At 44.4% G+C, this 72,089-nt stretch overlaps 1 long non-coding RNA gene across 1 annotated transcript; it reads left to right on the top strand.

The window, feature by feature from the left end:
* Positions 1-67,919: 67,919 nt before the first annotated feature.
* On the top strand, positions 67,920-71,569 carry LOC134983863 (uncharacterized). Its single transcript, XR_010191693.1, has 3 exons — positions 67,920-68,458; positions 69,751-70,341; positions 71,468-71,569. It is a non-coding gene; the product is annotated as an uncharacterized LOC134983863 (long non-coding RNA).
* Positions 71,570-72,089: the final 520 nt, after the last annotated feature.

Raw genomic sequence — 72,089 nt, 5'->3', positions numbered from 1 at the left:
GTGTTCCCAATGCACCATGTCAAAGGCTTTTTCCGCGTCCAATGACAAAATCACTGCAGGAATCTTTGGCACTCACGCTGGGATATAGCTGTTAACACTTTCCTGATGTTGACCACAGAGAATCTGCCCGCTATAAAGCCTGTCTGATCACAGTGGATCAAAGTGGGTAATACTGCATTAAGCCTTTCCGCTAATATTTTGGTTAGAAGTTTATAATCTACGTTGAGCAAGGAGATTGGTCTATAAGACCCCGGATCAGATAAATTTCTTCGCACTTTGGGAAGGACATTAAGCACTGCCGAATTAAAGTATAGTGGCATATTCCCGGTGGTCAAGATACTGTTACACTTTAGTAAGTAGAGGGATCAGCCTAGGGGCCAGTAATTTATATTATTCGGATGTAAGGCTGCCCGGGCCCGGTGCTTTGCTGGTTTTAAGGTTCGCGATGGCCTTGGATACCTTTGCCTCAGAGATAGCCAGGATCAGCTGATCCCTATGTCCATCCGATAACTGGGGGACTGGTAAGTTCTCCCAAAATAATTTAGCATCTGGGTTTGGCGGTGGGGGTTCTGAATATAAGTCCGCGTAAAATGTTTGCATTATCTGGGAAATCTGAACACTATCTGTTGTAACCGAACCCGTGCTAGTCTTAAGAGGATGTACAAGCATAGGTGACCTTTGTCCTCTCAGTAAACTGGAGAGGAGTTTCCCTGATTTATTGACAAAACGGTGGAATTTGGCGTCTTTTTTAAAAGTATGACGGGATTCCATTTTGGCAAACAAACTCTAAAACTCCACCCTCGCCTTTGAGTAATTGTCCCTGTTCACTGCCGTCGGGGAAGTTTTATAAGCCTGAAAGTTGTCTGTCAATGATTGCTGGGCTTGGAGAAAGTCATTCTGCAATGTTTTATAAACTTTAGAGGTATAGGAAATAATTTCACCTCGTAAGACTGTTTTAGAAGCCTAAAATACAAAGGGGTGTGTCTGTGCGCTTCAGTGACTCCAATTACAGTGATATTAAGTGAGTAATTGCCTTTACCATAAAACAAACCAAGAGACTTGTTATATTCTATTCTTTTACTAGAAACAAATCACATTACACTTAGATAGACACAATTGTTAAAACCTATAATAAAATGTATCAGCTCGATTGCTAGTATAATTCAACCGGAATGCATTCCACAATTAATTAAAAATATATATAGGGCCGCTTTATTGATTAGACCTATAGATCTTACAAAAATATATCCACTTTATATGAAACATTAATCATCTGATTTACTTTGCCGTTAGTGCCACATTATTTCTCATCAATATATGACAGCTTGTATATAATAAATAATAGTAGTAAAAAAGTCTCCACTTATCCTGTTACTGGCGTCCCAGTACAGGATTAGTCCTTCCTGATGTGTTTTGCCCTGTTGAATGGGGTTATAATTACCCTTTCTTGGGAATATCCTCTGTTTGGGCACTATGGCACAAGTGCACGGATTCATTTAGGTAAATACCTTTGGGATTTCCCGGCTGTAGGGCAGCGTTTACAAGCACACAGTCAGTGGTAGTGGAGATATTGACAAGTTGTCAATGTTGCACTCGGTAGCGTTCGGGGAGCCACACTGGTAGTGAGCCGTAGGTGTGGGTGTCCTCGGTGTATCGGCACACCGTGAGCGGCAGGTATCCTCAGTGTACCCGTACACTGTGAGCAGCAGGTGTCCTTAGTGCATCCGCACACTATATTCGGCCGCCTGTTGGCACACAGGATGCGGCAAGGTGAGCGGCAGGAATCAGCACAGCACGAACGGCAGGAGCGGTAGATGCGGCCAGAGACAAAATCACGTATGCTACGGTTGAAAACGGGTGATGACGTCAACGCGTTTCGTCCCGTCAATTCTCGGGACTTCCTCAAGACTGGCTTCTCAGTGGGGTATCAGCTTTTTATCTACCTCTTAATGAGAAGCTCAAATCACCTATGTTTAATTAATTAATTGAAGTCCTAATTGAATGATACTCGAAAGCAGTTTCACTTTAGATCTATATGAGATGCTGTATCGTCTTGTTTTCTTTGGATATCATCTTCATAAGTTCAAAATTTAACAATATTACCGTAAAATTAATAGATAGACAAAACAATTCTCTTGGTTTTGGCGGAGTAATATTAATAAACGTAATGACCCGTATTAAATGGGATATAGTTAGAAAAATAATAATAGATACTCTATGTTAAAGATCAAAATACAAATACACATACATATACATAAATAAGTTTAAATACACATATATATATATATATATATATAAAAAATATATAAAGTTAACTTCCTATCCATCTTGTCCACATATATCTCTATGTATTTTTGTTGCTGTTTAACTTAAAAATGCAAAGTCATATTATATTGATTTTTCTTTATATTTAATTTTACTTAATTGTTTAATAAACCAATATTGTGATTAGTGTTTTATTTATCTCAGTATATATCTACGAGTTCAATGTGGACTAGTTATATCTTAATCTCTAGTGCCCTATAAGATTACTACATTTTTATGACCCTATATTTTCCCCCCCTGGATCCTGCTCTAATCATCAGACTAGTCTAATGGTGTGTAGTCCAATGCTTCATTTAAACCATTTGGGCTTAAAGTGTCCAGTTTAAAGATCCAGGATGACTCCCCTAGACACACCTGACGAAATCTATTTCCCCCTCGTTTTGTATTGAGGAATTGTTCTACAACTGTTAACGACAACCCCTTCGGATCACTATTATGCATTTTTACAAAATGTCTAGACACACTGTGTTTCAAAGATTTATTAATAATGTTCCTTCGATGCTCTCTAAATCTCGATTTTACTGATCTTGTAGTTCTACCTACATATTGCAGTGAACAGGGACACTGCAATACATAAACACTATATGTTGATTCACAGCTTAAATATTGTTTTATGGGAAAACTATTCCCATTTACACTGGATGTCACCGAAAGTGCTTTATTGTTAATATGGTTACATGTCAGGCAAATAGGCTTGTTACATTTGTAGTTGCCAATAGGTTTCTTTGGCAACCATGTATTCACTATAGTGTTAACTTTTTCTACTCTTAATTCACTGGGTGCTAATATATTTTTGATGTTAATGTTCTTTTTGAATACTACTCTTGGTCTCTCTCCTATGGATTCACCCAAAATGGGATCTTGTTTTAAAATTCCAAAATTGGTCATAACTATCTTTTTGATGTCGTTAGACCTGGAGTTAAATTTTGATAAAAATGTCACTGTATCTGGTGATTTTTGCCTAGCTACATCTTGTTGTCCTGATGATATATCTAAATTAACTATCACCTCATGTTTATTTCCCTTGCTTCTTCCCCTATCTTTCCTTTCTTTTAGAAGATCTAATCTATTTAGGGATCTTGCATAAATTCTAGATTCGTCCGAAAGCTTTTTTGGGTATCCCCTCAATTTAAAATTATTCATCATAATCTCCACTTGGTTGTAAAAATCTTCATCTCTAGTACAATTACGTCTCAATCTTGTTATCTGATTTTTTGGTATGTTAGTAACCCATGGTTTATAGTGAGCGCTGTTGAAATGCAAATAATTATTTGCTCCCACAGGTTTAACATAATTTGAGGATATAATTACATCATTTTGTATAGAGAATGATATATCTAAGAAATTAACAGTGTCATAATCAAACGTGTAGGTGAATGTGAGATTAAATGTGTTTTGATTGAGATAATTAACAAATTCTTGTGCACGTGAAAGACCTCCTTCCCAAATAATAAACAAATCATCTATAAAATGGCAATAGAGGACCAGATTATCTCTAAATGGGCCGCCCCATATATGCTCTTCCTCGAAGCGGCCCATATAGAGATTTGCGAAGCTTGGCGCAAATCTGGTCCCCATGGCCGTCCCAAGTGCTTGTAAATAATAAACATCATGAAATAAAAAATAATTGTGAGTTAAGATATACCAAATAGCCTGCAAAATAAAATCACGTCGATTATCCAGTAAATTCTCATCTTTCATAAGATAATGATTGACAACATCCAATCCTTTTTGATGTGGTATGTTCGTGTAGAGGGCTTGGACATCAAGAGTGAGAAATCCCCACCCTCTAGTCCAGTGCATCCCCATAGTTTTTTGTAAAATATGTGTAGTATCTTTAACATGTGATTCCAGATTACTGACGTGTTTTTGTAAGTGAGTATCTACAAAATAAGATAAATTGGATGTGAGGGACCCTATACCCGAAATTATAGGACGACCAGGAGGTGATGAAAGTGATTTATGAATTTTAGGTAAGTGATAAAAAACAGGAGTGACCGGGTGGGGACATAACAAAAAGTAAAATTCATCCTCAGATATAGCATTCTCCATTTTAGCTGTATCTAACATCATTTTATATTCAAGTAGGAAAGGGGAGGTAGGATCACCCTTTAGAGGCATATAATATTTGATGTCTTGTAATTGCCTGTTCGCCTCTGAAATATAGTCATCACGGTTTTGAATGATGATCCCACCTCCCTTATCCGCTGGTTTAACGACCAGGGAGAGAGTATCTTTGAGTTCTTTGAGAGCCCATCTCTCTGCTTTAGATAGATTTTGACGACCCAAATGGTTCTTATGTGTCTTTTGACAGATACTTTTGAAATCACCTAGAGTCTTAGTATAGAAGATATTAATCGCAGGGCTCTTATGTTCCAACGGGTAAAATTGGGACTTCTTCTTAAACCTAGGGGTATCTATGGAAGTCCTGTGAGCCTCGATATCAAATATATTTACAGTATCCAAATTATCTCTGAGAAGTTGTTCTAAACATAATAATCCTTCTTTATCGGATTCATCTAATATAATTGGCATCTCTAAGATTATTTGGATACTGTAAATATATTTGATATCGAGGCTCACAGGACTTCCATAGATACCCCTAGGTTTAAGAAGAAGTCCCAATTTTACCCGTTGGAACATAAGAGCCCTGCGATTAATATCTTCTATACTAAGACTCTAGGTGATTTCAAAAGTATCTGTCAAAAGACACATAAGAACCATTTGGGTCGTCAAAATCTATCTAAAGCAGAGAGATTGGCTCTCAAAGAACTCAAAGATACTCTCTCCCTGGTCGTTAAACCAGCGGATAAGGGAGGTGGGATCATCATTCAAAACCGTGATGACTATATTTCAGAGGCGAACAGGCAATTACAAGACATCAAATATTATATGCCTCTAAAGGGTGATCCCACCTCCCCTTTCCTACTTGAATATAAAATGATGTTAGATACAGCTAAAATGGAGAATGCTATATCTGAGGATGAATTTTACTTTTTGTTATGTCCCCACCCGGTCACTCCTGTTTTTTATCACTTACCTAAAATTCATAAATCACTTTCATCACCTCCTGGTCGTCCTATAATTTCGGGTATAGGGTCCCTCACATCCAATTTATCTTATTTTGTAGATACTCACTTACAAAAACACGTCAGTAATCTGGAATCACATGTTAAAGATACTACACATATTTTACAAAAAACTATGGGGATGCACTGGACTAGAGGGTGGGGATTTCTCACTCTTGATGTCCAAGCCCTCTACACGAACATACCACATCAAAAAGGATTGGATGTTGTCAATCATTATCTTATGAAAGATGAGAATTTACTGGATAATCGACGTGATTTTATTTTGCAGGCTATTTGGTATATCTTAACTCACAATTATTTTTTATTTCATGATGTTTATTATTTACAAGCACTTGGGACGGCCATGGGGACCAGATTTGCGCCAAGCTTCGCAAATCTCTATATGGGCCGCTTCGAGGAAGAGCATATATGGGGCGGCCCATTTAGAGATAATCTGGTCCTCTATTGCCGTTTTATAGATGATTTGTTTATTATTTGGGAAGGAGGTCTTTCACGTGCACAAGAATTTGTTAATTATCTCAATCAAAACACATTTAATCTCACATTCACCTACACGTTTGATTATGACACTGTTAATTTCTTAGATATATCATTCTCTATACAAAATGATGTAATTATATCCTCAAATTATGTTAAACCTGTGGGAGCAAATAATTATTTGCATTTCAACAGCGCTCACTATAAACCATGGGTTACTAACATACCAAAAAAATCAGATAACAAGATGAGACGTAATTGTACTAGAGATGAAGATTTTTACAACCAAGTGGAGATTATGATGAATAATTTTAAATTGAGGGGATACCCAAAAAAGCTTTTGGACGAATCTAGAATTTATGCAAGATCCCTAAATAGATCAGATCTTCTAAAAGAAAGGAAAGATAGGGGAAGAAGCAAGGGAAATAAACATGAGGTGATAGTTAATTTAGATATATCATCAGGACAACAAGATGTAGCTAGGCAAAAATCACCAGATACAGTGACATTTTTATCAAAATTTAACTCCAGGTCTAACGACATCAAAAAGATAGTTATGACCAATTTTGGAATTTTAAAACAAGATCCCATTTTGGGTGAATCCATAGGAGAGAGACCAAGAGTAGTATTCAAAAAGAACATTAACATCAAAAATATATTAGCACCCAGTGAATTAAGAGTAGAAAAAGTTAACACTATAGTGAATACATGGTTGCCAAAGAAACCTATTGGCAACTACAAATGTAACAAGCCTATTTGCCTGACATGTAACCATATTAACAATAAAGCACTTTCAGTGACATCCAGTGTAAATGGGAATAGTTTTCCCATAAAACAATATTTAAGCTGTGAATCAACATATAGTGTTTATGTATTGCAGTGTCCCTGTTCACTGCAATATGTAGGTAGAACTACAAGATCAGTAAAATCGAGATTTAGAGAGCATCGAAGGAACATTATTAATAAATCTTTGAAACACAGTGTGTCTAGACATTTTGTAAAAATGCATAATAGTGATCCGAAGGGGTTGTCGTTAACAGTTGTAGAACAATTCCTCAATACAAAACGAGGGGGAAATAGATTTCGTCAGGTGTGTCTAGGGGAGTCATCCTGGATCTTTAAACTGGACACTTTAAGCCCAAATGGTTTAAATGAAGCATTGGACTACACACCATTAGACTAGTCTGATGATTAGAGCAGGATCCAGGGGGGGAAGATATAGGGTCATAAAAATGTAGTAATCTTATAGGGCACTAGATATTAAGATATAACTAGTCGGAGGCTGACTGTGAAAGCTGCACTTCAGATGAGCTCCCAGGGATCTGGGAACTTTTGACTAATAAAAAGCACCAAATTCACACAAACACCTGTACCCTGTGTGATGGGCATTGTAATATAATTGAAGCAGGTGGTGAGTCGGTGCTGCGGAGTCGGGGAGCCGGTTTACTGGCTCTCGCGGACTGCGGCCTACTCACTGCCCTGAAGCCGGGGTCTCAATTTTTGTTCATCCCCGAGGCCGCATTGTTAACACCCCCCGGGACGTCTGGAGAGCCCATCACAACACCTCACCTGCTGTAGACATCTGCGGCCCCCCTGGAGTTTGAGGCTGGCTGGCGGGAGCGCACCGGGACCAGAGCGGGGTCGGACTCTGTGCTCTGAAGATCGGGCGGTGGCCATCTTGGATACGGTGAGACACGGAGGAGACGCAGAGAGGACGTCCGGCGGCCGAGTGAGCGCAGCGGGTGGCAGAGGCTCTGACGGGCTGAGTGCTCCGTCCCTTCCCCGAAGACTCTAGCCGCGGCGCCCGTCTCTCGATACTGAGGACGGACCGCTGGCCTGACCACAGCTCCCCCCATCCCCCGTCTCCCCCCCCCCCCCCCGCCTGGCAGAAACACAGTGGCTCCCGCTGCAGGTGCCCCCTACATAATATCAGGGACCTGATAACGGGTCTCCAGGGCACCCTGAGGGTATAAATTAAGGGAAAAAAGAAAAAAAAAAAAACACAAAAAAGAAGAAGAATTAAAATAAATAAATAGGGGGCGTGGCCTGGATGTCCTAGAAAGTGGATGTGAATTCCACAACTCCTACTTCCCTGACCCCCTTATTGGGCCCTATCCTCTTCTTATTGCCGCCAGACTGCTTCCACTCCCTCACAGGGACCCTCTGCACCCGCTGGCACCTGCTGTGGGGGACCCGCGGAATCGGGGAGTGCTTTTAAGCACTCCTGCGGGTTGCGGCCTTCCCCCCAGCCTAGAGCCTGAGGCTCAGGTTTGGAGCGGGGCCGGACCAGCGGACCGGGACAGACGTCACACGGGAGCCCATCACCTCTCTCCCTCCTTACTCGTGTCCCCCTGCACCACTGAAGCATAGCCGGACGACAATCTGCTCGGCGGAAGCCTCCTGTGTCTACACATTGAAGACGGCGCGGACCCCGGCGGGGGCGCCCGGAGCCCGGACTGCGGTCCCACTAGCCGGAGGGAAGCGGATTCGTGAACGGGCAACGGGGTAAGTTGAGAGGTTAACTCTCCCCGTGCCCCTTGCCCTACGACCCGTCCTCCGGTACTGCAGCGGCCCAAGGCCTTCCCTCCGATCCGGGGCCTCAAAATAGACACCTGCCTGCCCGTGACTCGTAGACCCGAAATATCTTCTTCGGAGTCCCCCACAGACACCGGAAAAACCCCTCACCCCTGCTCTTCCTACGGTCACCCACCCCCAGGCAGGCCTTGCCCCTGTTGAATGCTGGAGACCCACTAAAAAAAAAAAAAAAAATCGAGGCTGACCGCACAGCCTCTTCCCATCAATACTCTCCACGTCTGCAGAGACCCTCTAACCTCTATATATTTTTTTCCCTTGCTGTCTGGCGCCCAAACATCGCCATGCACTGCCTTGGACTTTTGTTCTCTACTACTCTACCCGGGGCCACCTGATGGCTAACTGATACCAGGCCACGGGGGGATGACCGCTCCCTAAAAGCCATGTCGCTGAATGTATCCTGCTAATCCTGACACATCTTGAGCTACTTGCAAACAACCTCCACACCGTCACTCTCTAGAATATGAGACGTGCCTCGAAATCCTCTAGACGGAGCAAAAACAACCAACCACGGAAAGTCACGAGGTCTCAAGCAGACCTGAGGCCCTTCCTTCATCCCACGATATCCCCACAGATGGAAAGCCGTTCCTCTCCCCGCTCCCAGACCTCCCCCTCTGCTTCTCCGACTTCGATTCCAGCTGACGAGATGGCTGATCCTTCGGTAGCTAGTAGTCGCGAGCTCCGGGATATCCTAACCTTCATGAGGTCCCTTCCCACAAAACAAGACCTTCAAGACACTATCAGGAACGAGCTCGCTTCCATCAAAAGCGACATTTCTCACCTATCCGACCGAGTGGTTACTCTGGAGGAAGACCAAGAAGCCAGTGCTTCCTGTATGTCCCAGCTGAGGGATTCTGTCCTTGCTCAGTCCAAAGAAATCCGAGCTTTACAGTCCAGAATGACGGATATCGACAACAGGGGCAGACGGAACAACATCCGAGTCCGTGGTCTCCCGGAGGAGGTTTCCCAGTCTGGCCTAGTGGACGCCCTGTCCAAGATATTCAACAAACTCTTGGGAACAAACTCTGATAATGTCATCACTTTCGACAGAGCCCACAGAGCCCTTAGACCGAGGGGCCTAGCCACTGACCGACCTCGTGACGTCATTTGTCGGCTCCATTACTTCGCCCAGAAGGAGGAGATCATGTTCAAAGCCAGGCAACTTGATAGCATTGATTTCAATGGTTGCACTATAAGCCTCTATCAAGACCTTTCCTGGTACACACTGCAGCAGCGGAAATCCCTGAAGCCCCTGACGGATGAGCTGCGGAAACGTCAGCTTCGTTACCGTTGGGGATTTCCATTTCACATTCAAGTCTGCTCCTCGGGGAAATGGTACACCCTATCTTCCCACACAGGCCTTTTTCCGTTTTGTACCTCCTTAGGCCTTCCTCCATTGTCCATTCCAGACTGGGAGTTTCCTCTTCCGGATATGCCGCCTCCTAAACGGGCTTCTAACGAACAACCATGGCAAGAGGTTCGAGGTACTGGGAAGAGATCCCAGTCTATTACATCTCCTTCCAAAACCGATTAGCTGTAATGGATCCATTTGACTGATATTGCTATTTCCCTCCTACAGGATCGCCTGCTGTTAATGCAATGTTAGAGGGTCATTTTTTCCTCTCTCAAAGGATCCACAACCATGTTACATATCAATCCCTAGTTATTTACGGAGGTTTTTGATAGTTGGTTAACATTCGTGTTTGGGCTGACCGGCGGGGGGAGGGGGCGGCGGAATTGGCTGCTGCCCTTGCCCCCCCCCTCTGGCCGTCTCCCTTCTTATCTCTTTCTCCCTCTCCTTTTTACTGTGTCAGTTTAAATATGTTATTGTTGTTATCATGGTTCAGGTTGCGGTCCATCCCCCATTCCCCCATACAATACCCGCCTCTGGCTACATGCCGGTAGGGAGACTGACGAGTTCACGGTTCAGTCTCTCTCCTGCGGGTCTTTTGCTGATGTTATTACATTGTTTTTGTATTTCTTTCTATTCTATCTCTTTTTACATGCTTGCTCTTCCTTCTCTCCTTCCCCCCTCCTTCCACTTCAAGGTTTCTAGGACAAAGTTCTACTTCAACCCACCATGAGTTCCCCAGGGAAGATTAAAGTGCTGTCCCTTAATGCACGAGGTCTCAACTCGCCGGAGAAGAGATCTACGTTTGTTAAGATCTGAAAGAGCAGATGTTGCATTAGTGCAGGAGACCCATTTCAAGATTGGAATCCGCAACCCCTCTATCACCAATCGCTACTTCCCAGTAGCGTTTTACAGTAACACCCCAGGTAGCAAATCCAAGGGGGTGGCTATTGTTTTCTCCAGGGACTTACGTGTCTCAGATGCTGTCATACACAGGGTAGTACCGGGAAGGTTCCTTATTTTGACCTGTAAGATCTCTGAGCAAATATTTACCTTTGCGGTGATTTACGCCCCAAACCAGGCCCAGCTATCCTTCTTTAATTCCTTCCTCCCGAAATTGGATTCTCTGTTACAAGGTATCACGGTCTTAGGTGGTGACTTTAACTGGACATTAAACCCCAATACTGACACCTCATCCCAAACCTCCAGATTTGTTGCATCTAAATACCGCCGTGTTAAACACCTACTTCACACACGGCAACTGGCCGACTCCTGGAGAACTCTTAACCCCTCAGGACGTGACTACTCCTTTTATTCACACCCTCATAAGGTTTATTCCCGCATCGACTACTTATTCCTTAGCCATAGACACCTCCCACTTCTTATAGATGCCACCATTGGCTCTATCACATGGTCTGACCATGCCCCAGTGACTTTGACCTTGACCCTCCCTCACGGCTCTCATAAACAATGGACCTGGAGACTCAATGAGTCTCTTCTATATGACACACTCTGTAAAGAAACCTTAGACAAGACTCTAGACGACTACATCGCCACAAACGTCACGGATGATGTCTCCCACCTCACTGTGTGGGAGGCGCATAAATGTGTCCTTCGCGGCAAGCTGATACAACTGGGCACCCACAAAAAGAAACAGAGGCAATCTCTGATCGTAGGACTTTTACATAAAATCCACACCCTTGAGACAGCCCACAAAGTATTACTGTCAGATGTGACCCTAGTAGAGCTATCAGAAGCCCGCTCTCAGCTGAATAAACTTCTCTCTAACAATATAATTCATTCCATCCGTAAATGTAAACAGAAGTACTACCAGTGGGGCAATAAACCTGGTCGAGTCCTGGCTCATGCTATACGAGCTCAACACTCGGCTTCATTTATTGGCTCGGTGAAAGACGCCAGAGGGACCCCCAAATTTAAATCACCTGAGATTGGGGCTTGCTTCGCACAATTCTACACTTTGCTCTACAATCTAGAGAACACTTCCCCTACTGTAGATCCCCTCCTTTTACACCAAAAAATAAGGGACTATCTAAAGTCCATCGATTACCCTGTTCTCCCACCCTCGGAGCTAAATATACTGGAAGCCCCCTTCACTACCCAAGAGTTAGACCGGGCCATCTCCTCTATGAAGTCGGGGAAAAGTCCTGGCCCTGACGGCTTCACTATAGCATACTATAAGGTGTTTAAAGATAAATTGTTTCCTCTCCTTCTCCGGGCATTCAACTCAATTACATCTGGCTCCCACTTTTCCCGTGACTCATTGGAGGCTCACGTGTCGGTTATACCGAAACAGGGCAAAGATCCTTTGGCCTGCTCCAACTACAGACCCATCTCCCTTCTCAACGTAGATCTTAAAATCTATGCAAAGATTCTGGCGAACAGACTTAATGTGCTGGTCCCTCTTCTAGTCCATAGCGACCAGGTGGGCTTTGTCCTGGGCCGAGAGGCCAAAGACAACACTACCAAAATTCTCAACCTCATTCACCTAGCTGCCCGCAGTACTACCCCTACCATCCTACTCTCCACTGACGCCGAAAAGGCATTTGATAGGGTCAGTTGGAAATTTATGGAAACTATCTTAGAGCACATAGGCTTAGGTCATAACGCACTCGCCTGGATAATGGCCCTATATGACTCCCCGACGGCAAGGGTTCGCGTAAACGGCACCCTGTCAAACCCATTCCCCATAAACAATGGCACCAGACAGGGCTGCCCACTATCTCCTTTGATCTTCGTGCTCTGCATCGAGGCATTGGCCAGGTCCATTCGGGCTAATCAGGCTATCAAAGGTTTCACCATAGGTGATGGTGAATATAAACTTGCCTTGTTTGCCGATGACCTCCTGGCCATAATTACACATCCCACTGACTCCCTCCCACACCTAATGAAAGAACTTGATCTATTCGGACACCTTTCCAACTTTAAAATTAATTATAATAAATCTTCGTGCTCTTAACATTTCTGCTCCCATAGACTCCGTCGCAGTCCTTAAACGCACTTTTCCTTTCGCGTGGCAATCTTCCCACATAACATACCTCGGTGTTAAATTGAGCGCTAACGACTCCCAGCTGTTCCCTTTGAATTACTTACCCCTATTGCACGCAATTCGGAATGACTACTCCAGATGGAACATGAAACTTTTATCCTGGTTCGGAAGGATAAATGTAGTTAAGATGAACACCCTCCCTAAATTATTATACTTGATGCAGACCCTCCCGATCCGCATCCCGGAGACCTGGTTTCGATCAATCTCACTCTTGATTCGACAATTTGTCTGGCAACGGAGGAGACCTAGGATTAGTAGCTCCCAATTGACAAAGCCGATTGTAAGTGGCGGCCTTAAGCTTCCTGATATAAAAAATTATTATCATGCCATCCTTTTGAATAGAATTATAGATTGGACAAGATACCGTGAACTTAAACAATGGGTGAAGTTGGAAGGCCTATACATACAACAATTCCCAGAAATATTTCCTTGGCTCCCCTCCCTCCCCAAACTGCTCCTTCCCCACCCCACCATTACTCCTACACTTACTACATGGAAATCATTGCGCACACTACCTTACATCTCTTCTAAATTCAGCCCCCTGACGTCCTTCCTGGCCAACCCTGAATTTGCACCGGGAATCAACCCAGCCCACTTCTCACATTGGGCTTCAACAGGTTTGTTCAGAGTTGGCCAGATGGTGTCATCAACTGGAGTCAAACAATTCTCAGAACTCAAGGAGAGGTGGGACATCCCCCAACAGGACTTTTGGAAATTCCTGCAAATAAGACACTTCCTGACATCTAGCTCCAGACTCAAAAACGCCGCCAGAGAGATGACCCTTTTTGAGAAGCTTTGCGTTGCCGTATATGACCCGACCCACACTACTTCCACGCTTTACAAAATTGCCTGCCACTCCCAACCTACCGACACTCCATCCTTTGCTGTGGCATAGGAGAGAGACCTGGGCATCTCTCTGTCGTGTAGAGACTGGGAAAAATTATGCTTAAAAACCCATACAAGCTCTGTCTGTGTCCAGGTAAGAGAGACTCAATATAAAGTTATGACGAGATGGTACAGACACCCCTCCCTCCTCCATGCTATGTACCCATCCTCGTCGGCTCTCTGTTGGCGATGCTCCTCCTCATCTGGCACCCTTTTACATATCTGGTGGACATGCTCCCTAATCCAACCCTTTTGGCGGGAAGTTATACGCATCTCTCAGATCATTCTTAAGACCCAAATCCCACATGACCCAGCATTCTGGCTTATTAACCACTCTACAATCCCAATGTCTCAACACAAACAATCCCTGCTACGACACTTAAGCAATGCAGCACGTGCGGTTATCCCGGCTAGGTGGAGATCCCACAACCCTCCTACGAGTCGTACATGGTTCACTAAACTGAATTATTTTATGAGAATGGAGGACTTGTTCCTCACATCGATAGGCAAATCTCGTGAATTCGAATCCACATGGTCCCCCTGGTTGGAATATAAGACCTCCCAGGCCTACTTAGCCACTCCCTTGGATGATAACTGAAATCTTTATTCTTTTCACTCCATTGACTTGTTAAGTGGTAACCCCCCTCCCCCCAACTTCCCTAACCCCCTCTTTCCTTCTCTTACCCTCTCCCTTTCCTACTTCTCACTTCTCTTTATTTCTATCTTATCGCCCTCGGGCGCTCCTATTCTTTTACTCTCTTATTCAATTAATCTATATAAGCATTACATGTGAAAACACTTTTACCTAATGCAGAACAACTCCATTTTCTACATCACTTGGTATATTCTACCCCTATTGCACCCATTCGTCTCTATGGAGTGGTACATTCTCCCTTAGACATCTGTATAACTAGACTTGTATTTATTACTGCACACTGTTGATATTGATGTTTTTCTACCTGTATATATATGGGTGTTTTCCATTTTTCTGTTTATACATTGAAAATCCTTAATAAAAATCTGATTAAAATAAGATATAACTAGTCCACATTGAACTCGTAGATATATACTGAGATAAATAAAACCCTAATCACAATATTGGTTTATTAAACAATTAAGTAAAATTAAATATAAAGAAAAATCAATATAATATGACTTTGCATTTTTAGGTTAAACAGCAACAAAAATACATAGAGATATATGTGGACAAGATGGATAGGAAGTTAACTTTATATATTTTTTATATATATATATATGTGTATTTAAACTTATTTATGTATATGTATGTGTATTTGTATTTTGATCTTTAACATAGAGTATCTATTATTATTTTTCTAACTATATCCCATTTAATACGGGTCATTACGTTTATTAATATTACTCCGCCAAAACCAAGAGAATTGTTTTGTCTATCTATTAATTTTATGGTAATATTGTTAAATTTTGAACTTATGAAGATGATTTCCAAAGAAAACAAGACGATACAGCATCTCATATAGATCTAAAGTGAAACTGCTTTCGAGTATCATTCAATTAGGACTTCAATTAATTAATTAAACATAGGTGATTTGAGCTTCTCATTAAGAGGTAGATAAAAAGCTGATACCCCACTGAGAAGCCAGTCTTGAGGAAGTCCCGAGAATTGACGGGACGAAACGCGTTGACGTCATCACCCGTTTTCAACCGTAGCATACGTGATTTTGTCTCTGGCCGCATCTACCGCTCCTGCCGTTCATGCTGTGCTGATTCCTGCCGCTCACCTTGCCGCATCCTGTGTGCCAACAGGCGGCCGAATATAGTGTGCGGATGCACTAAGGACACCTGCTGCTCACAGTGTACGGGTACACTGAGGATACCTGCCGCTCACGGTGTGCCGATACACCGAGGACACCCACACCTACGGCTCACTACCAGTGTGGCTCCCCGAACGCTACCGAGTGCAACATTGACAACTTGTCAATATCTCCACTACCACTGACTGTGTGCTTGTAAACGCTGCCCTACAGCCGGGAACTCCCAAAGGTATTTACCTAAATTAATCCGTGCACTTGTGCCATAGTGCCCAAACAGAGGATATTCCCAAGAAAGGGTAATTATAACCCCATTCAACAGGGCAAAACACATCAGGAAGGACTAATCCTGTACTGGGACGCCAGTAACAGGATAAGTGGAGACTTTTTTACTACTATTATTTATTATATACAAGCTGTCATATATTGATGAGAAATAATGTGGCACTAACGGCAAAGTAAATCAGATGATTAATGTTTCATATAAAGTGGATATATTTTTGTAAGATCTATAGGTCTAATCAATTAAGCTAAAGCGGCCCTATATATATTTTTAATTAATTGTGGAATGCATTCCGGTTGAATTATACTAGCAATCGAGCTGATACATTTTATTATAGGTTTTAACAATTGTGTCTAAGTGTAATGTGATTTGTTTCTAGTAAAAGAATAGAATATAACAAGTCTCTTGGTTTGTTTTATGGTAAAGGCAATTACTCACTTAATATCACTGTAATTGGAGTCACTGAAGCGCACAGACACACCCCTTTGTATTCTAGTGTGAATTTCAGGCTCTTGCAAAGCCCTAGTTTGTGCAGCTAGTGTGTATCCAATACAAGTGAACAAATTACTATATTATTTTGCGCCTGGGATTTGGGTGTCTAGTACATCCACTTGTTTTTGTTTTAGAAGCCTGCCAGAATAACTGTGGGGAATCTATTAAAGTACTCTCATTATTAGCCAAGTAAGAGTCCCAGGCCTCAATAAGCATTCCTCTAAAATCCAGAGATAATGCCATTGACGATGGGAATCTCCAAGATCGGAAAGGACCCCTATCTGTCTGTAATGTCATGTCCAACCACACTACTGCATGATCGGATATTGTGATGGGCTCAATACCTACTGTCGTTATATTGGGCATTAATGTTATGGAGGGCAGCAAGTAGTCAATCCTAGATAGCGTGTTATGCACCGCCGAGAGGCACGTATATGCCTTATCCGTCGGATTAAGAGTTCTCCATATATCTATCAAGTTCATTGATCTTGTGAACCAGGGAACACCTTTTGTGGGTAGTTTGACTTTCCTACATTGGGGCAATTGTCTATCTAGCAACAAAGAGGACACCGCATTGAGGTCACCCCCTACGATAATAGGAATGTCTGAATAAGGCGTGAGAATCTGCAACATATTTTGCAAGAAGGGCTGCACATTCGTATTTGGGGCATACAAACTGCATAGGCAATAGGCATTATTATCCAGAAGAACTCTACATACCTCGTATCTACCTTCAGGATCCACTATTGTTTCCTTAAATTCCATCCTAACATGTTGTATAACTAATATAGTTACACCTCCAGCCTTGGATGTATATGGTGAGGATGCAATCAGTTTCCACGACAGAGAATTCAGTTTCAGCATCTCAGATTCTTTTAAATGGGTTTCCTGCAAATATACCACATCTATCTTCAATTTGTTTAGGTATAACAAAACCTTTTATGTGGAGAGTTGATCCCTCCAATATTCCAAGACCCTAGTTTAATCGTAGTCATCTAATTATCAGTTTGTAGTAAGGTGGATACAGGTGAGCATGATAATATATAAGCAGCAGATATCAGATACACGACTAAACATTGGTACACAATACTCCATTGTGACAAATCAGTATTTGGGGAAGGGAGAGAGGAGAAAGAGAAAAAGAGAATTGAAAAGCAGAGAAAAGGAGACGTGGAATTAATAATCCACGTATCGCAGCGAAACCATAGAAGAAGTAATCGTTGCCGCCCGTCTAGCAGCGAGACAACGAAATTACAAGTCAGAAAAATAGCAGTCAAGAAGAACATTCTTAACATAATGAAATAACTTCCGGGGTTAAACGAAGGAAGTAATAACATAACCATAAGGAAGGAGGAGAAGCTCCTCGCCTACCCCGCCGGGTAGTAAGAAATAGACCAGTACGGCCGGCCCTCTCAAAAATAAACGGTTTCAGCAATAAAGACCCACATGCAGCAATGTACAACAGTCCATTACCGCACATAATACAAGTAGAAAGTCTGTAGATTTCCCAGATCTCTTAAATACAAGGTCTAAAGGTAGCAGTATAAAGCAAAACTGGCAATAGAGAATTAGATCTAAGCAAGCAGTCACAATAAACCCATGTAATAATATAAGGAAAGCACTCCAATTAGCAGAGGAGCTTAATTATGAGAGGTCATATGTCCACAGATGCATCTCCATGTGGTCGTACAGAATCTTCCTCCTCATTTAAGAAAGCATCCGCGTCATCTGCCGAGAAGAAATCCGTAAAGGAGGTGCCTGAGTAACTACGGAGCCTTGCAGGGTATAATAGTGAGAATTCCTGTCGAGTTGTACCACCTTAGAGCATATTGGGGAAAACGCCTTCCGTGCTTTCCAGAGTTCCACCGAATAATCCTGAAAAATGAAAACTTTATGTGATTCCCACATGAGATTCCGGATTTTTCGGGATGCTTTCCAAATTTCTACCTTGTGCAGGAAATTAAGGCATTTAAACAACACCACTCTGGGTCTGGCTCCCTCATAACTTTTCTGGGCACCCACTCTGTGTGCTCTCTCTGTAACCATGTCCCGACAAGAATCAGTGATATTCAACAGTTCTGGGAGGGTGATACGGAGAAAGGTATACAGTGCCGCGCTCCAAAGGGTTTCAGGGAGCCCCACCACCCGTAAATTCGACCTGCACGACCTCTTTTCCAAATCATCTAGCTTGTTCCAGATCTGGTGGTGAGAGCGGGTAACATGGGCCATATCTTGTTTAAGCTCGGATATGTCATGAAACATTTCTCCTGCCCTTTGTTCAGTTTGCAGGACACAGTGCGTAAGCGGAGTCAGTTGTTTATTTATATATTCTGTCTGGGCTTTAATTAGGGGCCCCATAGCCTTACATATCGCCCCCACCATGTCATCATATGTAACAGGTACTGCAGGTGTAAAAAGTACATGATCTGCGGTCCGCGCAGTTGGAGCAGATTCAATAGCTGCTGCAGGCATCACAGCCTCCGCTGTCAGTGTTTCTGAAGAGGAGGAGGAGGGGGAAGCCGCCGCCGGTACCTCCGCGTCCAGCGCCATTTTAAGTTTCAGGCATCGCTTTTCCTTTTCCCGCTTTTGCTCTTTTTTCAAGAGCATAGCAGGGCTAAATAGCGGTCCATGGTGGGCAGGGGGCTTCCACCAGTGGCGTGGGGGAGAAGACCGGGCCGTAATGGAGGTTTTACAACCTTTTAAAAGTGTTTTCCCAGCGGGCGGCAGCGGAGCTCTCTCCACACGCTGCTAGTGCATCGCAGCCGGAAGCGGAAGTCCGCATTCGGAAAGCAGCTATCTTAAGAGCAAGGTGTACCTTCTTCCAAATAACTCTGAGACGGGAGGTTAAGGTCAAACAAGAAGCTGGATAATGAGGAGTAAAGGAATTGGCTCTAGGGTTAAAGCCCAGGACCGAAAAGAATGGAGACTCTTTGGTCGATGAATGGCAAGAGTTATTGTAGGCAAACTCGGCCAGAGGAAGAAAATCTGACCAATCGTTCTGAAGTTTGGCAGTATAAAGACGTAACAATGGAAAGAGAAAGCTTTCACATATGACAATAGCGCTCACCAAGTGACATGCAAAAGTGAGTGAACAACTGGTATAAAATGCATTCACCCTTAATAAAAAGTATTCCTCGTTGATGTAATGAATGGAGGATGAAGATTCACTGTAGGGGATCCTCGTATCAAGCATTGACATTCAAAATGGAGCAGATGGATTCCCAAACATCTGAAAAATAAGTGCCTCTTTCCCCAATGTATATGGGTTTAAACAGGAGGCACCATTAAACACAGACCATAGTGCAGTAATTTTGTTAAAAGCACGCACAGGTTTTAATGCACAGATTAAACTTACAAGAAGTTAAAAGAACAAAAGCATGTCATAAAAGACTTCATGGGATAACACAGATGTTATATCACCCAGCGATTCCTTGCAGCCACGGCGGATGGTAATGGAAAGTGTGCACAGTCTCTCCAAGTGTCCAACAGCATGCAGAATAGCAGAGGATGAATGTGTCCAAATGTCCCAGGGTCAGTCACAGGTTAAAAACAAGAAGCCACGCTTAACGCGTATCGGACCAAACGTCCTTCATCAGAAGCGTGGATTAGTGGCTCCAAATTGGTGTTTTTATACCATCCTGGTTGAAGGTCCCAGCTGTCTCCAATTGTCATCCGCTCGTTGCGCTCCGTCCAGCCCACATGCGCGATGACAGCCGGAAACCGGAAATCGTCGGTGCGTGTCACCTGCGTTCCACATACCCGGAAGTCCTCAAAACGGCTTTCTTTCACTTTGGGACGTGGATATCCTTGCTGATAGTATGCGTTTCACTGACCAGGAAACGCACATAGAACCATCATCCATTTATTCCCTTATGTAGGGATCTCACAGTAGATATAACATAAAGTCCCGGATTGATATACGGTCATATAAAAAATAAAAAAGAGATAGCAGCAATTACCAGATGATAATGACACATATCTAGATTGGGAAACAGTTCAGAAATTAAACACTGGGATGGGAAAAAAAAATTAAGTCAAAAAGCATTTCAACTCAAATTCACCGTTCAGACCACCTGGATTAAGGGTGCCTAAACGGTGTATTAACTTCATCTCTGTTTGAGAGAGTCTTTTATCCAAATCCCTTGTTCTCCATTTCTGTTGTATCACCTGTACACCCCAAAAGTTCCTAAGTGCACCTGTATTGGAATTGTGTACCCTTTTAAAGTGTGATGAGACATTATGCGATTCAAGACCTTTTCGAATATTATATACATGCTCGGCCCACCTCACCTTACCACTTCTTCCTGTTTTGCCAACATAGGCAAGGCCGCAAGTACATTCGAGCACGTATATAATATTTTTTGTATGACACGTGATGAAATCCCGAATGGGATATCTGTGGCCATTAACAATGTATTCCGTGAATTTCCTCACTGGAGCCTTAACGGTCTTGCACATAAGGCAGTCACCACAACGGTGGAAGCCTTTAGTCCTCACACTCTGTCTCAACTCCATGTCGAGGCTACTCCTCACAAGTTGGTTCTTAAGTGATTGACCCTTCCTATAGATGAATATGGGTCTATCTGGCAACAAATCACCAATCACCATATCTTGTTTTAGAATATTCCAGTTGTTAATGAAAACTTTTTCTATACTTTTAAAGGAACTACTATACTGGCTGACAAAGGCCCATTTGAATCTATCATCAGAGTTGGTGGATTTTTCTTTTATGACCAAAAGTTGGGATCTATCCACCCTATCTACCCTTGCTCTGGCAGATTCAAGGACATTCGGTGCGTATCCTTTTTGTGCTAGTCGATCTGTGAGTTCATCCAATTGCTGATTGCATATTCCTGTATCAGAACAGTTCCTCTTGACCCGTGTGAACTGACTGAAAGGTATCCCATCCAGCCAGTGCGCAGGGTGTTGACTTGTTCTGTCAATTAAACTGTTGGAGTCTGTTTTTTTCCTATACGTTTTTGAATGAACTTCACCATTTTGAATATAGATGCTCAAGTCGAAGAAGGACACCTCCTTCTGACTCTGCGTGAAGGTGAATTTAATATTCACATCGTTCAGATTAAGTCTCTGACAAAATGTTTGAAGTGACTCTTTGTCCCCGCGCCACACAAAAAGCACGTCATCGATATAACGCCGCCAGGACACCAGGCCCGCCACCAGTACACCGTCTCTCCAGATCTGGGTGTCCTCCCAGTATGCCATAAATAAATTGGCATAGCTGGGGGCGAACCTGGTGCCCATGGCGGTGCCAATCTGCTGTAAATAAAAAGTACCGTCAAAGAAAAAATAAATTATTTAGTAGGATGAATCTGATACTCTCCATAATGAACATCCTGATGGATTCATTATAACTGCTCTTACTTAAAAAATACGAGACCGCCATAAGGCCTTTCTCCAAATCTATAATTGTGTATAAAGTACATACATCAGCTGTACATAGGAAATCACCTATTTCCCATTTATAGTTTGTCAGGCTCCTCAGAATATCCCCAGTATCCTTTACAAAGGATCTTGTAGTTACCACTATGGGTTGTAAATAGTGGTCGACCATGGCTGAAAGATTACTAGTCAGGCTGTTACACCCAGATACTATAGGTCTACCAGGGGGGTGGAGGGGGTCCTTATGAACCTTTGGGAGAACATACATGGTAGGTATGGTAGGGTTCTTAACGTTCAGAAACTCATGTTCACCCTTTGTGATTACCTTATTGTCCAAAGCTTGTGTGGTAAGATCCAGCAATGCTTTTGCAATACGTGTCGTTGGATCCGCTTTGAGTTTCTGATAGGTGCCTCCTTCATTAAGCTGTTTATGCACCTCCTCCATGTATGATTCCCTTTTCATAAGGACCACCCCTCCACCCTTATCTGCCGGCTTAATAATTAAATCCTTGTCATCTTTCAAGGATTGAATGGCCTCAAATTCCTTTTTGGTCTGATTAGGTTTGTTCTTTTTGCCACCTTTTGTATCTCTTTCTCGATCTCTCTGCAAACAACTTTATTAAAAACCTCTAGACAATTTCCTCTCGATTGGATGGGATAAAAGGTAGAGGGTGCTTTGAATCGAGATACTTCCCCACTATACTCCACATCCACATCCGTATTCTCTTTATTCTGAAAAAACTTTTTAATTGTTAATTTTTGAATACATTTTTGAACGTCTAGAAAAACGTCAAAGGAGTTGGGCTTACTTGTCGGTGCAAAGTTTAGGCCTTTTTGCAGTACTTTCACTTCATGCGTAGTCAATGACCTATCAGATAAATTAAATATTTTTCCTTCCAACGCAGTCACAGTGGAGGAATCCATGGTATTAGTAACTACTGTGTCAATAACCTGTTAGGGTCTCCTGCCCTGTGCTGCCACGTCGTCATGGCAACCGGGAGACAAGTGCTAGCGGAGTAACCTGAGCGCAGCTGATACTCCGGTTCGGGTCTTTTGCTGTGCAGTGGTTATAGGCTCTGTGCACTGCAGGGGATCCGGTGCTGGTTTTTGTGCTCACAGTCTGTGAGGTCTGAGTGGGGCGTGGACAGCACCTGCTTTATAAGGCCTCTTCTCAGTTTAAGCAGATGCTGCTGAATCTTTGTTGGTTAGTCAGTTCCTGAAAGTTAGCCAGTACTGTGTAGCTTTGTATTTGTTTGTTGCTTACTGCAAATAGGCCTGGGGATTTGGTATTACACTCTGCCAATCCAGACCTAGCAGTAAGACTGGAGTCAGTCGTTTAGCTTGCTGGGGTTCTGTTACTACTCTGTGAACTTAGCAAGTTTGCGGCTGTATTCTAAGACTTGCCTGTCTAATCCTGTCTCACTGTGCTAGGTGTCAGGGGTCAGTTTAGTGGCAGTAAGCTGAACCTGTGCACTGCAAGTGAGAATTAGGATTGTGGAGACTCTCCTTGTGTCTATCATTCCATCTCTGACCAAGGAGTTTACTGCCACACCCGTTGGTAACCCTTTAGGGTTTTGCTGTTGCCCTTAGCAACAGCATTTCGGGTTCTCTACGTATTAAAACACAACATCTTGCTTTTCCCATCTGAGCATTTCTAATACAAGGGAGATACCCAGTTCCTTAGCCTCTGGGCTTCTCTGTTCACTTTGTGTGTATTTTGTTACCCTATCACCTTCTGTGTACGTTATGTCATATTCCCCAGTCTGTCTGTGAGTCCATTTGTTTTGCATACCTATCCGTTCAGACACCAGTACATTCCTGCAGACACTGGTGTGCATAACAGTTCAAACACCAGTACATTCCTGCAGGCACTGGAGTGCATAACAGTTCTGACACCAGTACATTCCTGCAGGCACTGGTGTGCATAACATAACCATGTCCATTCCCTCTGTGCAACTACTTATGGGGATAGTATTTCTGGGTTTGCGGGTTCTTTTAGGACGCTTACCTGCCCTTGTACCCCTCCTAGTTTTTTTACTAGCAGTATCCTTACATACTACTTTCTGTTTCGTGGGGTCCTTTGGCCAAACCCTAAAAAAGAAGAGGAGGAAAGATCTTCCTCTCTCTCTCTTAGTGCCAAAAATCTATTTGAGGTTTTCACCTCCTCGGGTTTAGTTGCGGTATTTATTTTTCTAAACCTTTGGTGGTATGTTTCCCGCCGATCGTCACCATAATCAGATTCAAAACGGGGTTCCCAATCTCTCCGTTGATTTCTATAAAACGAATCAACATTCTCTCTAGGTGGATATTTAGGGAGATTCCTATCTTGATTGGCATGGAGATTATTTTTCCTTCTCCACTGGGGAGGTTTTTCCAATTGTGATTTGGAATTATAGGGCCCTGTCCCTTTCGGATTCCCCTTAAACCCATTAGTCCTATTCCTCTTATTCCTAATCATTCCTTTCCTTACAGGTATTTCTGGTTCTAATTGCCCTTCCTGAGTGGGCTCAGAATTTGTTTCAAGGGATATAACTACAACAGAATCTCTTTTGAACTTTTTTTGTTTTCTATCTCTCAGTTCATTGGTACTTTTATTAATTTTCTGCAATAAGGATTTCTCCAGAGTACAGAATTCTTCCAGATCCTTATATGGATGAATAAGGGTTTGGAGAACTGTAATTTCATCATTCAGTTTGACCAGGGTAATCTTTCTCTCTTTTATGATGAGATCAATCAGGGAGGATGAACACGAATGGAGTATTTTATCCCACTCTTCCCTAAAATCAGAGTTAGGTGAGTCAAAGGAGGGAGGTTTTTGTATCTTTAAACCTTTTGGTATGATGCGGGCCTCCTGGTAGTGTTCCAACGTCACTACTTCCCACCATATTCTGTTCTCCTTTAACATGACCCCCTCTAATTTTTTAAAAGCAGAACTAAGATTCTCATCATTAATTTCCACATTTTTCCCAGTCTCCGTGAACATAGTTTTTAATAAATCCTTTCTCGTTTCCCTAAACTTAAACATGTTTGCAGCAGACAATGAAAACTGGGATAAACAATCAAATCGTGGTACAACAGGTGTTTCCAATGATATGCGCAATTAACTTGGAGTGCAGCTAAATCAAGTGTAAAAAGAGGTGTATCCCACCCTTCAAAAGATATAACAATGGAAAGAGAAAGCTTTCACATATGACAATAGCGCTCACCAAGTGACATGCAAAAATGAGTGAACAACTGGTATAAAATGCATTCACCCTTAATAAAAAGTATTCCTCGTTGATGTAATGAATGGAGGATGAAGATTCACTGTAGGGGATCCTCGTATCAAGCATTGACATTCAAAATGGAGCAGATGGATTCCCAAACATCTGAAAAATAAGTGCCTCTTTCCCCAATGTATATGGGTTTAAACAGGAGGCACCATTAAACACAGACCATAGTGCAGTAATTTTGTTAAAAGCACGCACAGGTTTTAATTAGGGATGTGCACTTGAAATTTTTCGGGTTTTGTGTTTTGGTTTTGGGTTCGGTTCCGCGGCCGTGTTTTGGGTTCGACCGCGTTTTGGCAAAACCTCACCGAATTTTTTTTGTCGGATTCGGGTGTGTTTTGGATTCGGGTGTTTTTTTAAAAAAACCCTAAAAAACAGCTTAAATCATAGAATTTGGGGGTCATTTTGATCCCAAAGTATTATTAACCTCAAAAACCATAATTTCCACTCATTTTCAGTCTATTCTGAATACCTCACAATATTATTTTTAGTCCTAAAATTTGCACTGAGGTCGCTGGATGACTAAGCTAAGCGACCCTAGTGGCCGACACAAACACCTGGCCCATCTAGGAGTGGCACTGCAGTGTCACGCAGGATGGCCCTTCCAAAAAACACTCCCCAAACAGCACATGACGCAAAGAAAAAAAGAGGCGCAATGAGGTAGCTGTGTGAGTAAGCTAAGCGACCCTAGTGGCCGACACAAACACCTGGCCCATCTAGGAGTGGCACTGCAGTGTCACGCAGGATGGCCCTTCCAAAAAACACTCCCCAAACAGCACATGACGCAAAGAAGAAAAAAAGAGGCGCAATGAGGTAGCTGTGTGAGTAAGATAAGCGACCCTAGTGGCCGACACAAACACCTGGCCCATCTAGGAGTGGCACTGCAGTGTCACGCAGGATGGCCCTTCCAAAAAACACTCCCCAAACAGCACATGACGCAAAGAAGAAAAGAGGCGCAATGAGGTAGCTGTGTGAGTAAGATAAGCGACCCTAGTGGCTGACACAAACACCTGGCCCATCTAGGAGTGGCACTGCAGTGTCACGCAGGATGGCCCTTCCAAAAAACACTCCCCAAACAGCACATGACGCAAAGAAGAAAAAAAGAGGCGCAATGAGGTAGCTGTGTGAGTAAGCTAAGCGACCCTAGTGGCCGACACAAACACCTGGCCCATCTAGGAGTGGCACTGCAGTGTCACGCAGGATGGCCCTTCCAAAAAACACTCCCCAAACAGCACATGACGCAAAGAAGAAAAAAAGAGGCGCAATGAGGTAGCTGTGTGAGTAAGATAAGCGACCCTAGTAGCCGACACAAACACCTGGCCCATCTAGGAGTGGCACTGCAGTGTCACGCAGGATGGCCCTTCCAAAAAACACTCCCCAAACAGCACATGACGCAAATAAAAATGAAAGAAAAAAAGAGGTGCAAGATGGAATTGTCCTTGGGCCCTCCCACCCACCCTTATGTTGTATAAACAGGACATGCACACTTTAACCAACCCATCATTTCAGTGACAGGGTCTGCCACACGACTGTGACTGAAATGACGGGTTGGTTTGGACCCCCACCGAAAAAGAAGCAATTAATCTCTCCTTGCACAAACTGGCTCTACAGAGGCAAGATGTCCACCTCATCATCATCCTCCGATATATCACCGTGTACATCCCGCTCCTCACAGATTATCAATTCGTCCCCACTGGAATCCACCATCTCAGCTCCCTGTGTACTTTGTGGAGGCAATTGCTGCTGGTCAATGTCTCCACGGAGGAATTGATTATAATTCATTTTAATGAACATCATCTTCTCCACATTTTCTGGAAGTAACCTCGTACGCCGATTGCTGACAAGGTGAGCGGCGGGCACTAAACACTCTGTCGGAGTACACACTGGAGGGAGGGCAACTTAGGTAGAATAAAGCCAGTTTGTGCAAGGGCCTCCAAATTGCCACTTTTTCCTGCCAGTACCACCAAATTCAAGGTATGTGCAAAACATGGGACGTGCTGCTGTTCTTGCGGCGGGAGTCCATACATCTACCCAGTGGGCTGTCACAGTCATATAGTCCTGACCCTGCCCTGCTCCACTTGTCCACATGTCCGTTGTTAAGTGGACATTGGGTACAACTGCATTTTTTAGGACACTGGTGAGTCTTTTTCTGATGTTCGTGTACATTCTCGGTATCGCCTGCCTAGAGAAGTGGAACCTAGATGGTATTTGGTAACGGGGGCACACTACCTCAAGAAATTGTCTAGTTCCCTGTGAACTAACGGCGGATACCGGACGCACGTCTAACACCAACATAGTTGTCAAGGCCTCAGTTATCCGCTTTGCAACAGGATGACTGCTGTGATATTTCATCTTCCTCGCAAAGGACTATTGGACAGTCAATTGCTTGGTGGAAGTAGTAAAAGTGGGCTTACGACTTCCCCTCTGGGATGACCATCGACTCCCAGCAGCAACAACAGCAGCGCCAGCAGCAGTAGGCGTTACACGCAAGGATGCATCGGAGGAATCCCAGGCAGGAGAGGACTCGTCAGAATTGCCAGTGACATGGCCTGCAGGACTATTGGCATTCCTGGGGAAGGAGGAAATTGACACTGAGGGAGTTGGTGGGGTGGTTTGCGTGAGCTTGGTTACAAGAGGAAGGGATTTACTGGTCAGTGGACTGCTTCCGCTGTCGCCCAAAGTTTTTGAACTTGTCACTGACTTATTATGAATGCGCTGCAGGTGACGTATAAGGGAGGATGTTCCGAGGTGGTTAACGTCCTTACCCCTACTTATTACAGCTTGACAAAGGCAACACACGGCTTGACAAATGTTGTCCGCATTTCTGGTGAAATACTTCCACACCGAAGAGCTGATTTTTTTGGTATTTTCACCAGGCATGTCAACGGCCCTATTCCTCCCACGGACAACAGGTGTCTCCCCGGGTGCCTGACGTAAACAAACCACCTCACCATCAGAATCCTCCTTGTCAATTTCCTCCCCAGCGCCAGCAACACCCATATCCTCCTCATCCTGGTGTACTTCAACACTGGCATCTTCAATCTGACTATCAGGAACTGGACTGCGGGTGCTCCTTCCAGCACTTGCAGGGGGCGTGCAAATGGTGGAAGGCGCATGCTCTTCACGTCCAGTGTTGGGAAGGTCAGGCATCGCAACCGACACAATTGGACTCTCCTTGTGGATTTGGGATTTCGAAGAACGCACAGTTCTTTGCGGTGCTTTTGCCAGCTTGAGTCTTTTCAGTTTTCTAGCGAGAGGCTGAGTGCTTCCATCCTCATGTGAAGCTGAACCACTAGCCATGAACATAGGCCAGGGCCTCAGCCGTTCCTTGCCACTCCGTGTGGTAAATGGCATATTGGCAAGTTTACGCTTTTCCTCCGACAATTTTATTTTAGATTTTGGAGTCCTTTTTTTACTGATATTTGGTGTTTTGGATTTTACATGCTCTGTACTATGACATTGGGCATCGGCCTTGGCAGATGACGTTGCTGGCATTTCATCGTCTCGGCCATGACTAGTGGCAGCAGCTTCAGCACGAGGTGGAAGTGGATCTTGATCTTTCCCTAATTTTGGAACCTCAACATTTTTGTTCTCCATATTTTAATAGGCACAACTAAAAGGCACCTCAGGTAAACAATGGAGATGGATGGATACTAGTATACTTATGGATGGACGAGCGACTGCCGACACAGAGGTAGCTACAGCCGTGGACTACCGTACTGTGTCTGCTGCTAATATAGACAGGATGATAAGGAGATGAAATTAATATATATATATATATATATATATATATTATCACTAGTACTGCAGCCGGACAGGTATATATATTTATTATGTAATGACTGATGACGGACCTGCTGGACACTGTCAGCTCAGCAGCACCGCAGACTGCTACAGTAAGCTACTATAGTAGTATGTATAAAGAAGAAAGAAAAAAAAAACCACGGGTAGGTGGTATACAATTATGGATGGACGAGCGACTGCCGACACAGAGGTAGCTACAGCCGTGGACTACCGTACTGTGTCTGCTGCTAATATAGACTGGATGATAATGAGATGAAATCAATATATATATATATATATATATATAATATCACTAGTACTGCAGCCGGACAGGTATATATATTTATTATGTAATGACTGATGACGGACCTGCTGGACACTGTCAGCTCAGCAGCACCGCAGACTGCTACAGTAAGCTACTATAGTAGTATGTATAAAGAAGAAAGAAAAAAAAAAAACCAAGGGTAGGTGGTATACAATTATGGATGGACGAGCGACTGCCGACACAGAGGTAGCTACAGCCGTGGACTACCGTACTGTGTCTGCTGCTAATATAGACTGGATGATAATGAGATGAAATCAATATATATATATATAATATCACTAGTACTGCAGCCGGACAGGTATATATATTTATTATGTAATGACTGATGACGGACCTGCTGGACACTGTCAGCTCAGCAGCACCGCAGACTGCTACAGTAAGTTACTATAGTAGTATGTATAAAGAAAAAAGAAAAAAAAACCACGGGTAGGTGGTATACAATATTATATATATATTATATACAATTATATATATATATATATATATATATATATAGGAAACGCAGGTCCGGCACTCCATGCTTGGATCAGCAGCTGCGGCGGTGCCCTCACAGGAAAACGGTATAATTTGCAGAGGTGCGGCACTCATACCAAATAACAAGACATCAGAGGCGTAAAAGCTTATGCATCAACGTTTCAATATTTACATATTGTCTTCAGGAAGACAATATGTAAATATTGAAACGTTGATGCATAAGCTTTTACGCCTCTGATGTCTTGTTATTTGGTATGAGTGCCGCACCTCTGCAAATTATATATATATATATATATATATATATATATATATTAAACTGGTGGTGATTATTAAACTGGTGGTCAGGTCACTGGTCACACTATCAACAACTTGCAAGTAGTACTCCTAAGCAGACAATCACAATATATATTATACTGGTGGTCAGTGTGGTCACAATGGCAGTGTGGCACTCTGGCAGCAAAAGTGTGCACTGTACGTTATATGTACTCCTGAGTCCTGCTCTCAGACTCTAACTGCTCCCCACTGTCAGTGTCTCCCCCACAAGTCAGATAATACAGTCACACTATCTATCACTTCAGCAAGTAACTACTAGTACTCCTCCTAATGTTACCCAAAATTACTACTGTGTCTCTCTCTACTGTCTCACTCTCTTCTCTATAAACGGAGAGGACGCCAGCCACGTCCTTTCCCTATGAATCTCAATGCACGTGTGAAAATGGCTGCGACGCGCGGCTCTTTATATAGAATCCGAGTCTCGCGATAGAATCCGAGCCTCGCGAGAATCCGACAGCGGGATGATGATGTTCGGGCGCGCTCGGGTTAACCGAGCAAGGCGGGAAGATCCGAGTTTCTCGGCCCCGTGTAAAAAAAACTGAAGTTCGGGCGGGTTCGGATTCCGAGGAACCGAACCCGCTCATCCCTAGTTTTAATGCACAGATTAAACTTACAAGAAGTTAAAAGAACAAAAGCATGTCATAAAAGACTTCATGGGATAACACAGATGTTATATCACCCAGCGATTCCTTGCAGCCACGCCGGATGGTAATGGAAAGTGTGCACAGTCTCTCCAAGTGTCCAACAGCATGCAGAATAGCAGAGGGTGAATGTGTCCAAATGTCCCAGGGTCAGTCACAGGTTAAAAACAAGAAGCCATGCTTAACGCGTATCGGACCAAACGTCCTTCATCAGAAGCGTGGATTAGTGGCTCCAAATTGGTGTTTTTATACCATCCTGGTTGAAGGTCCCAGCTGTCTCCAATTGTCATCCGCTCGTTGCGCTCCGTCCAGCGCACATGCGCGATGACAACCGGAAACCGGAAATCGTCGGTGCGTGTCACCTGCGTTCCACATACCCGGAAGTCCTCAAAACGGCTTTCTTTCACTTTGGGACGTGGATATCCTTGCTGATAGTATGCGTTTCACTGACCAGGAAACGCACATGGAACCATCATCCATTTATTCCCTTATGTAGGGATCTCACAGTAGATATAACATAAAGTCCCGGATTGATATACGGTCATATAAAAAATAAAAAAGAGATAGCAGCAATTACCAGATGATAAGGACATATATCTAGATTGGGAAACAGTTCAGAAATTAAACACTGGGATGGGAAAAAAGGGATTAAGTCAAAAAGCATTTCAACTCAAATTCACCGTTCAGACCACCTGGATTAAGGGTGCCTAAACGGTGTATTAACTTCATCTCTGTTTGAGAGAGTCTTTTATCCAAATCCCTTGTTCTCCATTTCTGTTGTATCACCTGTACACCCCAAAAGTTCCTAAGTGCACCTGTATTGGAATTGTGTACCCTTTTAAAGTGTGATGAGACATTATGCGATTCAAGACCTTTTCGAATATTATATACATGCTCGGCCCACCTCACCTTACCACTTCTTCCTGTTTTGCCAACATAGGCAAGGCCGCAAGTACATTCGAGCACGTATATAATATTTTTTGTATGACACGTGATGAAATCCCGAATGGGATATCTGTGGCCATTAACAATGTATTCCGTGAATTTCCTCACTGGAGCCTTAACGGTCTTGCACATAAGGCAGTCACCACAACGGTGGAAGCCTTTAGTCCTTACACTCTGTCTCAACTCCATGTCGAGGCTACTCCTCACAAGTTGGTTCTTAAGTGATTGAGCCTTCCTATAGATGAATATGGGTCTATCTGGCAACAAATCACCAATCACCATATCTTGTTTTAGAATATTCCAGTTGTTAATGAAAACTTTTTCTATACTTTTAAAGGAACTACTATACTGGCTGACAAAGGCCCATTTGAATCTATCATCAGAGTTGGTGGATTTTTCTTTTATGGCCAAAAGTTGGGATCTATCCACCCTATCTACCCTTGCTCTGGCAGATTCAAGGACATTCGGTGTGTATCCTTTTTGTGCTAGTCGATCTGTGAGTTCATCCAATTGCTGATTGCATATTCCTGTATCAGAACAGTTCCTCTTGACCCGTGTTAACTGACTGAAAGGTATCCCATCCAGCCAGTGCGCATGGTGTTGACTTGTTCTGTCAATGAAACTGTTGGAGTCTGTTTTTTTCCTATACGTTTTTGAATGAACTTCACCATTTTAAATATAGATGCTCAAGTCGAGGAAGGACACCTCCTTCTGACTCTGCGTGAAGGTGAATTTAATATTCACATCGTTCAGATTAAGTCTCTGACAAAATGTTTGAAGTGACTCTTTGTCCCCGCGCCACACAAAAAGCACGTCATCGATATAACACCGCCAGGACACCAGGCCCGCCACCAGTACACCGTCTCTCCAGATCTGGGTGTCCTCCCAGTATGCCATAAATAAATTGGCATAGCTGGGGGCGAACCTGGTGCCCATGGCGGTGCCAATCCGCTGTAAATAAAAAGTACCGTCAAAGAAAAAATAATTATTTAGAGGGGGTCATGTTAAAGGAGAACAGAATATGGTGGGAAGTAGTGACATTGGAACACTACCAGGAGGCCCGCATCATACCAAAAGGTTTAAAGATACAAAAACCTCTCCTTTGACTCACCTAACTCTGATTTTAGGGAAGAGTGGGATAAAATACTCCATTCATGTTCATCCTCCCTGATTGATCTCATCATAAAAGAGAGAAAGATTACCCTGGTCAAACTGAATGATGAAATTACAGTTCTCCAAACCCTTATTCATCCATATAAGGATCTGGAAGAACTCTGTACTCTGGAGAAATCCTTATTGCAGAAAATTAATAAAAGTACCAATGAACTGAGAGATAGAAAACAAAAAAAGTTCAAAAGAGATTCTGTTGTAGTTATATCCCTTGAAACAAATTCTGAGCCCACTCAGGAAGGGCAATTAGAACCAGAAATACCTGTAAGGAAAGGAATGATTAGGAATAAGAGGAATAGGACTAATGGGTTTAAGGGGAATCCGAAAGGGACAGGGCCCTATAATTCCAAATCACAATTGGAAAAACCTCCCCAGTGGAGAAGGAAAAATAATCTCCATGCCAATCAAGATAGGAATCTCCCTAAATATCCACCTAGAGAGAATGTTGATTCGTTTTATAGAAATCAACGGAAAGATTGGGAACCCCGTTTTGAATCTGATTATGGTGACGATCGGCGGGAAACATACCACCAAAGGTTTAGAAAAATAAATACCGCAACTAAACCCGAGGAGGTGAAAACCTCAAATAAATTTTTGGCACTAAGAGAGAGAGAGGAAGATCTTTCCTCCTCTTCTTTTTTAGGGTTTGGCCAAAGGACCCCACGAAACAGAAGGTAGTATGTAAGGATACTGCTAGTAAAAAAACTAGGAGGGGTACAAGGGCAGGTAAGCGTCCTAAAAGAACCCGCAAACCCAGAAATACTATCCCCATAAGTAGTTGCACAGAGGGACTGGACATGGTTATTGACACAGTAGTTACTAATACCATGGATTCCTCCACTGTGACTGCGTTGGAAGGAAAAATATTTAATTTATCTGATAGGTCATTGACTACGCATGAAGTGAAAGTACTGCAAAAAGGCCTAAACTTTGCACCGACAAGTAAGCCCAACTCCTTTGACGTTTTTCTAGACGTTCAAAAATTTATTCGAAAATTAACAATTAAAAAGTTTTTTCAGAATAAGGAGAATACGGATGTGGAGTATAGTGGGGAAGTATCTTGATTCAAAGCACCCTCTACCTTTTATCCCATCCAATCGAGAGGAAATTGTCTAGAGGTTTTTAATAAAGTTGTTTGCAGAGAGATCAAGAAAGAGATACAAAAAGGTGGCAAAAAGAACAAACCTAATCTGACCAAAAAGGAATTTGAGGCCATTCAATCCTTGAAAGATGACAAGGATTTAATTATTAAGCCGGCAGATAAGGGTGGAGGGGTGGTCCTTATGAAAAGGGAATCATACATGGAGGAGGTGCATAAACAGATTAATGAAGGAGGCACCTATCAGAAACTCAAAGCGGATCCAACGACACTTATTGCAAAAGCATTGCTGGATCTTACCACACAAGCTTTGGACAATAAGGTAATCACAAAGGGTGAACATGAGTTTCTGAACGTTAAGAACCCTACCATACCTACCATGTATGTTCTCCCAAAGGTTCATAAGGACCCCCTCCACCCCCCTGGTAGACCTATAGTATCTGGGTGTAACAGCCTGACTAGTAATCTTTCAGCCATGGTCGACCACTATTTACAACCCATAGTGTTAACTACAAGATCCTTTGTAAAGGATACTGGGGATATTCTGAGGAGCCTGAGAAACTATAAATGGGAAATAGGTGATTTCCTATGTACAGCTGATGTATGTACTTTATACACAATTATAGATTTGGAGAAAGGCCTTATGGCGGTCTCGTATTTTTTAAGTAAGAGCAGTTATAATGAATCCATCAGGATGTTCATTATGGAGAGTATCAGATTCATCCTACTAAATAATTATTTTTTCTTTGACGGTACTTTTTATTTACAGCGGATTGGCACCGCCATGGGCACCAGGTTCGCCCCCAGCTATGCCAATTTATTTATGGCATACTGGGAGGACACCCAGATCTGGAGAGACGGTGTACTGGTGGCGGGCCTGGTGTCCTGGCGGCGTTATATCGATGACGTGCTTTTTGTGTGGCGCGGGGACAAAGAGTCACTTCAAACATTTTGTCAGAGACTTAATCTGAACGATGTGAATATTAAATTCACCTTCACGCAGAGTCAGAAGGAGGTGTCCTTCCTCGACTTGAGCATCTATATTCAAAATGGTGAAGTTCATTCAAAAACGTATAGGAAAAAAACAGACTCCAACAGTTTCATTGACAGAACAAGTCAACACCCTGCGCACTGGCTGGATGGGATACCTTTCAGTCAGTTCACACGGGTCAAGAGGAACTGTTCTGATACAGGAATATGCAATCAGCAATTGGATGAACTCACAGATCGACTAGCACAAAAAGGATACGCACCGAATATCCTTGAATCTGCCAGAGCAAGGGTAGATAGGGTGGATAGATCCCAACGTTTGGCATAAAAGAAAAATCCACCAACTCTGATGATAGATTCAAATGGGCCTTTGTCAGCCAGTATAGTAGTTCCTTTAAAAGTATAGAAAAAGTTTTCATTAACAACTGGAATATTCTAAAACAAGATATGGTGATTGGTGATTTGTTGCCAGATAGACCCATATTCATCTATAGGAAGGCTCAATCACTTAAGAACCAACTTGTGAGGAGTAGCCTCGACATGGAGTTGAGACAGAGTGTGAGGACTAAAGGCTTCCACCGTTGTGGTGACTGCCTTATGTGCAAGACCGTTAAGGCTCCAGTGAGGAAATTCACGGAATACATTGTTAATGGCCACAGATATCCCATTCGGGATTTCATCACGTGTCATACAAAAAATATTATATACGTGCTCGAATGTACTTGCGGCCTTGCCTATGTTGGCAAAACAGGAAGAAGTGGTAAGGTGAGGTGGGCCGAGCATGTATATAATATTCGAAAAGGTCTTGAATCGCATAATGTCTCATCACACTTTAAAAGGGTACACAATTCCAATACAGGTGCACTTAGGAACTTTTGGGGTGTACAGGTGATACAACAGAAATGGAGAACAAGGGATTTGGATAAAAGACTCTCTCAAACAGAGATGAAGTTAATACACCGTTTAGGCACCCTTAATCCAGGTGGTCTGAACGGTGAATTTGAGTTGAAATGCTTTTTGACTTAATTTTTTTTTCCCATCCCAGTGTTTAATTTCTGAACTGTTTCCCAATCTAGATATGTGTCATTATCATCTGGTAATTGCTGCTATCTCTTTTTTATTTTTTATATGACCGTATATCAATCCGGGACTTTATGTTATATCTACTGTGAGATCCCTACATAAGGGAATAAATGGATGATGGTTCTATGTGCGTTTCCTGGTCAGTGAAACGCATACTATCAGCAAGGATATCCACGTCCCAAAGTGAAAGAAAGCCGTTTTGAGGACTTCCGGGTATGTGGAACGCAGGTGACACGCACCGACGATTTCCGGTTTCCGGCTGTCATCGCGCATGTGGGCTGGACGGAGCGCAACGAGCGGATGACAATTGGAGACAGCTGGGACCTTCAACCAGGATGGTATAAAAACACCAATTTGGAGCCACTAATCCACGCTTCTGATGAAGGACGTTTGGTCCGATACGCGTTAAGCGTGGCTTCTTGTTTTTAACCTGTGACTGACCCTGGGACATTTGGACACATTCACCCTTTGCTATACTGCATGCTGTTGGACACTTGGAGAGACTGTGCACACTTTCCATTACCATCCGGCGTGGCTGCAAGGAATCGCTGGGTGATATAACATCTGTGTTATCCCATGAAGTCTTTTATGACATGCTTTTGTTCTTTTAACTTCTTGTAAATTTAATCTGTGCATTAAAACCTGTGCGTGCTTTTAACAAAATTACTGCACTATGGTCTGTGTTTAATGGTGCCTCCTGTTTAAACCCATATACATTGGGGAAAGAGGCACTTATTTTTCAGATGTTTGGGAATCCATCTGCTCCATTTTGAATGTCAATGCTTGATACGAGGATCCCCTACAGTGAATCTTCATCCTCCATTCATTACATCAACGAGGAATACTTTTTATTAAGGGTGAATGCATTTTATACCAGTTGTTCACTCACTTTTGCATGTCACTTGGTGAGCGCTATTGTCATATGTGAAAGCTTTCTCTTTCCATTGTTACGTCTTTATACTGCCAAACTTCAGAACGATTGGTCAGATTTTCTTCCTCTGGCCGAGTTTGCCTACAATAACTCTTGCCATTCATCGACCAAAGAGTCTCCATTCTTTTCGGTCCTGGGCTTTCACCCTAGAGCCAATTCCTTTACTCCTCATTATCCAGCTTCTTGTTTGACCTTAACCTCCCGTCTCAGAGTTATTTGGAAGAAGGTACACCTTGCTCTTAAGATAGCTGCTTTCCGAATTCGGACTTCCGCTTCCGGCTGCGATGCACTAGCAGCGTGTGGAGAGAGCTCCGCTGCCGCCCGCTGGGAAAACACTTTTAAAAGGTTGTAAAACCTCCATTACGGCCCGGTCTTCTCCCCCACGCCACTGGTGGAAGCCCCCTGCCCACCATGGACCGCTATTTAGCCCTGCTATGCTCTTGAAAAAAGAGCAAAAGCGGGAAAAGGAAAAGCGATGCCTGAAACTTAAAATGGCGCTGGACGCGGAGGTACCGGCGGCGGCTTCCCCCTCCTCCTCCTCTTCAGAAACACTGACAGCGGAGGCTGTGATGCCTGCAGCAGCTATTGAATCTGCTCCAACTGCGCGGACCGCAGATCATGTACTTTTTACACCTGCAGTACCTGTTACATATGATGACATGGTGGGGGCGATATGTAAGGCTATGGGGCCCCTAATTAAAGCCCAGACAGAATATATAAATAAACAACTGACTCCGCTTACGCACTGTGTCCTGCAAACTGAACAAAGGGCAGGAGAAATGTTTCATGACATATCCGAGCTTAAACAAGATATGGCCCATGTTACCCGCTCTCACCACCAGATCTGGAACAAGCTAGATGATTTGGAAAAGAGGTCGTGCAGGTCGAATTTACGGGTGGTGGGGCTCCCTGAAACCCTTTGGAGCGCGGCACTGTATACCTTTCTCCGTATCACCCTCACAGAACTGTTGAGTATCACTGATTCTTGTCGGGACATGGTTATAGAGAGAGCACACAGAGTGAGTGCCCAGAAAAGTTATGAGGGAGCCAGACCCAGAGTGGTGTTGTTTAAATGCCTTCATTTCCTGCACAAGGTAGAAATTTGGAAAGCATCCCGAAAAATCCGGAATCTCATGTGGGAATCACATAAAGTTTTCATTTTTCAGGATTATTCGGTGGAACTCTGGAAAGCACGGAAGGCGTTTTCCCCAATATGCTCTAAGGTGGTACAACTCGACAGGAATTCTCACTATTATACCCTGCAAGGCTCCGTATTTACTCAGGCACCTCCTTTACGGATTTCTTCTCGGCAGATGACGCGGATGCTTTCTTAAATGAGGAGGAAGATTCTGTACGACCACATGGAGATGCATCTGTGGACATATGACCTCTCATAATTAAGCTCCTCTGCTAATTGGAGTGCTTTCCTTATATTATTACATGGGTTTATTGTGACTGCTTGCTTAGATCTAATTCTCTATTGCCAGTTTTGCTTTATACTGCTACCTTTAGACCTTGTATTTAAGAGATCCGGGAAATCTACAGACTTTCTATTTGTATTATGTGCGATAATGGACTGTTGTACCTTGCTGCATGTGGGTCGTTATAGCTGAAACCGTTTATTTTTGGGAGGGCAGGCCGTACTGGTCTATTTCTTACTACCCGGCGGGGTAGGCGAGGAGCTTCTCCTCCTTCCTTATGGTTATGTTATTACTTCCTTCGTTTAACCCCGGAAGTTATTTCATTATGTTAAGAATGTTCTTCTTGACTGCTATTTTTCTGACTTGTAATTTCGTTGTCTCGCTGCTAGATGGGCGGCAACGATTACTTCTTCTATGGTTTCGCTGCGATACGTGGATTATTAATTCCACGTCTCCTTTTCTCTGCTTTTCAATTCTTTTTCTTTTTCTCCTCTCTCTCTTCCCCAAATACTGATTTGTCACAATGGAGTATTGTGTACCAATGTTTAGTCGTGTATCTGATATCTGCTGCTTATATATTATCATGCTCACCTGTATCCACCTTACTAAAAACTGATAATTAGATGACTACGATTAAACTAGGGTCTTGGAATATTGGAGGGATCAACTCTCCACATAAAAGGTTTTGTTATACCTAAACAAATTGAAGATAGATGTGGTATATTTGCAGGAAACCCATTTAAAAGAATCTGAGATGCTCAAACTGAATTCTCTGTCGTGGAAACTGATTGCATCCTCACCATATACATCCAAGGCTGGAGGTGTAACTATATTAGTTATACAACATGTTAGGATGGAATTTAAGGAAACAATAGTGGATCCTGAAGGTAGATACGAGGTATGTAGAGTTCTTCTGGATAATAATGCCTATTGCCTATGCAGTTTGTATGCCCCAAATACGAATGTGCAGCCCTTCTTGCAAAATATGTTGCAGATTCTCACGCCTTATTCAGACATTCCTATTATCATAGGGGGTGAACTCAATGCGGTGTCCTCTTTGTTGCTAGATAGACAATTGCCCCAATGTAGGAAGGTCAAACTACCCACAAAAGGTGTTCCCTGGTTCACAAGATCAATGAACTTGATAGATATATGGAGAACTCTTAATCCGACGGATAAGGCATAAACGTGCCTCTCGGCGGCGCATAACACGCTATCTAGGATTGACTACTTGCTGCCCTCCATAACATTAATGCCCGATATAATGACAGTAGGTATTGAGCCCATCACAATATCCGATCATGCAGTAGTGTGGTTGGACATGACATTACAGACAGATAGCGGTCCTTTCCGATCTTGGAGATTCCCATCGTCAATGGCATTATCTCTTGATTTTAGAGGAATGCTTATTGAGGCCTGGGACTCTGACTTGGTTAATAATGAGAGTACTTTAATAGATTCCCCACAGTTATTCTGGCAGGCTTCTAAAACAGTTTTACGAGGTGAAATTATTTCCTATAGTTTATAAAAAATTGCAGAATGACTTTCTCCAAGCCCAGCAATCATTGACAGACAACTTTCAGGCTTATAAAACTTCCCCGACAGCAGTGAACAGGGGCAATTACTCAAAGGCGAGGGTGGAGTTTGAGAGTTTGCCAAAATGGAATCCCATCATACTTTTAAAAAAGACGCCAAATTCCACCATTTTGGCAATAAATCAGGGAAACTCCTCTCCAGTTTACTGAGAGGACAAAGGTCACCTATGCTTATACATCCTCTTAAGACTAGCACGGGTTTGGTTACAACAGATAGTGATCAGATTTCCCAGATAATGCAAACATTTTACGCAGACTTATATTCAGAACCCCCACCGCCAAACCCAGATGCAAAATTATTTTGGGAGAACTTACCAGTCCCCCAGTTATCGGATGGACATAGGGATCAGCTGATCCTGGCCATCTCTGAGGCAGAGGTATCCAAGGCCATCGCGAACCTTAAAACCAGCAAAGCACCGGGCCCGGACGGCCTTACATCTGAATACTATAAATGACTGGCCCCTAGGCTGATCTCTCTACTTATTAAAGTGTAACAGTATCTTGACCACCGGGAATATGCCACTATACTTTAATTCGGCAGTGCTTAATGTCCTTCCCAAAGTGCGAAGAAACTTATCTGATCCGGGGTCGTATAGACCAATCTCCTTGCTCAACTTAGATTACAGTGTTACAACTTGGTGGAGAATGCGAGCATGCCGCCCTGCGCATAAGTGAAAGCAGCAGCTTTATGAGGCCTGCAGAAAACGGTGGTTTATGCAGATACAGCCCAGTGTGAAGATGCTGAGACTCACCCCGAGGGTTTGATATATGTCCTGGGCAAAAGCAGCTACAAAGCCGCCTGAAAAATCTGTCGATATAGAGGAACTGCTAAAAACCCTGCTGCAAGCTACAGCGGCTCAGCAAGAGGCCAACAGACAGCAGCAGGTGGCTATGGAGGAAAATTGGAGACTACAGGAGGAGGCCAACAGACAGCAGCAGGTGGCAATGGAGGAAAATTGGAGGCATCAGGAGAGGCCTTAGCAGAAGTGGTGCAGAGACTTGCAGCTCGGGTTGGAGATGTGGCCGTCAGTGCTCCGACCAGCTCTAGTTCTATACGGGCCAGTCACTTCCTGCAGAAAATGACAGAGGCTGATGATGTGTAGGCCTACCTGACCATGTTTGAAAGGACTGCTGAGCGTGAGAACTGGCCAAAAGCACAGTGGGCCAGTCTGCTGGCACCTTTTTTGTCAGGTGAGCCCCAAAAAGCGTACTTTGATTTAAGCCCTGCTGAGGCTCGGGACTATGATAAACTAAAGACTGAGATCCTGACCCGCCTGGGAGTCACGCTGTCAGTACGAGCACAACGGGTGCACCGTTGGGTGTACGCCATGGAGAAGCCTCCACGCTCCCAGATGCACGACCTTATTCAGCTAACAAAAAAATGGCTACAGCCAGAGACATTAACTGGTCCCCAGATGGTTGAAAGAGTCGTCATGGACTGCTACTTGAGATTAGTGGACATGGTAGAGAGGTATACGGCAGCAGAGGAATTACTGATGACCACCCAGCAACCCATAGATCCTCGACAGCACCCTTCAGTTAAAACTGGTAAGACTGTTCCGTGGGAACACGTTGCTGGGCGGTTAAGAGAACGCAAGGCTGGAGAGACTGTAAACACTGGCCCTGGAGACAGGCCAATGGGGCTAGAACGGTCTCTGCTGCCCAAACGGGTTGATAATCATGTGGTTAAATGTTTTAGGTGTGGTATGCCAGGTAATTTTATTGCCAATTGCCCAGTCACGCAAGAACCCATGCAATGTGATGCTGCCTTTGAATGTTGCAGAATGTCTTTCTTTGCTAGGTTAGCCTGTATTGTGGTACCTTCACCTAAGTTGGAAAAGCAAATGTGTGACGTGTTATTAGAGGTAACCGGGTGGAGGCCTTGCTAGAGTCAGGAAGTTTAGTTACCCTCGTGAAAGCTGGGTTAGTGAACCCCTTAAAGGTCCAGCAAATACCTATTGGGGTAACGTGCATACATGGGGATACCCAACATTATGTCACTGCTGAAGTGAATATAGAAACTTGTTGTGGGTCAGCAATGGTTAAAGTAGGACTGGTCCCCACCTTGGTGCACAAGGCCATTATAGGGAGGGATTTTCCTCATTTTGGGAAACTGTGGGAATCACGTTTATCAACAGTTGTGAGAAGTAAAGATCCAGTTGATAATACCGGTGATTGTATGGATGTACGTGTGTCTTTGGAACTTTCTCACCCCTTGCCTTTTGCTAGTTTGGCTGGGGAAGTGACAGATGGGGAGTCCAGTGAGGACCCTCTTGCTGGGAACAGAGACATAGTAGTTTGAAATGAAAGCGTGCCTGACCTGGAGGTAAAAAAGGATCTGTTTGCATCTGAACAGTTAAAGGATCCTACCTTGATAAAGGCTAGAGAGAATGTTAAGATTGTTAATGGGGAACCTGTGGTACCAGGTGACAGGATTACGTATCCCCACATGGCCATCTGTAATGAGCTCTTGTACCACATTGTCAAAAAAGGTGAGGATGTGGTGGAACAGCTGGTAGTTCCCCAGCCTTATCGGAGAACGGTACTAGATTTAGCTCATAGTCACGTTACCGCAAAACATTTAGGGGCAGAAAAAAACACTGAAAGAGTTTTACAAAGGTTCTTTTGGCCAGGGGTTTATAAAGAAGTGTCTGAATATTGTTCTTCCTGTTCTGAATGCCAGTATAATGCCCCTAGACCCCATTTCAGGAGCCCACTAGTTCCCATGCCTATTATAGTGGTCCCGTTTGACAGAATAGCCATGGATCTCGTGGGGCCCTTGTTAAAGTCTGCTCGGGGCCATCAGTATATCCTGGTAATTATGGACTATGCCACTCGATATCCTGAGGCTGTCCCTTTACACACTATCACAACCAAGGCGATAGCTAGGGAGCTGGTGCAGGTTTTCAGTAGAGTGGGAATACCAAAAGAAATTTTGACTGACCAAGGATCATGAAGGAATTGTGCAAATTGTTTAAGGTCAATCACCTCAGGACGTCCATCTACCATCCCCAAACTGACGGGTTGGTGGAAAGGTTTAATAAAACATTAATAAGTATGTTAAAAAAGGTTGTTGAGAAAGATGGGAAAAACTGGGATTGTTTGTTTCCCTACTTGTTAATGGCCATCAGAGAAGTTCCTCAGTCCTCTACGGAGTTATCTCCATTTGATTTGTTCTACCGTGTTTCCCCGAAAATAAGCCCTCCCCTTACTGTGTAAGATTCCTCTAAAATAAGCCCTCCCCCGAAAATAAGCCCTATTGAGATTGCTACTGTAGTGAAGGTGATCCCCTGCGCTACACGCGACATTACGGTACCCTCTGTATGCACCGCCCCCCCCGGGTGAAACGCACGCCGCGCTCTGAGCTGCATCCAATCAGAGCTGCAGCAGTGAGCGCGTCATCCTGTTCTTCCCCAGTGATTTGCTTGCTGGCGCCATTGAGAGCAGTGCCGCGGAGGAGAGCTGAGGCAGGACAACATAAAAATCCTGTATGTAAGCGGGAGTGAGGGGGCATGATGGAGGATAAAAGGGGCATGATGAAGAATAAAAGGGGCATGATGGAGGATAAAAGGGGCATGATGGAGGATAAAAGAAGAACTCAGGGGGCATGATGGAGGATAAAATAAGCACTCAGGGGGCATGATGGAGGATAAAAGAAGAACTCAGGGGGCATGATGGAGGATAAAATAAGCAGAAGAAGATGACATGATCATTATTGAATAAAGGTACATTTTTTTTGTTCACATTTACCTGTTTATTAAAATTGCTGTCAATGTTCATTAAAATAAGCCCTCCCCTGAAAATAAGCCCTCTGGTGTTTTTCTGTCCAAAAAAAATAATAAGACAGTGTCTTATTATCGGGGAAACACGGTATGGTAGACACCCCAGATGGCTGTTGGACATTGCCAAAGAGACGTGGGAAGGACAGCCCACTCCTTATAGAAGCGTTATTGAACATGTAACACAAATGCAGGATAGGATTGCAGGCGTGGTACCTATTGACAGAGAGCACATGGAACAGGCCCAAAGTGCTCAACAGAGGGTATATAACCGGAGTGCCAAGGTACGGGAATTTGCTCCTGGAGATAGAGTTCTTGTTTTGGTACCCACTGTGGAAAGCAAATTCCTAGCTAAATGGCAGGGTCCATTTGAGATTAGTGAAAAAGTGAATGAGGTTAATTACAAAGTATACTAGCCGGGAAAGAGAAACCCCGAACAAATCTACCATGTTAACTTAATCAAACCCTGGAAAGATAGATTGTCTCTGTCAGCGGAGCCTTGCCCTTCGGTGTCTTCACCTCGGTTGCTTCCCGCAGTAAAGGTGTCTGAGACGTTATCAACTGATCAGAACAATCAGGTTAAAGAATTTCTCATCCAAAATAGGGAGATATTTTCAGAGCTGCCTGGCCGAACGACCATAATAAAACATGACATTGTCACAGAACCAGGGGTCAGGGTTCATTTAAAGCCATATAGGATTCTTGAAGCTCAGCGAGAAGCTGTTTCTAAAGAAGTTAAAACCATGTTAGAACTTGGAGTCATAGAGGAATCTAACAGTGAGTGTTCCAGTCCCATAGTTCTCATCCCGAAGCCCGACGGTAGCATACGCTTCTGTAATGACTTTCGTAAGTTAAATGAGGTGTCCACGTTTGACGCGTACCCCATGCCCCGTGTGGATGAGCTTATAGAAAGGCTGGGGGAACAGCCAGGTTTCTCACCACGTTGGACCTGATCAAAGGTTATTGGCAAATACCTTTATCTGATAGCGCAAAAGAAAAAACAGCCTTTTCGGCTCTGGAGGGTCTGTACCAGTATAAGATGTTACCCTTTGGGTTGCATGGGGCTCCAGCAACCTTTCAACGGGCGATGGATAAAATTTTGAGGCCCCATAGAAAATATGCAGCTGCCTATTTAGATGATGTGGTAATTCACAGTACAGACTGGGGGTCCCATTTGGTTAAAGTACAAGCAGTACTGGACTCAATCAGAGAGGCAGGGTTAACTGCTAACCCAAAGAAGTGCTGCCTTGCAATGGAGGAGGTCAAATACTTGGGCTTCACCATAGGCAGAGGTCTAAATAGGCCCCAATTGAATAAAATTGATGCTATTCAAACTGGCCTCGTAAAGTGAATATAAAACAGGTAAGGGCTTTTTTGGGAATAACTGCGTACTATAGACGGTTTATTCCCAATTTTGCGACCACAGCGGTGCCGTTGTCAGACCTTACCAAAGGGAAGCAGTCAAATATGGTGAAATGGAACCCTGATGCAGAAAAAGCGTTCCAAGCGTTAAAAGTGGCTTTGTGTTCATAACCGGTATTGATAACACCAGATTTTTCAAAAGAATTTGTGGTACAGACAAATGCCTCAGAGGTAGGGATAGGGGCTGTGCTGTACCAAACCAGAGATGGGGACGAACACCCTATCATTTATTTGAGTAGGAAACTCAATCAGCATGAAAAAAGGTATGCCATTGTGGAAAAGGAGGCTTTGGCCATTAAGTGGGCACTAGATACCTTGAGATATTACCTCTTGGGTAGACAATTCAGACTAGTGACAGATCATGCCCCTTTAAAACGGATGTATGTAAATAGAGAGAAGAATGCTCGTGTAACTAGATGGTTTCTAGCATTGCAGGATTTTAAGTTTACTGTCGAACATAGACCCGGAACACAATTGGCCAACGCAGATGCATTGTCCTGCATCTTCTGTTTGGGGGCTACAAGTGTTCCGACCCCTAGGTCGAAACAGGGGAGGGGGATATGTGACAAGAACACTGGGATAGTGTTTGAGGGCAGGTATGTTTGTCCCAGGTTCTTGTCTTACATATTTTAGAAAATGAAAACTTCTAGGAAAATGCTTTTGTTTTGTTAGAACCTTTTCAGTTTGCTGGAAAAGCTGGATAAGGGCCCTGAGAGAGAGATAGGGCGAGTTCCAGACATTGGGCCCAGTTTGGGTCTTTGGCCTCGCAGAGGGCTAATCAGGGCTTTCAGCTGTGCAAGAGCCTTATAGGGCTTCTAGCCTGATTAATGTGTGCAGACTGCCTGGGAAGACAGCAGGATCTCTGTGAGAGAAACACGCTTCCTGATACAAGTGAGCTATACAGTGTTTGCTGGAGAACTCTGTGTTTTTTGTTTAGTGATAGTTAGCAACATCTTGTGTTTAGTTAGTGCCGGACAGGCAAGGTATTTTCTTTTGGTGTTTGTTTTATTTTCTGTATAATAAAACTGGCTGGGGCCATTTGTACCAGAAACTGGACTTGTGTGGTTCCTCAGCTGCTGCGTGCTGCCAGTTACCCCAGGAAACGGAACTTTGTACCCTTACAGCGTTACAAAATATATATTCTTAAGTTAGATCACCTTTTGAGTTCCATGAAGAGGAAGTTTTGGCAACTCCTCAGGAAGAAGGGGAACTGGATTGGGAATGGGAGGATTCCTCAAATTAGGAGGATGATTCTCACCCCAATTCAGGGGTGTCTCTTTTGGTAGATTTGGTCCGGGAGACCTTGAATTTAAGGAATCCAGTGTGCCAGTGGCCAGTTAAAATTCTTTCTTCAAACGGAAGAAGAAGCAGGTATCTGTGTTTCCGTGTTTCCCTCACTTTGGTGAAATTCTAGGTGAAGCACGGTTAACACCAGATTCAAAATGGAATATTCCAAAAAGGATCAAATATCTTTAGCCCTTTTTCAGAAGAAGATACTAGCCTTTGGAAAAATCCACATATGGTGGATGCACCGATTGCTAGGTTGGTGAGGAATATAGTTATTTCAGCAGTTCAATCTGTATTCAATATGTAAATCTATTTGGACCTGAATTGGTATAGACTATTTCCCAGATTACAGGTGGGAAGATTGTGGATTTACTGGTATCAAAACAAAAAAGTCCCAGGTTCAGTTCCTGTTGTCCCCAAGGCAGGGGAAGATTCCAGACCTTTCAGAGTATGCCCAGAAGTTTCCATAGAAGTGCCTTCAGAGGGTGAGGGGCTCCCAACAGCCATTGTCCTGCTGAAAAAGTAACTTTACAATCCACTTGACTATATAGGAACAGGGACCTGGCCTCTGGTGGGAGCTCCTTTACTCAGGTTCAGGGATACCTGGATGCAATCCAGCCCAGATCAATGTTTAAAGGCTCTGGTAACCAGGAGTTACAGGTTAGACCTAGAGGCTCTTGTTTCATAAAGAATCTTTTACACTCTCCTTCCAATAAGTCATTACAGAAGATCGGCCATGTCGGGTTTCCTCACATAAGCCATCAATGTTTATAAGAACCTTTGTGAATATATTTAGGGTGATGTTGATAGGACAAATGGCAGGCAGGTACATTGGAAGTGTATGCCCTGAACACAGAAACTGAGAAACTTTCAGCTTTGCTGATTGACTGGCACGTGAAATTAAGCATCTCTTAAATTGATTGAGGCTAGGAAATCTTTTCTTCTGAAACCTGCAAGGATCAATTTTAATGTTTCAAAGCAGAACGGTTTTCTTTCATGAACTAATTCAATTCCTTGAGGTTCAGAATTGTCCTGAAACTTCTGTATTTTTTCTTTAAAAGAAATAAAAGCTTTTTGTTCTCTTTTTTTGAAAAACTGGCACTTGTTCCACAGCCTGGAAATCTGACAGGTGTCCTAAACTTTGTTTCAACACTGTCACCTGTAAAGGAAGGCTTGGCATTTTTGATTCTACAAATCCGTTTTCTCTATATGGTAACCGTTTGATACATTATTTAAAACCCAAATGTCTTCCACCTTTCTGCAAATTTCTGAAGCCTGTTCCCAGCTTCCTGATCCGGGTGGTCGTTGGTGATTTAAGAGCTTGTCTGAGAACTTTTATTGGGTTCTCAGACCATCTGGTAATTATTTTGCGTTTCTTCTGCGGCTGTTATCTGTTTTTTATTTGTATCATTTGTTAACATCTTGCATGATGTTTATTAAATTTTATACTGTCTGCACATGATGGTATTTTCTGTTTCATATTTCACATGTGAATATATTCATGAATGAGGAGACAAGTCAGGCTATCTGAAAATTGAATCCAGCCTACATAAGGGACGTATTGTATACCTATTTTAGTTTGCACATCTGTGGCGCCCAGTGGTATTTTATTCCTACCTATCCTTTTCTGCATGATGCAGTGTTCCTCCTTGATCCCGGGTACCACATTATCTCAATTCATTTGGATCAACAACTTCCACGGGCTGGTGCCAACACCTGGTGGAACGGGGGTGTTGTAAGTGCACAGGGACTGGACTCTACCGGGTTTGGGATGGCCACCCCTTTTGCGAAGCAGGCACCTCTTCACATGTCACCACAGGTGTCGCCTGGAGAACACACCTTGGCAGTCTGCTCAGTGCATGAAATCTTGCGGAGCTGCTGCTTTATCCGGCTGCTTGTATGGTAGTAAGACACCGCTGCCTTCGCAGAGAACACCGATATTATGTGCAAAGTTCCCCCGGTGGAGAATCAGGTCCAGCTGCACGATTTTTGTCAAAGCTCAGTGCCCTTGCTACCTCCGACTCACTGCGGTGGACAATTTCCACATGCTTTGCAATTTTTGAGTATGGCATCTCACAGCATAGACAGAAGTTTTTCTTCTTACTATATGTTCTGGAACCTTCCCATTTTCGGTTAAGAACCTGGACTGACATGCCGTGATGCGTCTGTCAGTTCAGGCTGCCCCCTGTGGAGGAAGCCGTTGCCTCTTCCAGTGACTGTGTCCCGTGACAAGATGTTTCTTCCCCGCTGCTGTCATCTGAACTGCTCAACTGTCCAGTATCCCCATCCACTGCTGCAGCACCAAGAGGAAAAAACTAAATAAAAAAACAAAAATGAACCTTCCCTCCAAAAATAAAACGTCAAACAAAAAAAAATTAACCCCAAAATATAGGATTTTAATTAACTACCGGTAAATCTTTTTCTTGTAGTCCGTAAAGGATGCTGGGGACCATATTTATACCATGGGGTATAGATGGGTCCACCAAGAGTCATTGGCACTTTAAGAGTTTGAGAGTGTGGGCTGGCTCCTCCCTCTATGCCCCTCCTACCAGACTCAGTCTAGAAACTCTGCCTGAGGAGACAACATACTTCGAGAGAAGGAAATACACAGATAGAGGCGAGATTCATACCAGGCTCACCCAACAGGCAAATCCGTCCAACATGCCGAAAAAACTCAGCAACAACTGAAACAATACTGAAACAGTAAAGAACGCAGAACTTACCTAGGAACCAGGCAGTACTGAACTAAATAACCAATGCAGGAAAACGAAGCACTGGGCGGGCTCCCAGCATCTTTTACGGACTACGAGAAAAGGATTTACCGGTAGGTAATTAAAATCCTATTTTCTCTTACATCCTAGAGGATGCTGGGGTCCATATTAGTACCATGGGGATGTACCAAAGCTCCCAGAACGGGAGGGAGAGCGTGGAGGCTCCTGCAAAACTGCTTGACCAAACTTGAGTCATCAGAGGCCAAAGTATTGAACTTGTAAAACTTAGCAAATGTGTTCGATCCAGACCAAGTAGCTTCTCGGCAAAGCTGTATAGCCGAGACACACCGGGCAGCCGCCCAGGAAGAGCCCACCTTACGAGTAGAGTAGGCCTCTACAGATTTTGGATACGGCTGTCCTGCCGTAGAATATGCATGCTGGATGGTGAACCTGATCCAGCATGAAATCGACTGCTTAGAAGCAGGACACCCAATTTTCTTGGGATCATAGAGGACGAACAGAGTCAGATTTTCTATGACGAGCCGTCCTCTTCACATAAATCTTCAAAGTCATCACAACATCCAAGGCCTTTGAATCAAATGAAGAGTCAGTAGCCACTGGCACCACAATAGGTTGGTTGATATGAAAAGCTGACACAACCTTAGGCAGGAACTGCGGATGATTCATGAGTTCCGCCCTATAGTCATGTAAGACCAGATAGGGACTTTTACAAGACAAAGCCCCCAATTCCGACACGCGTTGAGCAGAAACTGAGGCCAACAAAATGACCGCCCTCCACGTGAGAAATTTGATTTCAGCCTCCTGTAGAGGCTCAAACCAATCCGATTGCAGGAACTGTAATACCACATCAAGATCCCAGGGTGCCGTTGGTGCCACAAAGGGAGTGTTAGGGTCTCCTGCCCTGTGCTGCCACGTCGTCATGGCAACCGGGAGGCAAGTGCTGGCGGAGTAACCTGAGCGCAGCTGATACTCCGGTTCGGGTCTTTTGCTGTGCAGTGGTTACAGGTTCTGTGCACGGCAGGGGATCCGGTGCTGATTTTTGTGCTCACAGTATGTGAGGTCTGAGTGGTGCATGGATAGCACCTGCTATATAAACCCTCTTCTCAGGTTAGGCAGATGCTGCTGAATCTTTGTTGGTTAGTCAGTTCCTGAAAGTTAGCTAGTACTGTGTAACTTTGTATTTGCTTGTTGCTTACTGCAAATAGGCCTTGGGATTTGGTACTACACTCTGCCAATCCAGACCTAGCAGTAAGACTGGAGTCAGTCGTTTAACCTGCTGGGGTTCGTTTGCTACTCTGTGAACCTAGCAAGTTTGCGGCTGTATTCTCAGACTTGCCTGCCAGAATCCTTTCTCACTGTGCAAGGTGTCCAGGTGTCAGTTTAGTGGCAGTAAGCTGAACCGGTGCACTGCAAGTGAGGACTAGGATTGTGGAGACTCTCCTTGTGTCTATTATTCCATCTCTGACCAAGGAGTTTACTGCCACACCCGTTGGTAACCCTTTAGGGTTTTGCTGTTGCCCTTAGCAACAGCATTTCGGGTTCTCTACGTATTAAATCACAACATCTCGCTTCTTTCCATCTGAGCATTCCTAATACTAGGGAGACACCCTGTTTCTTAGCCTTTGGGCTTCTCTGTTCACTTTGTGTTTATTTTGTTACTCTATCACCTTCTGTGTATGTAATGTCATATTCCCCAGTCTGTCTGTGAGTTCATTTGTTTTGCATCCCTCTCCGTTCAGACACCAGTACATTCCTGCTGGCACTGGTGTGCATAACAGGGAGGCTGGATGTGCAGAACCCCTTTCAAAAAGGTCTGAACCTCAGGGATGACAGCCAATTGTTTATGGAAGAAAATGGACAAAGCTGAGATCTGGACCTTGATGGAGCCCAATCTCAGGCCCATATCCACACCCGCCTGCAGGAAAAGGATAAAACGTCCAAGTTGAAACTCCAACGCAGGAAATTTCTTGGATTCACTCCAAGACACACATTTTTTTCCAAATTAGATGATAATGTTTAGACGTTACCCCCTTCCTAGCCTGTATCAGGGTAGGAATAACCTCGCTCAGAATACCCTTTCGAGCTAAGATATGGTGCTCAACCGCCATGCCGTCAAACATAGCCGTGGTAAGTCTTGATAAGCGAACAGCCCCTGCAGCACCAGATCCTCCCGAAGAGGTAAGGGCCAGCAGAAGATCCAGTAGATCTGCGTACCAAGTCCTCCTTGGCCAGTCCGGAGCAATGAGGATTGACAGATCATTTGTTCTTTTTACAAGTTGAAGAACTTTTGGAATCAGAGGAAGTGGAGGGAACACCTACACGGACGAGAAAACACCCCCGGTGTTAACAGTGTGTCCACCGCCACTGCCTGTGGGTCTCTCGACCTGGAACAGTACCTCCGCAACTTCTTGTTGAGGTGGGAGGCCATCATGGCTATGTGAGGAACCCCTCACCAACCGGTTACCTCCTCGAAAACCTCCGGATGGAAGCCCACTCTCCTGGATGGAGATGGTGTCTGCTGAGGAAGTCTGCTTCCCAGTTGTCTACTCCCGGAATGAAGGTTGCCGACACCCCCACTGTGTGTCTTTTCACCCAGAGGATTCTTGACACCTTTGTCACTGCAGCCCTGCTCTTAGTTCCACCATGTCGGTTTATGTAGGCCACGTTGTCCGACTGCACCTGAACAGCCCAATCCTGTAGAAGGTGTGCTGCATAAAGAAGGCCATTGTATATGGCCCTTAGCTCCAGGATGTTTATTGGTAGAAGGGATGCTTGATCCGACAACCTTCCTTGGAAGGTTTTCCACTGAGTGACTGCTCCCCAACCTCTTACACTTGCATCCATGGTTAGAAGGATCCAGTCCTGAACTCCGAACCTTCGGCCCTCTAGAAGGTGTGGTAGTTGTAGCCACCAGAGGAGCGAAATCCTGGCTGACAGATGTATCCTCTGGTGCCTATGTAGGTGAGATCCCGACCACTGGTCCAAGATATCCAGCTGAAAGGATCGAGCATGAAACCTTCTGTACTGCAGAGCCTCGTAGGAGGCAACCATCTTTCCCAGAAGGTGGATGCACAGATGAACCGATACCCAGGCAGTCTTTATTGAGTTTTTGGAAGGTTCAGGATCCAACCCTGCTCTTTGAGCAGATGTGTCGTGAGAGCAATGGATCTTAACAACTTCTCCCTGGTCGACGCCTTGATCAGAAGATCGTCCAGATACGGAATTATGTTCACCTCTTGCTTGCGGAGAACCATCATCTCTGCCATCACCTTGGTGAAGACCCTCTGTGCCGTGGAGAGACCGAACGGCAGTGCCTGAAACTCATAGTGATCGTCTAACAGTGCAAACCTGAGATATATCTGATGCGGCGACCAAATGGGAATGTGGAGGTACGCATCCTTGATGTCCAGGGACACCAGGAACTCCCCCTCCATCAGTCCTGAGATGACAGCTCTCACAGACTCCATCTTGAATTTGAACTCTCTGAGGTAAGGGTTCAAAGATTTTAAGTTCAGAATTGGCCTTACTGAACCATCCGGCATCGGTACCACAAAAAGGTTTGAATAGAAACCTTTGTTCCACTGATGAGGCAGAACTGGAACAATGACGTCGGACACTACCAATTATAGGATAGCATCCAGAATTGCTCTGTCTGCCGGCAAAGCTAACAAGCCTGATTTGAAGAAATGGTGAGGCGGGAGAGTTTGAAACTCCAGCATGTACCCCCTGGACACGCTATCTTTTATCCAAGGGTCCAGGCCAGACGTGGCTGAATTGCCTGAGTCTTGCTCCCACCTAACCTTCCTCCAGGCTGTACGGTCCACCGTCATGCGGAGGACTTGGGGGCACCAGAAGCATGCTTCTGGACTTGGGAACCTGCGGGAGCAGGCTTTTTGGCTTTAGCACGACCACCTCTGAAGGTGTGAGAAGGCTTGTTCTTTGTAGGGCTTGCGGGCCGAAAGAGCTGTGACGTGGCAGCCGTAAAAGGCTTCTTAGTAGCCGGTGTAGCTGAGGGGAGAAAACGAGACTTAACTGCGGTAGCCGTGGCAATCCACGCATCCAGTGCCTCCCCAAATAGAGCCTGACCTGTGCAGGGTAGGCCCTCCACACTCTTCCTGGATTCCGCGTCCGCAGAACATTGGCACAGCCAGAGACCCCTACGAGCCGAGACGGACATAGGGGAGATCACCACAGCCATGGAACCCAGATCCTTCATGGATTCTACCAGGAACCCCGCAGAATCCTGTATGTTACGTAAAAACAAATCAACGTCACCTCTATCCATCGTAGTCAAGTCCTCTTGCAGAGTGATTGACCACTTGGCAATAGCTTTAGAAATCCATACACAGGCAATAGTAGGCCGCAGTATAGCCCCTGAAGCTGTGTATACGGATTTGAGCGTAGCATCCACCTTGCGATCTGCCGGGTCCTTCAACGCGGTAGATCCCAGGACTGGTAAAACTACTTGTTTTGACAGCCTGGAGACAGAGGCGTCAACATAGGCGGAGACTCCCATTTTTTTCTATCATCTTCCGGGAAGGAAAAAGCAACCAGAACCCTTTTAGGGATCTGGAATTTTTTCTCAGGGTTTTCCCAGGCTTTTTCAAATATAGCATTTAATTACTTAGATGCTGGGAAGGTGAGTGAGGCCTTCTTACTGTCCGTGAAAAAGGCCTCCTCAACCTGTTCAGGTGTGTCAGAAATATGCAACACATCCCACATGGCCTCAATCATCAACTGCACCCCCTTAGCAAGTGATGCCGTCCCCCTCGACACATCACCGTCTGCTGTGTCAGAGTAGGTATCCGTGTCATCCTGCAAAATTTGGGCAAGAGCACATTTGTGAGAATGTACCGCAGGGGACCCTGAGAGAGCAGTATCAGACCATACAACCATAGAGAATTGCAATACCTGAGTTGCATGCTCAGTTCTTGTAACCCTTTCAGAAATCTGAGAAATAGTCTCCCTAAGAGAGGCTAACCACTCCAGTTCTCTAGCTGGGATCTGCGCTACAACAGTGCAATCCTGATTACATGGGATGGGATCTTCCTGAGAAGATAAATCCTCTGCAGCATATGAAACAGAGTCTGTAGACATGTTTGCTAATACACCTCACATACACACAGGGTACAGGGCAGACAGAGTTTCCCCCCCAAGAATGGCAGAGAGACACAGAGATTCGAGCCAACCCACACACAGCGCTATTACAGGTATAGGGAGACCCCAAACCAGTGCCGACTGTGTCCCTTAATAGGTGACACAGTCTTACACAGCCTCCCCTCCCTTCTACAACCCCCTGGTACCGTACAGATAGCTGGAGTTGCACTGGAGGGACTGATCTTCCACTTGCATCTGACTGCAGGCAGGAAAATGGCGCTGAAACGCTGCTGGGTCCGCTCTGAGAAGCTCCGCTCCCTTAATGGCGCTGTCTTCTCGCTCTTCATAGATTATACTGGCCTGAGGATTTTGTGCTGGCTGAGATCCGCAGACCCCGACAGGCTTTTTTGGTCAGTGTAGGGTTCAGGTGCTGGCTCAGGATACCCCTCACAGCGCCGTGCCCAGGTACTGCTGAGCCGTCCAGGAGCGCAGTTAATACTGTGCTCCTACCCTGATGCCGTCATCTTCACACCGACCCCCCACTTGTTAGGGGGGACGGTGACTCACTCGCCACAACAGCTCTGCAAGGGGGTGGCGGCATGCTGCTGGGGTGAGCGTTCCACTGTGGTGGGGAGCGAGCTGTCCCCTCTGGAGCTCAGTGTCCAGTCAGCGGAGACAGTGGCTCAGACCCCGCAGGGTGGACACTGCTCACCCCCTCATTCCCTTGATGCAGGGAGGCTGTTGCCAGCAGCCTCCCTGTAAAATAAAAAACTCTAAAATATTTTTTTTCTAAGAACGCTCTGTAGAGCTCCCCTAGCTGTGACCGGCTCCTTCGGGCACATTTTCTAAACTGAGTCTGGTAAGAGGGTCATAGAGGGCGGAGCCAGCCCACACTGTTAAACTCTTAAAGTGCCCATGGCTCCTGGTGGACCCGTCTATACCCCCATGGTACTAATATGGACCCCTGCATCCTCTAGGACGTAAGATAAACAGTATGGGAAAAATGCATGGACTGGCAGTGGGGTTAAGCAGTATCCCAATCTGCCACTGTTGTGCCTGGGGCAATAACATAACACACACCCACTTAAAAAAAGCATCCCCCCTCCAACTATTAAGCAGGAGAGCAAGGGTACAGGCTGAGTATTAAGCCAAGGGAGGGGGGGACTGGTGGACCAGGGGAAACCCCCCACCACCTGCGCGCCGACTGGGGAGTCCCTAGTCTAGTTCCCAGAACAGTGTATGAATGAAGTGACAATAGTGTTTTGGGTTTACATATGACGTTACATTACCACCAAGCAAATTTAATTTTGGTAATCACATATGATGCGTTCTGTTTTGAATGGTGCCAGGTGACTGCGGATGAAAGTGACCTAACCCAGAACGCGCATATCCCAACAGGAAACATTGCGTGATCTGACCTCATCCTGCTATGATGATCCATCAGTGACCATTGAAAGACACTTTGAGAAAGGATTTATTTGAAACGTGGCATGGTTATAATACTTGGAAATACGGTGGACATAAGGTTCTTTGATGATTAATTAGATTGTTATCAAGCCCTGGCATGGAGGCAGAAGATAGTCTTTAAAAAACACTCTGAGATGCCCAAAGAAACCTTGGAGGGTGACCAGGTTACTGAACAGCGGAGTATAGAGGAGATGCAGAATGAAGAAAAAAGATTTACAAGCAAAAATACAGTTTAGAAGGAAGATAAACTGTTGCTGCAACTGGGAGAGAGTTCCATGAAATGAGGAGCTGGTGCAGCTGGGAGAGAGTTCCATGGAATGAGGAGCTGGTGCAGCTGGGAGAGAGTTACATGGAATGAGGAGCTGGTGCAGCTGGGAGAGAGTTACATGGAATGAGGAGCTGGTGCAGCTGGGAGAGAGTTACATGGAATGAGGAGCTGGTGCAGCTGGGAGAGAGTTACATGGAATGAGGAGCTGGTGCAGCTGGGAGAGAGTTACATGGAATGAGGAGCTGGTGCAGCTGGGAGAGAGTTACATGGAATGAGGAGCTGGTGCAGCTGGGAGAGAGTTACATGGAATGAGGAGCTGGTGCAGCTGGGAGAGAGTTACATGGAATGAGGAGCTGGTGCAGCTGGGAGAGAGTTACATGGAATGAGGAGCTGGTGCAGCTGGGAGAGAGTTACATGGAATGAGGAGCTGGTGCAGCTGGGAGAGAATTACATGGAATGAGGAGCTGGTGCAGCTGGGAGAGAGTTACATGGAATGAGGAGCTGGTGCAGCTGGGAGAGAGTTACATGAACTGAGGAGCTGGTGCAGCTGGGAGAGTTACATGGAATGAGGAGCTGGTGCAGCTGGGAGAGTTACATGGAATGAGGAGCTGGTGCAGCTGGGAGAGAGTTACATGGAATGAGGAGCTGGTGCAGCTGGGAGAGTTACATGGAATGAGGAGCTGGTGCAGCTGGGAGAGAGTTACATGGAATGAGGAGCTGGTGCAGCTGGGAGAGAGTTACATGGAATGAGGAGCTTGTGCAGCTGGGAGAGAGTTACATGGAATGAGGAGCTGGTGCAGCTGGGAGAGAGTTACATGAAATGAGGAGCTGGTACAGCTGGGAGAGAGTTACATGGAATGAGGAGCTGGTGCAGCTGGGAGAGAGTTACATGGAATGAGGAGCTGGTGCAGCTGGGAGTTACATGGAATGAGGAGCTGGTGCAGCTGGGAGAGAGTTACATGAACTGAGGAGCTGGTGCAGCTGGGAGAGAGTTACATGGAATGAGGAGCTGGTGCAGCTGGGAGAGAGTTACATGGAATGAGGAGCTGGTGCAGCTGGGAGAGAGTTACATGGAATGAGGAGCTGGTGCAGCTGGGAGTTACATGGAATGAGGAGCTGGTGCAGCTGGGAGAGAGTTACATGGAATGAGGAGCTGGTGCAACTGGGAGAGTTACATGAACTGAGGAGCTGGTGCAGCTGGGAGAGAGTTACATGGAATGAGGAGCTGGTGCAGCTGGGAGAGAGTTACATGGAATGAGGAGCTGGTGCAGCTGGGAGAGAGTTACATGGAATGAGGAGCTGGTGCAGCTGGGAGAGAGTTACATGGAATGAGGAGCTGGTGCAGCTGGGAGAGAGTTACATAAACTGAGGAGCTGGTGCAGCTGGGAGAGAGTTCCATGAAATGAGGAGCTTGTGCAGCTGGGAGAGAGTTACATGGAATGAGGAGCTGGTGCAGCTGGGAGAGAGTTACATGGAATGAGGAGCTGGTGCAGCTGGGAGAGAGTTACATGGAATGAGGAGCTGGTGCAGCTGGGAGAGTTACATGAAATGAGGAGCTGGTGCAGCTGGGAGAGTTACATGGAATGAGGAGCTGGTGCAGCTGGGAGAGAGTTACATGGAATGAGGAGCTGGTGCAGCTGGGAGAGTTACATGGAATGAGGAGCTGGTGCAGCTGGGAGAGAGTTACATGGAATGAGGAGCTGGTGCAGCTGGGAGAGAGTTACATGGAATGAGGAGCTGGTGCAGCTGGGAGAGAGTTACATGGAATGAGGAGCTGGTACAGCTGGGAGAGAGTTACATGGAATGAGGAGCTGGTGCAGCTGGGAGAGAGTTACATGGAATGAGGAGCTGGTGCAGCTGGGAGAGAGTTACATGTAATGAGGAGCTGGTGCAGCTGGGAGAGTTACATGGAATGAGGAGCTGGTGCAGCTGGGAGAGAGTTACATGGAATGAGGAGCTAGTGCAGCTGGGAGAGAGTTACATGGAATGAGGAGCTGGTACAGCTGGGAGAGAGTTACATGAAATGAGGAGCTGGTGCAGCTGGGAGAGAGTTACATGAAATAAGGAGTTGGTGCAGCTGGGAGAGAGTTACATGAACTGACGAGCTGGTGCAGCTGGGAGAGAGTTACATGGAATGAGGAGCTGGTGCAGCTGGGAGAGAGTTACATGGAATGAGGAGCTGGTGCAGCTGGGAGAGAGTTACATGGAATGAGGAGCTGGTGCAGCTGGGAGAGAGTTACATGTAATGAGGAGCTGGTGCAGCTGGGAGAGTTACATGGAATGAGGAGCTGGTGCAGCTGGGAGAGAGTTACATGGAATGTGGAGCTAGTGCAGCTGGGAGAGAGTTACATGGAATGAGGAGCTGGTACAGCTTGGAGAGAGTTACATGTAATGAGGAGCTGGTGCAGCTGGGAGAGTTACATGGAATGAGGAGCTGGTGCAGCTGGGAGAGAGTTACATGGAATGAGGAGCTGGTGCAGCTGGGAGAGAGTTACATGGAATGAGGAGCTGGTGCAGCTGGGAGAGTTACATGGAATGAGGAGCTGGTGCAGCTGGGAGAGAGTTACATGGAATGAGGAGCTGGTGCAGCTGGGAGAGAGTTACATGGAATGAGGAGCTGGTGCAGCTGGGAGAGAGTTACATGGAATGAGGAGCTGGTGCAGCTGGGAGAGAGTTACATGGAATGAGGAGCTGGTGCAGCTGGGAAAGTTACATGGAATGAGGAGCTGGTGCAGCTGGGAGAGAGTTACATGGAATGAGGAGCTGGTGCAGCTGGGAGAGAGTTACATGAAATGAGGAGCAGGTATAGCTGGGATAGAGTTACATGGAATGAGGAGCTGGTGCAGCTGGGAGAGAGTTACATGGAATGAGGAGCTAGTGCAGCTGGGAGAGAGTTACATGGAATAAGCAGCTGGTGCAGCTGGGAGAGTTACATGGAATGAGGAGCTGGTGCAGCTGGGAGAGTTACATGGAATGAGGAGCTGGTGCAGCTGGGAGAGAGTTACATGGAATGAGGAGCTGGTGCAGCTGGGAGAGAGTTACATGGAATGAGGAGCTGGTGCAGCTGGGAGAGAGTTACATGGAATGAGGAGCTGGTGCAGCTGGGAGAGAGTAACATGGAATGAGGAGCTGGTGCAGCTGGGAGAGAGTTACATGGAATGAGGAGCTGGTGCAGCTGGGAGAGAGTTACATGGAATGAGGAGCTGGTGCAGCTGGGAGAGAGTTACATGGAATGAGGAGCTGGTGCAGCTGGGAGAGAGTTACATGGAATGAGGAGCTGGTGCAGCTGGGAGAGAGTTACATGGAATGAGGAGCTGGTGCAGCTGGGAGAGAGTTACATGAAATGAGGAGCTGGTGCAGCTGGGAGAGAGTTACATGGAATGAGGAGCTGGTGCAGCTGGTTAATGAGCTGGAGGAAATCACAGGAACTATACAGCAGCTGCAGCAAATAAAGAGTCAAAAGTTATCATAATGCTGATTCCATGGACCTGTGTGTGGCTGGCCAGGATGCTGATCCTGCCGCTGTACAAATCATTGGTACGTCTACAGCTGGAATTTTGTGTTACATTTTGGGCACCATATTATAAAAAGATATAGGAGAACTAGAAAGTGTTCAAAGGCGGGCTACTAAACTGATTAAAGGGTTAGAGACACTGGAGTACGAAGAAAGGCTTGCTAAGTTATATATGTATACACTAGAAAAGCGGCGACTAAGAGGAGACATTATTAATATCATCAAATATGTAAAGGGTCAGCACAAGGAGCTAGCAGCGGATTTATTAAAAGGACCCTGTATAGGACACGTGGGCACTTGCTGAGGCTAGAGGAGAGAAAATTCCGCACACAATGTAGGGAAGCGTTCTTCACGGTAAGGGCAATAAAAATTTGGAACTTCCTGCCGGAGAAGATAGTAATGGCAGACTCTGTAAATGTATTTAAAAACCGATTAGACACATTTCTAACTGGAAAGAGTATCCAGGGTTATAGCATTTACCACAGTGACATTAAACTGGGAGTGGTAAGAGTCATTGTTGTCAATTGGTACTAAGCCATTACATCAGCAGGTACATTATAATATGATCAGCTGATCACAGAATACAGGTTGAACCCGATGGGCATTTTGCCTCTTTTCAGCCTCACTAATTATGTAACTAGGTAACTATTACCTTATATAGGAGTTTAGCCGTATTCAGACGCATAGCAAAAGAAACAACAGTAATAATTATTAGACTCGTATGCATCCGGCACTTATCCAACTATTCGTACTCAAAAGGTAGATAGAGACTTAGTACTGTGTTACCTGGCTCAGTAGAGTGGGATACAGGGAGACTCACCCCGCTTCCAGGACTGATCAATACGTTAGCGAATGCTGAGTGGATCCAGACACTAATAGTGTACACACTCGCCCCATGAACCTACAGTGAACACAGACGTCCAAGTGAACACTGATGCACCAGTCACACAGCCTCCTATGCTGCGACTGGGTCCTTTTAGATACACAGCGTCTCAGACGGACGCGGGAAAACGGTTTATGGAGGGAGACTCGGAGGAAACTAGTCATGAACCGGGGGGAAGGGGTCACCAGGGGAGCATCTGACTCCCCACTGCTGACATCAGTCCCAGGGATCATGGCCTCATACTACCTCTGGAGCCTATGATCCCTAAGGCCTAGCACTGGTGCACCCTAGGTGGCAGCCGCGTCAGTAACTGTTTGGTAGTCTCCTCCAAAACAGTGCGGCTGTGTCCGTGTTCCCCTCTAAGCAGAACCGATGCCTTACCTTCTCCCCAGGGCCGGTTCCGGGGCTTCGGGCGCCCCGGGCGGCATTGGGGGCGTGGCTTCATACAGGGGGCGTGGTCAGTTACGTCCCCTGTACTGCTGTAGGATGTGCGGTGCGCGATGACGTCATCGCGCACCGCACAGCAAAGGTCCTCTCCACAAAGGTAAACTAGACGCTAAGTGTCTAGTTCCCTTCGTGGAGAGGACCATTGCTGTGCGGTGCGCGATGACGTCAATGCGCACTGCACTTCATTACAGTGAAGGTCCTCTCCAGGAAGGGAAATTAGACGTGTAGCGTCAAGTTTCCCTTCACTGCGGGCAGCCCACGAAGGGAAACTAGACGCGTAGCGTCTAGTTTCCCTTCACAACGGAACGGACAACGGGACAGCGGGCCACGGCAGCGGGGGGGCACCAAAGTAGCAGCGGATCTTTCCATGGTGCGGCGCCCTCCGGAAGGCGCCGGCGCCCTCTGGAAGGCGGCGCCCTGGGCAAAAGTCCTGCTTGCCCGTGGCAAGATCCGCTACTGCTTCTCCCCATGCTCCGGCCACAGCCTGGTAACTTCTGCTGGACTTGCTAGTATATCCGACACAGACGCCCGCCAAAAAGGCACTGTGTACACGTGGGTAAGCATTGTCACGACTCAGCGGGGATTTGTTGGAGTGACTCTTTCTAAGGTACGTATAAGACGCTTTTTAGAAAGATCACTCAAGAAAAAGACTATAAAAATAAAATAAGAAAGCTTATAGCTGCTAAAAACCAGCAGCCCTCTGACCATGGTCTGGCTCCTGTCACACTAAACAAAAAACTGATTTGCCTGAGCCAGGAGGTGGGGATACATGGATGGGCCCACTGCATGCTGGGAGACCAAAAGCTTTGACCGTTTGGTGCAAATCTGCTGTCGCGTCATCATATCCCAATGTTATCCTGTGGATAACCTGTGGACCCTGCAGGAGAAAAAACTGTTACAGCAGCTGGGAGAGTTACATGAAATGAGGAGCTGGTGCAGCTGGTTAATAAGCTGGAGGAAATCACAGGAACTATACAGCAGCTGCAGCAAATAAAGAGTCAAAAGTTATCATAATGCTGATTCCATGGACCTGTCTGAGGCTGGCCGGGATGCTGATGCAAAGGAGATCCAAGCTGGTGGTGAAGGAAACCTGCAGAGTTCCAGCTTAGATGTGGAGAGGTGGCTCTCTAGGAGAAGGTAGATCTGATGGCGGGTGACAAAGTGCCAGATGTGGTAGCTCCCAGGTACACATTGTGGATCTGGTGGTGGCTGTGGTCTCTCAGAGTCTGGTCTAGGATTGGCCATCAACCATTGATGATCAGGAATCATTGATGGTCTATACCTGATGATAACTAGTTTTACCATCAAAGGAAGAGAGCCAGGTAGTTACCCGCCATCGATAGTAGCTGTGAAGATACTGGGTTCCAAATCACTCAGGCACAGTGGTAGATGAAAAACTAACAGTGGTTTATTGAACAGAATGGGCTATAAACCGCTCAGCACACCTCTGTAATCCAATTCCACATGACAATTCCCACCACAAACTTCTGACAGAGCATCACTTCTTAGTCAAGGAGCATAGAATCTCTTTCAGCTCTCTGGTTAGCTCTACTTATATTCCTCAGAAGCTTCATATTACATGGAGTGTGTGTGACTTCTTTGTCTAAGGATCTTACAGCATTGGAATACAATACATATTCTAATCAAGGTGATTACATCAGCCAGAGAGCAACCATGTCTGGTCAGCTCACTGTTGGACAATAGGGAGAAAACAAAAAGGGACAATGGTACCTTATATGACTCATCCTTTGACTGTCCACTGTGGTGGTAGTAAACAATAGAAAACTAGGTCTAACATGAATACATTATCCAAAGGGTAACAGATAACGTAACACAATTGGATATATTAACAATATTAAGGTTGATTTAAACAATATTGGGTGAGCAGTAATGGACATGTTATGGAGAATGAGGAAACAGATGAATTGAATGTATAGGGATATGGGGATAAAAAGTACATATCTGACATAAGAAATGAGGCATAGCTATATTGTCTTCTCCTTTCCTCACAGAAGCCATGGGCCAGATGTTATTTCCCATCATTTACAGACTTCTGCCGCTGCACCGAGATGCTAGGCTGTCAGCCAGTAGCCCTGCACCGCTCCGGCTCTTACATATAGTGTGCTGTTCCTGCTGGGAATGGGATGCCCCATCCACCTCACTGACGATCATAATTCTTATCATATAGGCCCTCATTCCGAGTTGATCGCAAAGAGTCATCGCATCGCAAATGTCCGAAATGTAAGTATCTGCGCATGCGCAAATGCGTGATTACGCATGCGCGAAGACATACGTACGACAACTGTGCAAAATTACTTTGGACAAAAAAAGCCGTAACTGCCAAACGAAAACAAGGAGTGGCGTGGGCGTGGCGGAGGCGAGACTTCGCAATGCTCCGACATGGGCGTGAAAGTGGCCGTACTGTGTGGGAGTATGCAACTTGCAATGGGCGTGTTTTTCGCACATAAACTTTGTCGCTGTTAAAACTAACATAGGAAACCGTAGCAACATTCACGCAGCAGCAGAGTAGGTCTGCAGTTACTCTACATTTGCGAAGTACTGGTACAAGTGTGTATGCAGTAATTAGCAGTTAATTGGAGAGCACATTCATCTGATGTTCAATTACTTGTTAATTACTGAGCCCATGAAAGTTACCAACCAGCAATTGACTGAACACACATTACATGTTTATTCTACTCACATATTAATCTCACACACTGTTAAATAAGGTTGTTATTTGTGTTTAACTTGGTGTGTAAGCATTGTGCAGAAATGTTTGAATGTGTGTTAGACTACTAAATACAAACAAGTTACATTTTTATTTAAAGTTAGATAATTCTGCAACATTCTGATCAATTAACCAACACCCACATAATGCCGCATACACTATGATTTATTTTTCAAAGTCACAATAATATAGGTTTTTAACATCTGTCAATGTTTTCAATGATGTCATGTTGTCCAAAGATATTTTATCAAGTTGTCGTGTCTGTTTTATTAATATGGACATTAAAGTGTGGTGCAAAACATACCTTTTTTTTTTATTAAAAAAAAATTTGAAGGAGAATTAGCAGATTGGTCACCAAGTGTCTATATGTTGACATAATATTTTAGTAAGTAAGATTTTGCTAATGCATTACCTTCAAGAAATTGCACACATTTTGAAATTATATTTTTTATTTCAGAAATAATATGATCCAACATTTAAACATGGCTCCACATGAGTCTCACAGGCAGAGATAGACCAAGCACCAAGCAGATGGCACTGACAAATTATATTGCAGAACTCAGTACTCTGCAAATTTCTGCTTCTGACAAAAGTATCTTATAAAATCATAAATTCAACATATTTCACACCCTGCCACACAAAAATGTGACACAAACTGAGAAATAATTAGTATCCACCACACAAACACAACAATACACAGCACACTAGTGAGAGGAAGATGGCTCTGTTGTTTTTTAAAAGAAACTCACAGGCTACAATTCCTCCAAAACAGAAAAAAAGACATTTCACTAAGAGGGAGTGATCCATTCTGGCCACACAAGCCAAGTCCAAAATAACATAGAGGCAACTACAAAAACATGGGTGCTGCCCATCTGGAGAGACATCACTTTCTTCTTTTTGGCCCCGCCTGAGGCTGATCTTCTTTGCTTGGTCTGCGGAGTGACCTTCGTTGGGCCTGCCCAGTGTCCTGTTCTTCCTGGGCAGGGGCAGGGGAGGGAGCCGATGTGGTTGGCTCTCTGCCACTGTGGGCAAGGGAGACAGCGATGGCCTGGAGCCCTTGCAAGATGTTAGTTGCAAGGCTTTGGTTTGAGGAGGCCAGTTGTTCTTGGGCCTGCCTGATCTCTGCCAGACTTTGGCAGAGTTGAGCAACACCTTGCTCAACACAGGTTCGGATCTCAGTGAGCCGGACAGTTATCTGGCTTACCTCCCGGATGACCCCGTCTTGAAATGTGTTTAGGCTCTCACCATACCTAGCAATTTCAAGCAGGATCTCCGGGATAGCAGAGGGTTGGGTGGGGGGGCCAGTAGGAACCTGCATAGGTGGGTTTTGTTGGCCCACACTGGCAGACCCACTAGGTCCCTCCACCTCAGCCTCAACCACATAACCGGCCTGTGACTCAAACTGTTCACCCCCCTGTGCTGTGTTTTGTGGCAAGCAAATAGAAGAATGTGTGGGGGAAAAGTTGGAGTCAAAATTAGTTTAAGATTATTAATACAGTTCAAATTTCAGACAAATACATGTGTAAACTTACCTTCCAAGTCATGTCCCGTCACAATCTCAGGCAGGTCCGTGTCCATATGAGACACCCCTTGGCCCTCCTCATAACTCACACAGGCCATCGCCATCTCCTCCAAGTCAGTATACTCCACAGCGACAGGTGGTCCCCCCCCTGTTGCCCTTGAGGCATTCCACTCCGCAGCCCTCTTTGCCTTCAGGCGGGATTTGAAGTCGGCCCACCTACATAAATATTGTGAAAGAGGGAAAAAGTTGAGTCTTCTTATTGTTCAAAGTAAATATCTAGCACACATGTTCTGCTTGTGTTTGCTAGACATAACATGACATGTAACTACATTTTTTAGGCAACTTAGCACAGAAAAAGGATTGTCAAGATGCACTTACCGTCGTCTCACTTCCTGTGATGTTCTGACGACAGAGCCAACTTCATTCACAGATTTTGTGATGTCTCTCCAGATGCGTTCTTTGGAAGCAGCCCCCATGTTTTTGGGGCCCCTATGTATTTTGGACATGGCCTGCGTGACCAAGACACGCAACTCCCTCTTAGTGAATGCAGGCTGTCTTTTTTTCCGTCTGGAGGTAGCCTGTGAGGTTTCTTCAGCTTGGTCATCTCCATCTTCCTCCTCACTAGCAGCTTCTGTCTGCTGTGTTTGTGTGGCTAAAGTCAATTCTCCCTCAGTTTGCTCACTATGTGTGTGTGGCAGGGTATCCACACTCAATTCTTGAGGTTCAGAAGCAGAAATTTGCAGAGTACTAGGTCCTGCATTAACCTCCGCAGAGGCGTATTCTAACAAGCGCCTTTGACACTCTATCCGTTGTTTCTGCAATGCCATCTGCTGCTCTGCAATGCGGTCTATCTCTGCTGCGATTTGCTCACGAGAAGCCATGTTTGTGATGACGTGTGTACGCCGAGGTGTGTGCGCTTATATACCTACGTGCGACTCGTTAATTCACACAGGTGTACACTGTTATTCTGTTGAATGATTGCACTGCTTATTTAAGGGCCTACTGTGCATGCTGTAAGTGTTGGTAGTTTGGCGTTTGAGTTGTTGGCTTGTGCGGGAAGGTGATAGTGGAATTGGCAGAGTGAGTAATTGTCAAGCATACCTTTGTCCTTTTCTTTGCGTTTTGAATATAGACAGTCATTTTTTGTGTGTATTTTCGTTTGTGAGTATTCTGTTTTTTTTATATTTTTTTTGTGTTTGCAATTTTTTGTAATACATTTTAATGTTTTAATTTTTATAACACATATATATTTTGCAAGTCCATTTGTGAAAATATTCCCGTGCTTCTTTGTTTTGACTGTCATTAGTGTTCTCTTGTAGGAATCTACTTTTTGGTGAGCAAAACCAATTTTGACTTCATTTTTGGGTGTGGTCCACAAAAACAAGACTTTATTTCTTTAGGAGCAGGTAAGTGTCGTTGGCCTGTGTTGGAGTTTGTTTGTTGGAAGTGTCTGTATGCTGTTTTTGACTGTCATTTGTGTTCTCTTGTAGGTTTTGTTTTTTTGGTGAGAAAAACCAATTTTGTCTTTATTTTTGGGTGTGGTCCACAAAAACAAGACTTTATTTCTTTAGGAGCAGGTAAGTGTCGTTGGCCTGTGTTGGTGCTTGTTTGTGTTTTTTTTTTTTTTTTGTGTAAAGTTTGCTAAACAAAGTGTTTGGGGTTTCCAGGATTGATCTGCAAAGTAGTGTTTGTCTTTCCTGGACTAGGTACTAAATTTCTTATTATTTTTTTTTTTTTTTTCAAAAGTTTTTTTGCATTAATATATGTTTTTTATATCCAAATATTAAATTTAGTTTTATTTGTTTTTTTTTTTTGCATTTTTGACATGAATTCAACACAGAAAAAATGTACGCTCCTGCAGTAAGTTGACACCACAATTGTAAAAACAGTTATTGTGTAAAATTTTGGAAAAATTTGTTTTTTTTTTAAATGACATTTCTTAACATTCTCTCCAAAAAGTGTGTGATGTCAATACATATTGCGGCAGAAGCCCTACCTCCCCAACCCACGCCAGCACTCCCACCCCAACCGCCAGCCCCACAACCACAGCCGGCTCCTCATCAACCAAGGCAACGGAGGCGTGCTAGGCCACCAATTTTCAGAACCCGTGTCATACTTTTTGGGATGCCAGATGATGTGGTGGTGCGTAGATACCGGCTGCCACCACATCTAATCCTAGACACTCTCTCCATAATAGAGAGTGATCTGGAGTCTGAAATTCGGTATCCTACAGCAATACCACCATTGACACAATTCCTTGCAGTGTTACATTTTTTGGCCACAGGATCATTCCAGCATGTTGTTGGAGACCTGGTTGGCATGTCGCAGGGCCAGTTCAGTAAGGTCCTGCGACGTGTCTGCCAGGCTTTCATCAAGCGTGTTAAGCAATTTATTGCTATGCCTTTGGATGTTGGTGCCCTAGATGTGGTGAAGCGGCAATTTGCGGAAGGTGGTAGTCGCTTCCCACATGTTATTGGGGTTGTGGATGGCACACATGTTGCTATTCAGCCACCAAGACATAATGAAGAAATTTATAGAAACAGGAAACTGTTTCATTCTCTGAATGTAATGGTTGTTTGTGGGCCATCCCTCCAGATCCTTTCCCTGAACGCAAAGTTTACAGGAAGTTCCCATGATGCGTATGTCATTAGACAATCAGGGATATGGCAGAGATTAAGATCAAGTCAACGACCAGACATGTGGTTATTGGGTGAGTTGTTGCTCAAATATTTTAGTTACAAACTTACAAAAATATATGAAAATTGTGAACTAAAATTTTGCTTTTATTCCAACAGGAGACCGTGGATATCCTTGCACCCCCTGGCTCATGACTCCTTACCGTAATCCCAGGCCAGGACCACAGATGGCATTTAACTCCGCGCTTACTGCCACTAGGCAGCTGGTGGAGCGCACAATTGGTGTCCTGAAAGGGCGCTTTCATGTGCTCCACCGCACGGGTGGCGACATCATGTATTCGCCGGAGATGGCAAGTAAAATAGTGGTCCTGTGCGCAATACTCCATAATATCGCGGTAAGGAGTAGTGTCGAGCTTCCTCAGGCAGAGGAATTGCCTGATGAGGAGCCAGGGGTTGTGCCACGCTTCGGTGGGGGGAGTGTGACACGGAGGGGGAGCCAAGTGAGGGCAAGAATTGTAGCAGAACATTTCAGGTATAGTGTTTTTAACATTTATATTTGCACAAATAATACAACCCAGTATGCTTATGTATTTTTAAACATGATTGCATTTAGTATGTTCTTGTAAAGTGATTGGGTAATGCTGTTGTTGTGTTTGAATGGTTTTTTCTTTTTAAACACAAAAAACAAAAACACGTTAAGCTGACAATGTTTATGTAATAATTTAAATACTGTAATGATAATAAATAGTGTCCTTATTTATTTTATATCCTCAAATACTGATTATGTAAACAAACACACAAACAAATGATCCTCAATGTTTGACACTTTGTGACTGTCCAGCTGAATGATCACACGACCTGTGGTGAGTACACAGATATGTTTAGTAATTTTCAGTAAAGTCTGTGTCTCTGTGTGTTTATTCTAATTGTTTCTAACAAACATTTTTGCTTATGCTAATGCGAATTTCCGCTCGTGCAAAATAACACTCTGCTCTTCACAGCATTGCAAAGATCAATAAAGTTATTAGAAATGACATATTTTTGGCCAATCACATGCTAACAGACACTATAAATATATGCCCAAATAAGGAAAACGCCATTGCCATGATGCGTGCAGCACCGTTCTCCAGGCGGGAGCTCCGCGTGCTGGTAGCGGTGATGGACCGCCGCGTAGGCCGCGTTGGGCGCTTCATCCCCAATCGGGTGAAGCGCGAGGCCTACGCGGAGGTCCGCCGCCTGCTGCGGACTCGCGTCCGCAGCAGGCGGACAATCATCCAGCTCGAGAGGCGATGGAGTGATCTCCGCAGGCGGACTCCAGATTTGTTGGCGGAGATCCGCCAGCAAATCCGTGCTCTCCATACCCGAAGTAAGTTACATTACATAAGTTTTTTTGCTTAAAATGTGATAATGCTTCATCTTCCCAATTTTTAGCAAAAGGTTTTTTGTAAACCATTGTGCAAAACCATGTGCACTGCAGGGGAAGCATATGTAACATGTGCAGAGTGAGTCAGATTTGGGTGGGGTGTGTTAAAGCATCTCAATAATTTGCTGTGTTAAAATTAAACAGCCTGTATTTTCCATGGCCATAATTGAAAAAGTCCACCAAATCTAACTCTCTCTGCACATGTTATATATGCAACCCCTGCAGAGCACATGCTTTTGGACAATTGCAAACTACATTCCAGCTGTAATCCCCTTTGAATTACCTACATTTTACAGTAAGTGGTAGGCTAATTGCAACCTTCAGTCTCCTTTTTAGGAAATTAGGTCAGTGTGTGTGGTTAGGGGAAACAGTACTGACTGTAGTAAAGTGACACGAAACAAGTGCATGTTTCCAAGAAATAAGAAGCAGCCAGGAAACTGGTCCAAAATACTTGATAAGTGCTGGCTATATAATAAGGGCCCTTGAATAGTAATCTGGTGATGTTGCCTAGACAAATCACTATGACTCAATGGACTAGATTAAGGAATGAGCTTCAAAGTTAAAGTTTGGCTTCATTTTGTTTGCTATGGCCAACATGAAGAGGATCTTAACATGTTTGATTTTCTATTTTAAATTTAAAAAAAAAAAACATGTAACATAACATTTATATTTAAAAATCAATACTATGTAATTTTGCATGATTAAAAAATGTGGACAATATTTTCATTCTAGGACAACAACAACGGCACAACTCCCCACCCCCTTCCCCTTCCCACTCCCCCTCCCCTTCTCACTCCCCCTCCCCTTCTCACTCCCCCTCCCCTTCTCACTCCCCCTCCCCTTCTCACTCCCCCTCCCCTTCACACTCCCCCTCAGCTTTCCAGTCCCCCTCATCTTCACAGTCCCCCTCAGCTTCCCAGTCCCCCTCAGCTTCCCTGGCCCACTCCACTTTCCATTCCCCTTCTCACCACACCTCGCCATCTCTTTCTGGGACCCCTTCTCCTCCTTCCCATACCCCTTCTCCTTCCACTTCGACATCCCCATCTGAACCCCCCTCACCCTCTATTGCTTTAAATTTCTCTCCGCCCCCCTCGCCCTCTCAATCAGACCCCCCCTCTGAAATTGCGGCACTAATCCAGCCTCCTTCCCCCATCCAGCCTCCTGCCCCAATCCCTCCTCCTTCCCCAATCCCTCCTCCTTCCCCAATCCCTCATCCTTCCCCCATCCAGCCGCCTTCCCCCATCCAGGCAACATCCCCACCAAGTGAATGGGCAGAGGAAGCCCCTGCAGAACATTCCGGGAGTCTGGATGTTTCCGAGGAAAGTAAGTTTATTTAAATTTTATACAATAAGATTACCCACTTACACTTACAATGCCAAAACATGCAGTGTTGTACTGTTTGAATTCTTGGACCCTGGAAAAATATTTTAACATTTCATCATGGTGTACATGTTGCCTTTACATATTTGTGAGTGTCATTATATGTACAGTGTGTATGTGTGCAATGTTTTGTGTGTCCACTCTAGGTTGACACTCATTAGGTAGCCAGGGTTGGCAGGAGAACAGGGTTTATATGTGTTACTTTTTCTGGGAAACAGTTAGACCTGAGTGGAGTTTAGTATGTTTGCCTTTTACACTTGGGCCTGTGTAGTCTGAATATTTACACTTAAAAATCACATGCTTCACTTTGTTATGCAGCCTAATGACACACTGTTTTTTTGTGTGAAAGTTACATTCTCAAAATTAATAAGTGTTCGAGTCAAACATGTTTGCACTTATTTAGTAAGGGCAGCTTTCATGGAGTGTGGGAATGCTATGATATGTTGGCCTTCTGAAGATGTGGATATGCAGTGTGATGATGCAGGACCAACCCACTAAAAATAAAAAACAAATAAAACAACAAATGGGAATGAATGCCAACATGGTGTCACATTGACGAAGATGGTAGTTATCTTTAACATGGGATGTCGGACATAGCAACCAATAAGATTATACTTAAAAAATTGGGATCCACTTCTACAATATAATAATCATATTTTTGCTTGATTGCTATGGGCAACGTTCCATCTTAAATATAACTCACATAGTAGTAAATGTAACACATGGTCTGGAACACTTTAAAATCTGATAAAAAGGCTGAGCAGGCTTGTGTGTTCTGCTAATGATTGTACCATAAAACAGGCAGGATGTAGTAACTTTGACATTAAAGCAGGCCTGTCCAAACTGCGGCACTCCAACTGTTGAGAAACTACACATCCCAGCATGCCCTGACACAGCTTTGCCATTCCCTGACCACAAAACTGTGTAAAGGCATGCTGGTATATGTAGTTTCACAACAGCTGGAGTCCAGCAGTTTGGACATGCCAGCATTTAAGTGTGCTTTGCGCCTTGCTTGGCTAATAAGTAATGTAATTAAGTTATTAATGTTTGTGTTGCATCTTAATTTCAGATGTTGCAGTTGGAGATCCCACAAGTTTTTCAGGGATACTTTACATCATGCGCCAACACCTGCAAGGAATGATGGATTGCGTGGACCATTTGCAAAAATTTGCATGACTTTTATTCTTTGATTTAAAAAAAAAAAAAAATATTAACAAATACAAAAATAAAAAAGTTGATTAAAGTTAACCGGGTGTTGTGTTTATTAATGCAAAAAAGGATCAGCAGATTGGCAGGCAGAATTTGTTTTGTACAAAAAATTACACACATCTAACGTTACATTTTTACCAAAAAAAAAAGGAGATTATTGTGTTAAGAAACATGTAAACACCTTCATTCACAAACAACACCTTTAAAAATTAAAAAAGTGAAATAAAAAAAAAAAAAATTTACACTTTGACATGTTGATGGGCAATTATGGCAACAAAGTGTTAATTTTTTTTTATTCTCAGACTTAATTGTTTTGGAACATTATCAATCATTACACTAATTGGGTTCGTAATTGAAAAGGGCTTGTGGTCTTTAAAAGGAAAGGTGTCATTGCACTTAATAGGCCAAAAAAACATTTTTGTGCGTTTTACCTCAAAAGTGTGCATTTTTACTCAAAACTTTGTAAATATACTCAAACTTAG

Source organism: Pseudophryne corroboree (genome assembly GCF_028390025.1).
Source record: "Pseudophryne corroboree isolate aPseCor3 chromosome 3 unlocalized genomic scaffold, aPseCor3.hap2 SUPER_3_unloc_27, whole genome shotgun sequence".
Taxonomy (NCBI): Eukaryota; Metazoa; Chordata; class Amphibia; order Anura; family Myobatrachidae; genus Pseudophryne; species Pseudophryne corroboree.
The sequence above is the reverse complement of the archived record's forward strand: the minus strand, read 5'-3'. Positions and strand labels throughout refer to the sequence as shown.